The 69,398-nt window shown below is 35.0% G+C and overlaps 3 protein-coding genes across 4 annotated transcripts; all 3 read left to right on the top strand.

Moving 5' to 3' along the window:
- The first annotated feature begins 6,171 nt into the window (after positions 1 to 6,171).
- Positions 6,172 to 9,746, top strand: LOC110868970 (probable 2-oxoglutarate-dependent dioxygenase At3g111800). The gene is made up of 3 exons (XM_022118256.2): positions 6,172 to 6,972; positions 7,235 to 7,565; positions 9,307 to 9,746. The coding sequence occupies exons 1-3, from the start codon at positions 6,476 to 6,478 to the stop codon at positions 9,553 to 9,555; spliced, it is 1,077 nt and encodes a 358-aa protein (XP_021973948.1). The 5' UTR covers positions 6,172 to 6,475; the 3' UTR covers positions 9,556 to 9,746.
- A 25,152-nt stretch (positions 9,747 to 34,898) lies between these two features.
- LOC110868969 (serine/threonine-protein kinase ppk15) lies at positions 34,899 to 43,456 on the top strand. 2 transcript variants are annotated; one of them, XM_035975388.1, is made up of 8 exons: positions 34,899 to 35,277; positions 36,833 to 37,424; positions 37,929 to 38,208; positions 38,652 to 38,759; positions 38,873 to 39,151; positions 39,923 to 40,066; positions 40,478 to 40,649; positions 43,133 to 43,456. In XM_035975388.1, exons 1-8 carry the CDS (start codon positions 35,031 to 35,033, stop codon positions 43,159 to 43,161), a joined length of 1,851 nt encoding a protein of 616 aa, XP_035831281.1. In that variant the 5' UTR covers positions 34,899 to 35,030; the 3' UTR covers positions 43,162 to 43,456. The 2 variants fall into 2 exon arrangements, with proteins under 2 accessions (XP_035831281.1, XP_021973947.1); XM_022118255.2 differs by lacking the exon at positions 43,133 to 43,456 and having other exon boundaries at positions 34,900 to 35,277; positions 40,478 to 40,808.
- A 9,539-nt stretch (positions 43,457 to 52,995) lies between these two features.
- LOC110868968 (putative serine/threonine-protein kinase-like protein CCR3) lies at positions 52,996 to 55,727 on the top strand. Its single transcript, XM_022118254.2, has one exon. The coding sequence runs from the start codon at positions 53,092 to 53,094 to the stop codon at positions 55,537 to 55,539; it is 2,448 nt and encodes an 815-aa protein (XP_021973946.1). The 5' UTR covers positions 52,996 to 53,091; the 3' UTR covers positions 55,540 to 55,727.
- Positions 55,728 to 69,398: the final 13,671 nt, after the last annotated feature.

The following is a 69,398-nucleotide window of genomic DNA, read 5'->3' as shown; positions in this document are numbered from 1 at the left end:
TTTCATACAATCTAAACTACCTAGCATCCCGGGTAGCCCATGATAATCGGCGTGATGTTCCAGTATTTGTTGCATGTCACCGAACGACGGCTTTCTCAAATATCTTTTCTTATAAAGTTCTAAAATACACGAACAAAAGTTGTGAAGACTTTCTCTAGCTACATGTGCAGACATTTTTAAATAGTCATCCATAATGTCCGAACTATTGCCATACGCTAACTGTCTAAGTGCGGCCGTGACCTTTTGCCACGTACTAAATCCTAATTGCCCGGTTATATCCGGTTTTTGTTGGAAAAAAACATACTTCTCCTCAAGATCTCTAGATATCCTTAAAAATAAGTTTCTAATCATACGAAAACGACGCCTAAACATTTTTTCATCATACTTAGGTTCGGCTGAGAAATAATCGCTTACTAACAAATTGTTAGCGGTGTGCCGTTCACGAGCGAGGTACCTTCTCCGTTTAGGTTTCGAAGTCTCTTCCTCATCGTCTTCCACGATATCTTTCACCACCGTCGCGATCGTTTGTAGAAATATTGCCGCACCATCGTTAGATGATGATGACGATTCACTTGAACTTGAAGAACACATGGCAAGATTGTGTTTTATGTGTTAGATATTGTGTGAGAAAAATGTTAAATATGTTAGGGTATCTATATAGGAAAAAAGTTTTTTTTTTTTTTTTTTTAAATTCATGTCCAACGGCTAGCCCAAACGACTAATAGTCTTGGCCAACGAGGTTTCGCCATGTCATGTTCGTAACCTCGCCCAACGTCCGGGCTGAAACCCCCCACCCAAGGGGCCACGCCAAAACCCAAGCCAACCCGGGATGGTGACGTAGACGTTTGTACCAAACCCACACCCCAACCCATACCCCATAGTCTTATATACAACTTCACCTTCATTAGGTCAAACTTATCAAATTAAAAAAAAAATTATGGTCCGTATTTTGTTGTCGTTTTATTTTGCTCCATTTGCTTTTGAATTTCCTTTATCAATATCAATGCATTTTAATTATATAATTCTCGGTACAAGATTGATAAAGTTTAATTTCTAGTTATATTATATGATGTTATTAGACATTTGGTTATTATTTATAGACTAAATTAACATATCATGTTTAACATTGTAAGATTATTACTAAAATTAAAGCATTTTAATTTAATAAATAACTAGTATTTTGCCTACGGGTGTTGCCTCACGGGTCTCTAACACTTCTACCAAACATATACCAACACAATTAATGTCATGATAAATGCATAGATGTTTGGAAAAAAGACATAAGATTAAGTTTAACAAAGGAAACAATAATAAGCGATCATTTTGGGTACTATAAGGCTATAGGGTGTGGTCATGACCCTCATGACCACCATGACCCTCCACATAAGCACCACATCATCTATCTTTAATCCATTATTTAAAACCACTACCCTAAGGGTGTGGTCATGATCCAAACCACTATCCCCTTTATTTTTATTAATTTGTTTTTGTCTTAAAATTATCAAATGGGAGGGTCATGGTAATCGTGGTTTAATCCATGGGAACCACCATCAATCAAGGAGAGGGATGGTATACCATTTAATTAATGATCCTATGTGGAAATAATGTTCCAATCCATGACCCCCACACCCCATAGCCTAAGGCTATAGGGTATGGTCATGACCCTCATGACCACCATGATCCTCCACATAGGCACCATGTCATCCATCTTTAATTAATCATTTAAAACCACTACCCTAAGGGTGTGGTCATGACCCAAACCACTATCCCCTTTATTTTTTTAATTTATTTTTGTCTTAAAATTTTCAAATGGGAGGGTCGTGGCAATCGTGGTTTAATCCATGGGAACCACCATCAATCAAGGAGGGGGGTGGTATACCATTTAATTAATGATCCTATGTGGAAATAATGTTTCAATCCATGACCCCCACACCCCATAGCCTAAAATAACCAAATCAGAGAAATATTACCGTGATTAAGTTTCACTACCACAAATCTTGCCTTCTGAAAATATGAAATCGGAAGATATGGAGTAGATCTAGAGGTTTGGTAAAGAAAAGGGTTAAAGGTGAAGGGTAGGGTTTATGAAAGAGGGGTGAACAATGAGAGATTTTTGGCAGATTTTGAGGAAAAGAAGGTAATTATGATTTAAGCGGAAACAGAATTAAAGAGTAGCTGAGAGGCTGCCATGTGTCCTCAATGGAGTTTCTTTTGTTATATGTATAGATGATTAAGATTTACATCTACTAATTTTAGAACCTAAAAATATCAACCTTCATACAAATATCATTGATTTAATAAACTAATATATAACAAAATTTACAATTAATTAACACCTAACATATTTAAGTATAGTCTAATCTTAAAAATCTTTTTAGCTTCGTAATGCGCGTTGATGGCCACATCCAATTCTGTCTAAGTTTTACGAATGTTACCCACTTTTTTTGTAAATTAATTTAGTTTTGTATAAGGCGACAATCAAATGTGATGTGATGATATCCTTCAACATTTGTTGGAGTCGTAGAAACACATTTAGCTCTTCACTTGAAGACGACATTTTGAAAGAAATATAGAGTATTTGTATATGTACAATGCGTAGTTAAATAGTTCAAAACATATAATCAATTTACAATAAAGAGGCTTAGAACAACACACGTTTCATCATTGCCAGTATTTAATTTTGAAAATTAACAAACCCTAGAGCATAATATCTTAATTTATATAGGAATAATTTGCATTATAAAAATAGGCTAAGAAAAACGGATGCAACTGTTGCCACGCCTAGGCTAACATATCTTCATCGCCAATACATAACAATGTAACTACAACCCATAAAACCATAACTAAATTATAATTGCTAACCAGGGTCATATTCGCATCAGCTTTACATATAAGACAATTCCAAACAAACACAAGTATCAACAAACCAATAAACCCACATGTCATAAACAATATTATGCAACCAATTTCACAATAAAATACCTAAGAAAGTGAAGCGGGTCGAAGGTTTAAAAACCCAAAAGAACACCAATGTCAACAAATAAAGAAACCTACATGTTTTAAACGGGTTAACTCGGCTTATTCAACAAAATGAAATAAGGCAACAAATACAACAAATAAAGCCTAAATAACAAACAAAGCATCCAAACACAAACGGTTTCATTTTCATTGCATTGGCTCAAGCTCATGGCTACACCTTATCTGGTTGCTTGTCTCAAGCAGCGTAGTTGCCACACCAACAACTTATCATCATTATCGCTAAAGTCTTCTACCACCCACATAGCTCAACATCACATCATAGCTATAAAAATGAAAATTTACAACGATAGTTCCTCAACATAGGCAACATACAACGAAATCCACACACCAATAACATTCGACACAACAATAATTAACCAAAAGCGCAACAATGCTCAGCTAGGCAACATAATTCTTAAACCAACAATATCCCAAGTAACATCGGTCAAACATATCACATAGACCATAACATTTCAAGTAATAGTCGCTAACATCAAACCCACAAACATATTAATCAACACTCTATTCAAGTCTCTCAAACATATCACATAGACCATAACATTTCATCGGTCGGCTTTAGTAGAATATCAAGCGGCCCGAGGGAATTTCCCCTACTCAAAGGTTTGGCAAATTCTTCGTCATAACCGAAATGGGCCAATGTTGAACCGACGGTAGGAGCTTCTTCAAGTCGGACAACAAACAAAAGGCCGTCAAAGAAATCGATAAATCGAAAACCAACGAGTCGGTTGAACCCGAAACACCAACGTCCGATGCTCAAAACATCGACCTAAACGGTGTAAATCCGTTATTTACGGGTGAGGAATGGGGGAGAGCAAGTACAAGAGCTACACAGACCACCCGGTAAGAGAAGCGGTGCAAGATCGAGTAGGCCAAAGTGATCGCCGGGGGGATCCGACTTGACTGAAGCGTTTACGGAGATGAACCAACACCTTCGAGACATACGCGACCTCGGGGCTCAATGCATGCACGAGAACAGGGAGGTGATCGAGCTTATTAAGGATATACAATTTGACAGAGACTGTGAGTTTTACTCGAAGCCGCGCGAAAGGCGTTGGAAATGGCTCTACAAAGAAAGACGATCATCGAAAAAAATATAATCTTTGAGGTTTCGACTGTTTTTTTTTAAATTTTATTGTAACTTTTTTTAATTATTGTAACGTTTTTATGTTATTGTAATGTTTCTTTATATAATGAAATGTTATTAGTTTTTAAATTTAGAGATTAAATGAAAAATAAAATTAATAATTGAGTAATGATGGGTAATTGGTGTTTTTTTTAATGGCGGTATTTTATTCAAAAAGAGAGGAACTCAAGCAAGATGCTCAAGTCTTACAATACAGAAGCTTAAAAGAAGACAAGGTACAGTTACATAGGAGAGCAACTTAATGTAAAGGACTTCCATTTTTTCCTAGCATAGGTCTCGAAATCCAGCCCGTGTTGTGACCCATAAGAATGTAGCCGCCTTAATGTCACTGAATACCTTTGGTGCAAGCCCTCTCTTCCCTTGGAATATTGCTTCATTTCTGACCCGCCAAAGTGTCCAGCAAATGGTTGCAATGACAAGGTACACCGCCTTACTAATTCGAGGGTGGAGATTGTAGTTTTTAATGTGTCCCAACAATTCGAAAACACAAAGTGAATACCTGGGCATAGGTATTTTCAGCCACTGGAAGACCGCGGTGCAGATCCAATGTGCAAAGTTGCAGGAGATTACGAGGTGGTTTGCCGTTTCCAGGGAAAAATCACACATTACACATGTACTCGAGGGAATCAAGATCCTTTTAGAGATCAAGGCGTCTCGTATGGGAATCATTTTATGGACGACACACCAAAGAAAGCAATTAACTTTCTTGGGGATCCAATGCAGCCACAGAAGCACAAAAGTTTCAGGAATAAGCTGGATGTGGTCGAGTTCTTTGCCGAGGGCTGAAACAGTGAACTGATCACAATTGCTGCCAGATTTCCAAAGCCAAAACGTCCGAGCCGGTACCTAAACTAGTGCTGCCAAGGAGCTGTAAACAATCATCCCAGTCTCTGATTAACCCCCCTCTTGTACTTTTGTGTCATTTGTCATATAACCCGTACCAAAAGGGGTAACGTGGTGTTACCACTATACATGGCCTAATTAATAAAGGTGTTAATTTTAAAATTGGATTAGATGATGATTGATTAAATATTTAAGTTTACATTGAAGTAGGATTAGATGATGATTGATTAGATATTTAAGTTTACATTAAAGAGGATGTAGTGTTGTAGTTTGTCTTGGTGGGGGATGGGGGGATCATAGTTCCACTAATTTGTAGAAAGTTTTATTTTTCAATGCTTTTAATCCATTGTCTTCGTGTACAATAGCTCTAACACTAGATCGAGGGCACCATAGGTCTAAGATGGGGGACCGTAGACGATGTAGAAATCCAATAATTAAAATAAGACCAATGTTAACTTTTTTAAGATTAAGAAAATCAAAAGCTGGGTGAAAGTTAGAAACATTAAGTTTTCTTTTCCATGTTATTTCACTATTGTAATTCTTTATATTTTATGTTAATTGTTTTTTTTATAGTTAAGTACTTTAGTTTATGTTAAAAATTGTCTTCCTTAACTCCACTTGTCCTCTTTTGCGTTCATTTTATATTTGTTTTTGTTAATTTGATTGTTTGTATTATTTTATCGTTTATTAGGAGCTCTCTTTTTTGCCATTATTTGTTGTCTTCTTACCCTATCCGTTTGAACCATTCATATCCTCACATAAAATATTCTGTAGGATATGAGTTGATGTACATAAAATATTTTGTACTTAAATAAAACAAAGATAAGACATAAAGACATAGGTAAAATAAAGATTAAACATTAAAAAAAACAATACAATAAGCTGATATATACCAAAACAAATGAATACTTCAAGTTGACATTTCATTAAAAAAATTTCTTTCATAAAGCTGACACACTTATGAAAGTTACCCAATCAAAAACTAGAAAACTTCAAAACCACAATTCATGTCGGGGTTCCTTTTCATAAATTGTGAGATTGTAGTCATGTTACTTGCCTAAAACACACACAATTCCATATACAGTATTTGCACGTTTTTCTTGCTTCATTACATAGAAGATATTCCCATGCACCTCAGTCTATAAAAACCACCCTCTCCCCTTCTCTTACCACCACCTCTAACCTCTTATCAACCATGGGTTGCTAGTTTTTTTTCCATTCTAAAATGGTTTAGATGGTGTAATTTTAATTCTATCGGTTTTTTATTGTAACTTTATACTGTTGTTCTTGCTTCTTGCTAGTTTTTTTCTTTTTGCACTTCTCTAATAAAGTTTTCTTTGTTGCGGCTCATCGGTTTTCCATTATAACCTTATATTTTTCTCTGGCTTCTTGCTAGTTTTTTTTTTCTAATAAAGTTTTCTTTGTCGCGGTTAAAATAAAAAAAAAAACATGGGTTGCCCATGCGATTGGCCTGAACCCGTGGTTCGGGTGCAATCTTTATCCGAAAACGGGGAATCAATAATTCCCGAAAGATACATCAAGCCGCCATCAGATCGACCTACGCTTAATAACTCATCTCTTTCGGACATAAACATACCACTTGTAGACTTGTCTGGACTCACGGACGGTGATCTCACTGTCCGTGAATCAACGAAGAACCAAATCTCCATCGCATGCCGCGAGTGGGGGTTTTTCCAGGTGATTAATCATGGTTTGAAGGCGGAGCTAGTTGACGGAGTAAGGGAGATTTGGCGCGAGTTTTTTCATGAGCCGATGGAGGTGAAGCAAAAATACGCGAATTTACCGTTAACTTATGAAGGTTATGGAAGCCGGTTAGGGCTTCAAAAGGGAGCAATACTTGATTGGAGTGATTATTATTTTCTTCACTATCTTCCTTCTTCGTTAAAGGATCACCGTAAATGGCCTGATAAGCCATCTTCTTTAAGGTCATTTAACACAAGAAAAAAGTATAAACAAAACAATATATTAATTGTGCAAGTGTTATCTTCATATCTATAATAGATATGTATGGCAAACCTGGTGCATAAGGCTCTCACATGTGTGGGTCCCGGGGTGCATGTCAGGCCAATTTAAGCCTAATGTATATATTTAGCGTATATAAACCCTAACTATAGCTCTGTACGCAGCGTATAGCTCTATTTTCACAACTTAAAACCTTACATTAAAATTTTGCGTGTTTTAATGTAGGGAACTTGTGGAAGAATACTCGAAGGAGATAGTGCGGTTGGGTAACTCTTTGTTAGAGGTATTTTCGATTAACCTTGGATTACGACGTGATTATCTTCAAAACAAGTTCGGTGGAGAGGACATTGGGGCTTGTTTGAGGGTAAACTTTTATCCGAAATGCCCACAACCCGACTTAACCCTAGGTCTTTCGTCTCATTCGGATCCTGGCGGCATCACCTTCCTCCTCCCCGATGAGAACGTTAGCGGGCTTCAAGTCCGACGAAACGAAGAATGGATTACAGTAAAACCGGTTCGGCATGGGATCATAGTCAATATAGGGGATCAAATTCAGGTAAATATTTTTGTTAAGATTTTTTTTTTAAAGGTGAACACATTTAAAGCCTAAAGGGAAAAGGATCTATCATCTATGTTAATCTTATTTTAGTGCAAATAGGGGCCATACATTTAATGGTGGCTGTCACTTGTTTCTTTCTAGATATCCGATAAGATGCACATTGCAATTCACATGTGTACGACAAAAACATTAAATATATGCACATGCATCACAAGAGGGAAAAAAAAAAACATTCAAGGTTTAACACTAGTGGGTGGTCAATAATCTAGGGCCCAAGTATGTTTGTATGACAGGTTTGTTAGTGGTCAGTACAAGGTTTGAACTGGTCACCAAACAACTTAAGTATGTTTGCATGAGTGGTTGTCATTGCATTTGACGATCACTCACTTTTTATGCAACTTTCCAGTTGAGTCGACAACATACCTACGTACGAAACTTTGTAGGATTAATCTTGACGTTTCCGGTTCGGGTCATGGATACGGACCGGAAATGGAGCTTCGTGGGTCAAATGGGTTGCATAATTTTAGTTAACTAGTCACATGTTTTTATTGGTTTAAATACAACGTGGGTTAGTGTTTGTTAGTTGAGTCAAATAATGGAGAAGTGGTCATAATTAGTGTTTTCCTTTATTTACGTTTGCATTAGTCTGTATATATATTAAACTTTCAGAAAAATAAGCAGTGGCGGCTTTGATGGTGTGCGGAGAGGACTTCCGCACAAGGCTCGTGATTTCGAGTGGCATGTGATTTAAATATATATATATATATAGGAGAAGGTTCTATGCAGAACACTAAATATTGCGAGAACACACAGAACAAAATGAATCACTCATTTTTTCAATCCTAAAAACTTAAAAAGTAAATGAAAATGTTATAAATGTAAGATTTACCGTTTCTCACACTAGAATTTAAAACAAAATATGAAAAATCTTCAGTTTTTAAATAACCTACACACATGTAGGTTATGTGTAGGCTAAATTACCTACATGTATGTAGACTATGGGTAGGGAAAAATATATGATTTTTTTATGTATATATAATACACATATAAATGTAAGAAACATAAAATTCAAGAAATATGAACCTTAAATCCCAAAATTTACTGATTTAGAATTGTTCTTTTTGTTCTCGCAATAATTAGTGTTCTGTAATGATCCTTCTCCTATATATATATATATATATATATATATATATATATATATATATATATATATATATATATATATATATGTTATTTTTTAGATAGTAAACACATACCAATTCCAATATAGGCCCATTTACAAATCATTTTTTATGGTTTAGAATTTAGCTCACTTGTCATTAGGTTTATTGAGTCAAATACTAATTTGATTTTTTAAATAATAATAAGACATTACGGAAAGACACATTTTTTCAAGCTTGAAAAGGGTACGTGAATTATCAGAGACGCCTCTGAAAATAAGTTTCGTATTCATGAGTTTATCTTTGTGTAATTTTGTGTGTTGAAGCTTTGAAACCAACAAACTTGGGGCCTTAGAGGTCGCCAAATGGTTTGGCAATCACCCATTTTGTGTTAATAGAGCAAGGTTTTGCGTCTTGTGACGCTTTGGGGGGGGGGGGGGGGTTACACCTCGATATAAAAAGATTTTTCATTTTAAATAGTTTGTTAACTATAGTCATACTGAACATATATAGTATATTAGCATGTCTTGGCTCTTTGGCCTATCTTGTATATCATGTTTTTTATTTTGCTTTTTTAGGTTATAAGCAACGCTATATACAAGAGTGTAGAACACAGGGTGATAGTGAATCCAAACAAAGAGCGAGTGTCGTTGGCGTATTTCTATAACCCAAAGAGTGATTTGCTTATTCATCCAGCGCCGGAGCTCTTAACACCCGAGGCACCTTCTCTCTACCCCTCCATGACTTTTGATGAATACCGACTTTTCATACGAACTAGAGGTCCACAAGGAAAATCCCAAGTCGAGTCTTTAAAATCACCAAGATGACCTCTTATGTTATAAAGTAGAGTAAATGCGTATAGAGAAAGTTTTAGATGTCTTGCTGTGTCAACCTTGCTTGTTTTGTCAAGTACCTTTAAGTCCACAAACAAATTCATTAATCTTTTTATGAGTATATATGTAAGTTAGAAGAGTTTGTATGAGCCAATATATGAGAAACTTATTTTTCAATTAGACTACAATATGGTTCAGGGTAATTTATTTGTTTACTTCTTATGACTTAACTATGGATATGCAATATCTATGTACATAGAACCGTACTGGTGTTTACGGTCTTAGTATGAGTCAAACCATTAGTAATGATTTTTTTTAGTAAAAGTGTGAACCAAACTCTTAGTAACGGTATTTGACAATTATAAACCAAACCAAACCCGATTGTTGAAAATTAAAACTGAACTAAACCAAACCAAACCAAACCAAACCAAACCAAACCAAACCGTACTAATGTTTTGTTTGGTTTCATGAATTAAACTTCTTGTGCTTTTTTAATACTCTACATATGTTAAACAATTAACATAACTATGTTTACAAGTAACGTAATTATGTAGCCGTGTAATTACTCTATATATAATTACTCTAGAGCAATTCAGATCTAAGTTAAACATATTTAGGGTGTAAGGGGCACTCCCCTAAGAGGGGAGTCCCCTCTCTTACGCATAACCAATCCTCGTGTGCCACGTCAACTCCTCTCTTAAACTCCCCTCACACCCCAATTTGATGGCACCACTCTCCTATTAGGTGACTTGTTTTTTTATTAAAAAAAAAAAGGAATTATTTGATTGGTTTGAGAAGAGGCTGGCCCACCATCACCCCCTCTCCTTCATCGGTGAATATGCCCCGAGTCCACACCCCGAATTGGGTCACCGCAGGGATGGCGGCGGTGTTCCCGCTGGGGGAATTGGGTCACCGCGGCCACTCCCCGCTGGTGCCCCGTATACCCTTAGAATAATTATAATTACTCTACTTTAGATTAATTAGAGGGCAATTATGTAATTACTTTAGAGTAATTATCACCAACCTTATAACTAGAGTAATTAATATAATCATTCTAGTTATACAAAGTTGAAAATATTATCAATTTTGCCAACATGTAGAATTAGTGAATTGCTCACTTCAGACGTTTTATACAGTAACTCTATTTGTACCGAACCGTATTCTTTAAAATATAATTACACTTCTAGTTACTTAACTTAGGATATAATGTCTAGAACTAAATGAAATACATGTGATATTCCAAGAAAATAAGATGATAATTATACACGTGAAAGAAAAACGATATATGTATTGTTTTAAAAATAAAATAATTAATATTGACTTTTCGCTATCATATACACAGCACCTTACCTTTTGATATTAATAAATGAATGAATGAGCAATTGGCCATGTGCCGCATTTGGTAAGGGTGATCAAATTGAAATTGGTAGGCCGAACAAAACCAAACAGCAAATGGCCAACTGGATTATCCAATCAAAGCACAAAACTTTTGTTATATTCAATAAACACTAACAAACAAAAAAAAAAAATCCACTTATCCTATTCAGATTATGAATGAAAGATAAGAGATCCTTCAGTTAAAGCTGCCTATGTTAATTCCTAACAAGTATTGTTTAGTAGTATGGTGTTTTCTTTCTATCTTAAAAGTGAGGGGATCAAATCCTATAAGGTACACATATAAATGTAATCGAAAATAGATTAGTTTGCCGTTTTAACTTTTTTTTTTTAAGTGCAAGATAGGTGTGGTGTTCGTCTCATAAAATAGGTCTAGTGTATGTCTCGTAACAAATACCAAACATTCCTTAATAGGCTAAGCTTTTAATTATAACAACGAAGATAATTTACGAAAACAATGATAGTTACCAAACAGTTTTTTAAATAGTCCTCAAGGGGCATGATGTGATGATAAGGTTCTTCTTTTCTATTTAAAAGATGAAAGATTCAAATCTTGTAAAATATAGTTATAGGGATATTTACACGTAAGTTTGCAAGTCCAATAGAAAATGATACATTCAAACATACTACTATGTGCAATAAGACAACTTTTTGGTATATAATACCTAACACAATTATTTAATTGGATAAAAATATAACCTCAAAGTAATTTCATATATGAAAGACTAGGTTACAATCTCGTATATTATAGTAATGTTATATACTTAGTAATAAATAAGTTATGAATTTAAAAACCTATATATTACATGGGTTAAATAAAATAAATTGCAATATGTTAACACATAAAGTTGTATCTACTTATATATAAGAGTCTATTGATAATTATATTAACTCTCCAATAGTCTTGTAGTCTTGATTTTGGTTTGTAATTTCTTATGAAATGAAATTGGAATGTATGTAGTTTTGTTATTATTATTATTATTATTATTATTATTATTATTATTATTATTATTATTATTATTATTATTATTATTATTATTATATATACTAGCATATGTTATTTATATTACCATTTTAGGTTACGTGATTATTAATAGAGCATGTGACCGATATAATATGTGTGTGACCGAATTGAATTGGTAGACAGATAGTCAGCAAGAAACCAAACAACTAATGGCCAAGTGAGTTGCCAATCAAACACTAAAACTTTTTCTATTCAATAAATGCTAAGATACAAAAAATCCACCGTCCTGCATTGTGTAAATCTCAGGGTGGTCCAGCCTCAGCAAATAAGTTAAAGTCGAGTTATTATCAAGTATCAACCTGGATTCGAACTTATAACAACACAAAAGAGTTGGCCCGGATCACAATCTTCTATTTAAAAGCGAGGAAGTTGAGCTCGTATTCAACTGGAATACGCTCGTGACCTATGTAGCACGGGGACTTCATTTATGTGGCCGTACCCGTCTCGGGTACTTGTCGGGGACGGAAACACCATGGGTATGTCGGGGACGTTTCCTAAACGTTTCCAATGTCGGGGACGTATCTGGTAGAAGTATCCAGCCCGTTTCCATTTATTTTTAGGGTTTTTACCCTTTCAAATTCCACAACCGGCCATTAAATAAATAGACATATCATATTCGGCTTCTCTAATCTCTAAACTCTCATGTCTCATCATCTCTAATTCTCTATCAATTGCCGATCTCTCACTAGATGAACCGGAATTTGAAAAATGGTTTGATTATTATAACCTATAAATAAGCAACCACTTTAAGCATAAGGTGGTTGTAACTTTGGCTTTGGGAGAGTTTCAAAAAAAAAATGGAATTTTCCATTTTAACCTTCAAGTTTTAATCCTTGACAATTTAAGCTTAAAGTTTTAATCTTTGTTTCCTTTTTAACCCTAGAGTTTTAATCTTTGACAATTTAAGTTTAAAGTTTAATCTTTGGTAATTTAACCCCTTTAATTAATTTGATTTTTCACTTCTAATTCAAAAATTTCAATCTTTTGCGATTTAACCACTTTGATTTTTTTTTACTTATGTGTTGTAATCTTGGCTTTTGGGGGGTTTTCAAAGAAAACATGGTTACTCATATGGTTGTTCCGTTGTTGTAACCTTGGCTTTGGGGATTTTTCAAATTTTTTCGCTTTATAGCTCATTCGAAATTTTGTGACTTAACACATCGCAACGTGCGTCTTTGGTTTAACGTTTTTACATTTCGTTCTAACGCGAGTTAACACGACGCAACGTGCGTGTGTGGGTGAACGTTTTTACATCGTCTATTTTTTCCTGTTTGACAGGTTTAACATAACGTGCGCATCCTAAATCGACTTAGTTATAACTAAAGAATTCCCGCCGCATTGCGGCGGGTCGTAATTCTAGTTGATAATTAATTACCTTTGGAAGATGTAGTATTTTTGGAATTTGTTTAATGTATTTTTATTTTTTTATATTTGTTATTGCCAAACCCGTATCTTGGAATTTTGAGTTTTGCGGTTCCTCGTTCCCGTATCCTCCCCGTACCCCGATCCTGTACCCGTTCCGGTGCTACTTAGCTCGTGACTCAGCAAGTTAACTTGATGAGTCTTAAATAAAAAGTAAGTATTATAGAAATTTCAAATATGTAACAGAATATGAAACTATCAATGTACAAGAAAAATCTAAGATGAAGACTTATTCGAGCAAGCTAGCTCGATGTCACAAAGTGAATAATTCAGCTCATGTGCGGTTCTTAGAGTCTTTCTAAGATCAGCCTTTGTCCCAACAATGGAGTGATTCGGGAGCGAACAAGTGCGAAATAACAAGACTGGTATTCAATTAAACCTTCATTGATTACAAGAAAAGATTACAAAGAGAGTTTACAAGAGAGCACTTAAGCTTCACAAGGTGAACACAAGAATTTGTGGAGGTGATTTGTAAATGAGACCATATCACCTATTTATACTAGTGGGTACGTATTTAGATCTTTCCTAATCTAGAGTTTTCCTAAGTACAAATATCTTGGATATGTAGTTTACATGGATCCAGGGGCGCAACTTTGTACCCGAACTTTTCGTTCAGTACTGTCCGGTATGTAGTTTTCGTATAGAATGTTTTAGGTATATACGTTTTCGACCCCCCGGTTTTATAATTTTATTAGGTATATACGTTTTCGACCCCTCGGTCGGAAATCTCAAGCTTCGCCACTGCATGGATCTTTTAAATAATTAAAACTAGATATCTAGGATTTTTTTATGAATCATTCTAGATCAGCCCTAGATATTTTTATGTTCTAGATTTCCTATGAAGATTGCAGCCCTTTAGATGCTCCCAAGTTAGCCTTAAACAGCCTAGAAAGACCTGGTATATTGCTGTCTAAAATCTTCCGGCAACGCAACTTTGTAATGCTCATTTTTGGGCAGGTCGTTGGGTGATTCGTGAAATCGAGCTTGAGATAGAACTCTACTTGAGTATTTTTAAGAGCTAAATCAACCTGAACTGAATTACAAGAGAGCTTTTACCAAACTAATAATGATTAAGCTACAAACGAATCATGTGTTTATCGAACAGTGGTAGTATTTGTCCCGTAAACATCCCCCCCCCCCCCCCCCAAGTTCATGAGTTAAGTTACACATACTAGTATATGGGAAAATCATTTTTGAATGATTTACCATCATCTCCTCCAAGTATTTATTCATCAAAGTCTAAATTACGCCGAATTAGAACATCGGTTTCAATGTGTTGTAGTTGATCCTGAAGGGGTTTAGTAGGCGAACCAAAATCACAAAACCCAAAATTCGAACGAAACCGAATTTGAATTTTGATTTCGAATTTTCGAATCGGGTTAGCAGTTCAATATTAGGTTTGTTAATTAATAACTACATACATCAATTTTATTAAGTTTTGCTACTTGCAATTAAGCCATGGTAAGTTTATTTATTATCATTTTTTCAATTCGAATCGGGTTAGCAGTTCAATATTAGGTTTGTTTGCCTTGTTTTAGGGGTCTTCTCTCTTTTGTTGATAATTATTATAAACTTTATTAATTAGAATTGAAATCTTATTTATGTTCAATAATTTTGCTAGAATAAGTAGATTACGGGTATGTTTGGCAAAAGTAGCTGGTGGCTGGTAGTTGGAAGCTGAAAGCTGGTAGCTGGTGGCTGGAAGCTGGTAGCTAGTAGCTGTAGCATTTTAAATATATTTGGTGTTGGGTAGAGTAGCTGGAGCTTTTAATAAAATGTATAAAATGACCAAAATAGACATAACTAAAAATTTAGAAAGTTGGTGCATTAAAAAGTTCCTTATTTTTAGTGGTTAAAATAGTCATTTTTTCCCTAAAAGCTTGTAGCTCCTTCTAAACGCTACTAGTAGTAGCGTTCAACCAAAAGCTTCAAGCTCCTAACCTAAAAGCTTAAAGCTACTTCAACCAAACAAGACTTTTTATTTTCAACCAAAAGCTTCAAGCTCCTAACCTAAAAGCTTAAAGCTACTTCAACCAAACAAGACTTTTTATTGAGTTGGAGCTTTTTCTTAAAAGCTTAAAGCTAGAAGCTCCTGAAAGCTCCTAAAAGCTCCATGCCAAACATACATGTAAAAACAATGGTTCCTCGGTTTCTATATATAGTATAGATTTGGTAGACTTATTTGATTGAATGATTGGCATCAAATAATTGAACAATCTCTTTTCTAAGTACAATATTTTGCTATAACATGTCAAGAAACTAGATGACTCGGAGTTTGGCCCAACTTCCTATTTGTCCATTTATTCTGAAGTTGGTTAAGCACTAGTGATTTATCAAAACTCCTTTTTACACTTTTCGAGGGCAGGCCTTGGACCAATTAGTAATGTTGTTGCTTTCCGACCTTGAGGTCATGGATTCTAGCAATGGGAAATAGTCTCCTGCACAAAGCGTAGGGTGAAGAGACCCGTGGTCAAGGGTCTCAACAAGGAGCTAATAGGTCTTTGGAGAAACGCGATGGGACGTGGAAACAACTATGATCTAAATGGGTTTGTAAGTCAAAGATTCAATCAAAAAACTAGAACTGTTTGGAAAGGACTTTGTGGATCTGAGGGATGACTTAAGGGTTGTTATCCAAGTATTAATTAGTATCTAAGTAACAATGACGATCGAAGAGGATATAGCTAAGTTTTCATAGTAAAAGAAACAAACAAAAGTCCGTCGGATGTCCAATTACATAAAGAATGTTGTCCTTTCAGCAGCTAAAGATGATAAATGATATATCGTAATTGCATAAGTCGACAAAGAGATCATATGGTTGAAAGTTACTTCCAAAGTAACTGTTTTGCCCATGGCTTTATAGCCTAGTGGCATCTTGGGGGTGGGATAAGACTTTGGGACCAATAGGTCCCGGGTTCGATTCCCACAAGGGGGTATTTCCCATATTTATTGGGTTTTCTCCTGAATTGGTGTATAGGCATTATTATGCCTAGTGGAGATGGATATGATCGGGTGGTTCCGCTGGTGGCACGATGATACTCCAGTGATCCGTCAGTGATCCAAATTTGCCGTTCAAAAAAAAATGGTGGGGAAAATAGAATGACAGTAACCTATATTATGATCATCAAAGTGCAAAGAAACTGAAGTTTTAAAGTGCTAAACTGCTTATTATATATAGTAAAACTAAGTGCTACATGTGTGCACTTAAACTGGGCCTAGAAACAAAGTGTATAAAAGTGAAAAACATTGTAAAACTACAATTTCATGCATAATATTTTTCCTAAATATTTGTTACAGTTACATAATAAGCCTACAAGTTTCACAAACTACAATGCATCTACAATATAAAAATTGTTGATTGGGCACAAGAACACAAAATACAAACTGATCTTAGTATGGTATCCGAATGAATGAAAAGATCGAGGGAATTTTAAAGGGAAAACTAAACTGAAGAAAACGATTAGATTACAATACGTATAAACGTTCATACTTATACGTATCGAATAGGTGTACGTGATTAACTAAGACACCGGTTTCTAAGAGGCATAACTGCCTTATAACTGATAGCCTAAATCCCACGGCCTAGTGTAGTGTAAACTACAACGCGCCAGGCTTCGTGGGCTAGTACGCAATAATAATAAATATTAATATAAAAGCCAATAAGTAATATATAACTGTCTAAGCCGGGTTATGGTATAAGGAGTGGTTAAACACTTGAGAGTGGTAAACTTCAAAATTAACCAATGAGAGTGTGCCATGTCATTCAACCTTAAGAGTTTAAACTATGCTTAAAAGTGTTGGCAATGGTTAGACACTTCATGAATTGATAAACTTTTTTTATTTTTTTAAACTAGTATATTTAATATTTAAACATGTATTTTAATATAATAAATGTAGAATAAATTAAGAATAACATTACATTAAATTAAAAACATTAAAATTACGTTAAATTAAAAAACATTAAAGTTACATTAAATTGAAATAAATTAAACTAGTGTTCGTCGGAATCGACCAAAAGGTGGGGTAAATCTTTACTTGCGAGATGATTCATGAAATCGTGTTTTAGTCTCCAATGCGTGTCTTCATCCATCAACTCGTCCAACACCGTATCATCTAGAGCGGGCTCGACCAAGGATCCCGAATGTGTACCGGTGCTATCGCGTTTCCGTCGTCTTTCAAAATCATGTTGTGTAAAATAATACACGTGTACACAACACTCCTAATTTTTCTAACGGTTCTTGCTCGCATCGGCCGACTCAATACACCCGATTTCGACTTCAAACACCAAAAGCTCGTTCGACGTCTTTTCTTGCTGCCTCGTGTTGTCTCTTGAATTTTTTTTTCGTCTACTTCGTGAGGTATGGGATCGACTTCACAAACACGGACCACGCAGGGTAGATTCCATCCACGAGCAAATAACCACGTTTGTGTAAATGGTTGTTAACGTAATTCGTTCCGCTAAAAATAACGGAGATTGTTGTAACACATTGATATCGTTTTAAAAAGAAAATATATATATATATTTTTTATTTTAACGGCTATATAGCCGTTGGTAATCATCCCCAACGGTCAAAATTGTGCCTTTGTCGATCGGTATGCAGTCATCGAGGGAGAAACTTTACCGCTCGGCAAAGAGGGTTGGCGGCGGTGTTCCCGAGCGCCAAACCAAGTTTACCGCACCCCTTTGCCGCCCACACCACCCTTAAGAACCTTACCTCTACATTTACATATATAGCATAACATAATATTTACTTAGGATAATTATCATAATTGCCAAACATTCTCTTCCAACATTGTCCCCCTTAATGTTGGCAGGTAAGACCTTTAACTTCTGTTTCATTCTTCACTGGAACGTTTGGATCTCTTCTTGGGAGCCTATGAAGAGCTTCGAGTCTATCGGGAGAGGATGTGCTTGTACTTGGTTCATTTCTGTCCTGATTCATTGAGAAACTTTGAAAGTGTTTCCATAACATAGATCTTTCATAGTCTTTATTCGTCGTGTTGTCTTGATCTTTTTCTTTTATACCTTTTCCTTTATCTTGATTTGCCACTGTTTCATTGAATTGAATATACATTAACTAAACTAACATGACTGATCGAACTGGTCGGTTTGGATTTACAACATTTATCGGTCACCATTTGTATGCATTTAAGATATATTTTGAAGAGTGTGTCGCTATGGATGGTCCTTATTGTTCACTCGAGGGTATTAGAATGGTCTTCGGCTCTAATAGACAGTTCCCATTGCCCACAAAGACCATTCGTGTACTTAACTTTTCTTAAGTTCATTCATAATATTTTCTATACATATGAGCGGGATATGTTTGTATGAAAAGAAAGAAGTATTATGAATTTGAATACGGTGGTGGAGATGATGGTGAGAGGTGGTGGTGAAAGTGACTAAGTGATGGTGATGAGTGGTGGACGAATATGTGACCTTTGAAGAATGCGGAGATCAGGTGGTGGGGGAGGGTATAGATTCTTGAGATCTTTAGGGTGTGTGTTGTCACATGAGACATCTCTATAGTGAAAAAGACATGGGGCATCCACATATCTCATACTAAATTTCCTTACTTTTTTATGTTTCATTATAGTGAAAAGTCATGGGGCATCCACATATCTCATACTAAATTTCCATACTTTTTTTATGTTTCATATTTCATTATATTTCAAACCATGTGTAATGTGCATTATAGGGGCTTGATAGTGTCCCTAACATTTGCCCTAGGCGTTAGCGGCATGAAGACGAGAGGGGGGGGGGGGGGGGGGGTCTGGTGTAACGCCAAATGAGGAGAAAAAAATGGAAAGTAATGATTGAAAGGGCATTAACAATTACACGTTTTTGAACGTGCGTTATAATGCTGATATGACGGAAAATACCCCTTATAGGGCATTAACCATTATGAATGGTCTAATATTTTTCATTTATGTCATGTTTATAACATGTCATATAAGAAAGCAATCGGATAGAAAGGTCTTTCTATACGATGTAAGAAGAGAATTGGTGTTTTTTTTTTCAAAAATTGCCATTCACTTTTGTAACCAATGATAACTCAGTAATAAACGATTCTAATTTTTTCAATTGCTTCTTGTAAAAAATTTAATGTTATGTAATGATACTACACACACCCCTCAAATAGTTCGATTCATATGTGCGATCTTTAACACTTCTCACTCTTTCTCATCTACGGATCTTTGATACGCATATGCGTTATGGACTATTTTAGCAAATCCGAAGGCATGAATGGCAAAGACGGAGGCACTACTACAAAGGAGGAGTCCTAGGAAGTTAAGTATCGTTGATGTCAAGTGGTGAGCATAACTTCAATCGAGGTAAACCACAAGCAAGCTCTAGAATTTAAGTATCATTAATGCAATTTCACATTATAAAACCGTATGATTAACACGAGTCATGTGATGAATGGTGCATATACAATGCCCCAAAGCAACTTAAAGCTACACAATCAGACTTGCTGGGATTAAAGAAATTAGTCGTTCAAGTCCGACGGACAACAGGGGTTAAAGAAATTAGCCGTTAAAAAAAGATAATCATTCTTAATTTGGAATTGCACATGTTTATTGTCACCTTTTTGCCAATCAGACTTGCAATCCACTCGTCATTTTCGTTTCACTAATTGTGGTACCCACACTTATTGAACAAATATTAGGCAAGAACTATTTTTTTGAAAAACTTTATTGAAAACACGGATAATCAGAGAGGCGTATAGTCACTATCAGATCAAATTACTTCGGTTGTTTTTCCGAATAATTCAATCGGATAAACTCTGATTGAGAAATCGAACAAACAGCATGTGTGTGTTGCAAAATTCGTGAATGAACTAGAGTATGACCAAGAACAGTCAAATCGAATTTTGGGGATTATTGCAGATAACTGCCACTAGGGAGTTATTATCGATTTTAAATTAAATTGCATCATAACTGCCTTTATTTTTTATCAAAAAAATATGATGAAATTTTAGAAAATTATTTTTCTAAGGCATTTTTTTGTCAGCTCGACCCTAGTCGGGGCTTTGCCCCTTGAACCCCGCCAGGGGTTGCCGCCCCTTAGACCCCGCTCTCAGGAGCGTTGCCGCCGGACCCACGCCAAGGGGGCGTGCCCCCTTGGAACCCCCATTCGGGGCTCCGCCCGAATACTTGGAATTATAACAACTCGAACAAACGTGCATTTCCGCACTTCCTAACTTGTTCGATGTATATTATAGTTCCCTTTGGTCACTAACTTAATCCCGATTACACTAAAATATCTAACAATAAACACATAACATGATAGATTAGTAGTGAATTGAGTGGCATCAAATCATGTTGTGTGCTTGGGGTGAAAGTGGGACTGTCTATTACTCTGTGGGATTTTCTCCAATCACTGTGGCAAAAGTAAGTTTCTTTTGCTTTCTCAAGCAAAGACTCAATAATGGAAGACTTTAATTAACACAAATCTAGTGGTTTACTTAACCTTGAACTTAAACTTATAGAGTAACATATGGTTGCCTACTTGGTGGTCCTACTTATTATCTACATGATTTACCAACTACGATAAACGAAATTAAATTTTCACTAGCATGTGACACTGTTTATCATGGTTGGTAAATCATAGACCTGGCAAAACAAGTCCATCCATTCTATTTTGGGTTAATATGGGTATTTTAAATTTTAAGATGGGTCAAACAAAATTAGTCACTAGGTTAGGATGGGTTATAAAGTGGTGGATAAGAAAAAAGAGTAGGTCATGATGGGTATGAGATAAAACCCAAACGAGTCAGGATGGGTATAAGATAAAATCACTAAACTAATTACTACTCGTAGATATCTCCCGTAGTACTCTCCCTGTAGGTCCCTTTTCTCGGAGAATCGAGAACAAACCTAAACCTTGTTATACAAACTCACTAGCGAGTGCGGAATCCAAGCTAGCGAGCAAACCGGGATGAAGCAAGAACAAACACAAACACACACGATTTCACCGATTAACACCACTGTATTAATGCGTATGAAGGTTCCGGTTACAAGCACAATGTTTACAAACAGTTTGCAAACTCTCAATGTGTGTGTGTGTGAGTTTCGGACAGAATGCTCTCAACTCTCTAACTTTCTGTCTCTCTAAGTGTGCATCTAATCTTTCACACTACACTGCATGGGTATATATATACCCAGCCTATGATGTCTGGTCGAAGGATCCGATAGATGGTCCGAAGGATCATCTATCGATGACAACATGTTCGAATGATCAGCAATGACCTCGAAGGATGATCCTTCGAGGTCCAACAATTCGAAGCATATCTTTCGATTACCTCGAAGGATCGACAGTATCCTTCGAGGCTATCCTTCGATTCAGACACTTTACATTACAGCATATTGGCCAAGTCAAACTAGGAGGATAGTTGACTTGGTCAACTTACAGACTAACTTAGGACATCGTTTATACACAGACCGAATACAGACAAAGTACAGACACAAGTGCACCAACAAACTCCCCCTTGGCTGTAGCTTTGTCTTTATCTTCTATAGTTGTAGACTCGTCTCGAACTTCGACGGTATTTGGTCTTCGAGTTACCAAAACTCTGATGTCCTTTCAAGTCTTCAATGTCGGAGGATCTTCAAAGTCTTCACGTCTTGAAAGCAGAGAGTGTATCAACAAACTACCCGTATCATGTAGGAAGTGTGTTGACAAACTCCCCCTTAACATAAGCTCCCCCTTGAATTATGCTCGTGAAATACTTTAACTTTATGAAGTGAGATCCTTGTGGTGTTGATGATGGCCAGCGGCAACTCGATCATCTTCATCAGTTGAGCGCCTTCTCGTCGTGTCTTCATTCCAAAGCTTGTCATCGACCATGTTCTCCTAGCCTTTAGAATCTGCACATGCAAGAAATCTAAACGCGTAATGAGAACAACTGCTTGGAACATAGCATAAGCAAATGACACACGAATGACCATGTCACAATCAAACACCGTCCGACAGTTTGAAAGTTTAATAAATTTGTCAATTTCAGTCTTTAACTTTCAAAATCTGCAAATTTTGACCGTTTATGAAGATTTAGTCAGTTCGGTTTTCAGTCAGGTTTCAGGTAACGAAGACTTGAGCTCCAACATCGTACGATCGAAAATAAGGCAGAAATAAAATCTTTTTGGCTTTTATAAAGTTTATGTTAAAACACGCCTAAAATCTTTTTGGTATTTTTGAAAGTAAAAGACAACAATTTAAAATCCTTTGAGTGTTATCAAACGACATCACCGCTAATGTCGTGCTGATATGCACCAAACGACGAAACTGTTTTTAAAAGAAAACAATAAAAGTTAAGCAGTAAATAAATAAATATATACAAACATTCTTTTTGCGAGTTTCGAGGGTAAGAGAATCATATCAGTGTACGGTCATGCCAAAACACTCTTGTTGTTCAGTTAGTTAACATTAAGATAGGCATCCTATAACAATTATCGGTATTGTTGTCCACTTAAGCTCAACTTATCAGATGTAATCATGGCGAGGGGATACGTTAAGGTATGATTTATACTTACCGACCGGTGTTCATCCACATCACGACACATTCCCGTATCAAGGTATGCACGAGAGTTCATCTTACCGGTGAGTATACCGATTATCATCTGTTTGACCGTATAAAATGTGAGATACTCACTTATTTTGATTTGAAAACAAGCCCTATGTGATATAATCACTTATAAATGAGGAACTTGATTTTCATATGCATGAGGGCACAGGTGCAAGTCCGTGAACAGGTCAGTACTTCCATACAGCAGAGAGACGAACTTGACACCCGGATAAAATGTGATATTTTATCACTTATTTGTTTTGGACATGTGATTGTTTATCACTTATTGAGGTCGAATGCAGTATGTATTATGTACACGTATGTATGGTATCATGGAAGATCTAGACTTGCGTCCCCGTTATCTCTCGGTAAAAGATACAACCATGATACCCAGATGATAAGCAGCATAAAGACCGAATATCTCAGAACCTCGGCAATCTATCAAACGAAATTTCGGTACTAAGACCATATGCCAATGAGTGGTTCCCACCTGGTCTTCAGTCGATTAAGATTTATATCACCCTGCACACTTTAAAATGATTGTGAGCCTACCGATACATCTTATATAGAGCTGCTTATCGTTTTGCATTTAAGGTTTAAAGAGGTTTGGATAGACCACTGATGTACTATCATTTTCTCTTTTGCTCGCCAGGAAACTCATTTTTGTTTTTCTATTGTTTTTGTGTTTTTGAAATTTTTCGATGTTTTTGGATTTTCAGATTTTTGGATTTACTCCCCCTAAAATCAATAAACTAAGATAAATTTAAAAACACACAAAGATATTTACAAAAAAAATGATTTTCCGATGTTGGTTTACTCTTGCTTGACCTTAATGCCATTTACTCTTGATTTTCCGATTTTGGCATGTTCTTCATTTGGTCGAATTATGCACCATCATTCAACCACATTTTCTTTTTCTTTTCTTTCTCTCCATCAAAGGCAACAATTTCTTCTGTCGCCTATCTTGTGCAAGGACATTCCACTATCAATAATCCTATGACTATCGATAGTTCCTCCTGGAACTTCCTGCACACTCACTCAGAGATTAGTTGGAGAGGGGGACCCAAGCCTTCATAGACTTGGGTTGCCCCTGAGAATCAAGAAATGTAATTTCAATTTCCTGATAATTTTCAAGCACAACACCTCCTCTTGAACCTTCACCTGTTTTAGGTTTCCAAGTTTGTTTTCGTTTACCAGAGTGTGTATTATGTACAGTTTCTGGTTTTAATGATTGTGACAAACTAGGTTTCCTTTTAACAGTTTCCGGTTTTAAAGCCTTTTCGATCACCTTTACATTTTTACGTCGTTGTTTTGTTTCTTGTTCTTTAATAGTGCGTTTATCATGTTTTGGAGAAACAGTACGACGTTGTGAGTGACCTTGTTCAGAGGGAGTTCTTTCAACAAAATTTGGTTTGGGCAAGTTTGTGCAATCTTTAATGATGTGCCCAGACTTCCCACATTTGAAACAAGTTCTCCTTTCACCAAACTTAGGAGAATTTGTTCGACTGGCAGATGTTGAACCTGTAGAACCTGAGGTACTTGCTCGTTCATCACACCCGTTTGTGTGTTGGGTGTAATTGTTATCGCTGTTACGCTTCAAAATCTTGACTTTTTGTACAAAATCGGTGTTTGATTTGTTTTCAAAAGTCTCAATTTTATCCGTACCCCTTGATGCTACAAATTTAACATCTTTTGCTTTCTTCTTGTAATGAGCTCCTTTTGATTCAACCTTAGCCTTTGGCTTTGGAGCTCGTTGTTGTTGTTTACCCTTAAAAGCAATTGGTTGTTGCTTTGTCGGTGATTTCTGATTTCCAAATTGTTTTCTGATTTCAGCCTTTGGAATTGGATCACATTGAGTTACAGTAACTCCAGGGATCGTCTTTCCCAAAAACTTGCTTGTGTTATCTTCAAAAACTTTATCAATCAAGGATGGATTGACATTTTTAATTGGAAAATCATTGTTTGAATAAATTTTAACATCTCCGACCAAAGTGTACAACAAATTATTGCTTTTAACAGCAAACACACTTTCTTTGTCATTCTTGACATCTTTGATAGGATTTATCACTTTCTTGGCAACAGGTTGCACGACAGGAGTAGGAGGATCACAAAGAATATGATTCTCAATTGGAATTTCTACTCCTTTCGCCTCATCAAGTGATACATCCTGGTCATTCACATCTGATTCATCATCTGAAGAATCACATTCCTCAATAGTTGGAGGACTTTGATTTGAAGCACATGATGACTTTTCTTTGTTATCAGATGAGCCCTCCGATGAATTGTCCGGTTTGAACCCTAGGCCAGTAGCAAATTCCTCAACATCAAGAGGTACACTAGGTTCATACCGAGGCATTTCCTCTTCATCGGGCATCTTGGTATAGTTGCTCATCAAAGGGGGCGGACATTTCTTATATCCTATCCCCTTCTGATTTCCTTTCGGTTGTTGAACCTCGATGATGTGATCAAGCACAAATTGGGAGTTAGAATAACTATCCAATTTTTGTTTGATCGCATCATGCTCGCATTGGGCAATGGCTAATTGCTTTTTGGTTTCCTCAACAAGGTTGATATAGTCGTTAATACTAACTTGTTTATGATACACAACTTTGTTCAATTCGGAAACACTTTTCTTTAGAGTTTCAATCACAATTTTAAACTCCTTTTCGTTTTGAGTTAACGCCATGTTTGCCTCTTTGCATTTGGCCAGTTCAATTACCAAACTTTGATTGTGACTATGAACCGTTTCAGATTCACGTCTCAATTCAACACATTCATGCTTCATTTTAGCACATTCACTACATATGCTAGGAGTTTCAACCTTTACCTGACTTGAAGAAGCTGTGACATTAGTCATAGAGACAGTTTGAGAAGAGAAAGATCCATCTTCAGTGAGAATCTTCTCCATTTCTTTCGATGTAGCATCAGCTTTCTCGATCAAGCCAGATTTCTTGTCAGCCTCATTCGACAAATCATTAGCTTCAGAATCAATTCTTTCATTCAGATTGGATTCTTCATCTGAACTGCCACTGTATCCTGAACTGTTATCATCTTCCGAAGATTGACCATCATCGACATTCTTGACAATCTCAACGTAAAATGCAGTTCTTGTTTGGTCACCGTTTCCCAACTGTATATCCGTACCACAATCGACGCTTTGGTCAAATTGAGGTTTTGTTGTGGAAACTTGAGGTTGTGGTTGTGGCTGTGTTGGGACAGGAATGCACGACCTCGGATCGAATTGAGGTTGTGAAACAGCTGTTGACTGAGGAAATGGAAAGGAACTCGTATTGGACACAAAAGCAGTTTGAAGCTTCGGTTGCTGAACAGAACTAGAACTAGCTGAAGGACCAAAACCAGGCAAATACATTTCTGTGTTTTGAGAAACAAGAGCTCGCTGAGCTTTCCGGATTTCTTGGTCATTCTTGTGTTCCAGCTTCTCAATGAATTCATAGATGTTGACTGTATTCAGAGTACCCGTATGCTTCAGCTGTTCAATGAATTTACCCCACTTTGGTGGTAGAGCATCAGCAAAACGTGCTACCATTTCCTGTTGAGAGACACTAACACCACCAGAATACACCTCACACATCAAACGGTAATACCGAGTAATTATATCATTTAGGGTTTCATTCTCTAAAAATTGAAATGATTCAAACTTCTTCTTCAACAGATCATGACGTGTCTTTCTGATAGCTTCATATCCTTCTCCTCTCGCTACTACAGGATTCTGTATGTTTTGATATTGATTCAACAGCAATCCCCATTGACTTGCACTTATTGATGGCTGTGGAATCATACTCTTTGCCCAATCTGCAATAGAGGTTAGTTCTTGAGTATGTTGTGAGTTCAAACTCCAATCCCAAGGACTTGTACAACTCATTTTTGTAAAATGCCACTTGAAAATCTACACAAACACAACTGTTAAGTGCAAAACAGATAAGAACCGAAAGATACAATCTGTCCGAAAGATCACGACCTGTTCGAAGGATCAACAATGTTCGTAAGATCACTGTTGAGTTTCGAACAATCACTTCGAAAGATTCACAAAGAAAGATCCTTATCTTTCGACCAATTATCACGAAAGATTCACAGTTCGAAAGATCTTTATCTTTCGAATACTGATCTCGAAAGATTCACAATGAAAGATCCTTATCTTTCGAGATGAATCCTTATCTTTCGAACTACTATCTTTCGAAAAGATTCCAAACACGAAGGATAATTCTTAGACTTCGAAAGACTACTCGAAGGATGCTAATCTTTCGAGCTGTCTCTGATCGAAAGATGATCTTTTGAAGTCGAAGGATATCTTTCGGAACTTCTGACACAACTGACACAAAGTTGACGGGTAGGTGGGAAAGGTGATGGGTTGGTGCACAACTTTCGACAGAAGGTATGTGCAGACACAACTTTTCACCAAACTTTGAAAAGTTTTCCCAAAATGGACAACACCTTATCCACAACCAGTCGCCGGAAATATGATCGGAAAATGGCCGGAAAAATCAAGGTCTCTTAAAAACACGTTTTCAAGTTACCCAAACCAACCTTGAACACTCCCGAAGGTTTAGAAACCGTTTTTCAGTTAAGAAAAGCAAGAAAAACCACCAAAAACGGGTGCTAAACCAAGTGTTCAAACACACCAAGAACTTGAACAACCCGGTTTTAAACAAGGTAAAGAGCCAAGCTCTGATACCACTTGTAGGTCCCTTTTCTCGGAGGATCGAGAACAAAACTAAACCTTGTTATACAAACTCACTAGCGAGTGCGGAATCCAAGCTAGCGAGCAAACCGGGATGAAGCAAGTAGAGAAACAAACACACAAGAGTTCACCGATTAACACCACTGTATTAATACGTATGAAGGTTCCGGTTACAAGCACAATGTTTACAATCAGTTTGCAAACTCTCAAAGTGTGTGTGTGTGTTTTCAGCAGAATGCTCTCTAAGTGTTTCTCTCTTGGTGTCTGCCTTGTGTCCACTGAAACCAACACACTGCATGGGTATTTATACCCATACACAGCAGGTCTTGGTCGAAGGATCCGATAGATGGTCCGAAGGATCATCTATCGATGACAACATGTTCGAATGACCAGCAATGACCTCGAAGGATGATCCTTCGAGGTCCAACAATTCGAAGCATATCTTTCGAGTACCTCGAAGGATCAACAGTATCCTTCGAGGCTATCCTTCGATTCAGACTAGCATATTACAAACAGATTGACCAAGTCAAACTAGGAGGATAGTTGACTTGGTCAACTTACAGACTAACTTTGGACATCGTTTATATACAGACCGAATACAGACAAAGTACAGACACAAGTGCACCAACACTCCCGTCGTTCTTCGTTTAAAAATAATAAAAATTTTAAAAATTATAAAAAAAATCAAAAAAATTCTAAAAAATTCAAAAAATTCTAGAAAAAATCATAAAAATCCAAAGATTCTAAAAATTTCTAAAAAATATAAAAAAATCTAGAAAAATTAAAAAATTATAAAAAATCATAAAAATTCTAAAAACTAAAAAAATTATAAAAAATCAAAAAAATCAGAAAAAATAAAGAAAAATCAGAAATATTTCTACAAAATTAAAAAAATAAAAAATCAAAAAAATTCTAAAAATCATAAAAATTTTAAAAAATAAAAAAACTCATAAAAATCAAAACATTCCAAAAAATCAAAAAAAATAACAAAAATTTCTAAAAAATAATAAAAAATTCTAAAAAAATCAAAAAATCTCCAAAAAATCAAAAAAATCTAAAAAATCCAAAAAATTCTAAAAAATCAAAAAAAATCTAAAAAATCAAAAAAATCAAAAAAAAAATTCTAAAAAACCATAGAAAATTTTAAAAAATAAAAAAAACTCATAAAATATCAAAATAAATCGAAAAAATCAAAAGAAATCTAAAAAATCCAAAAAACTCTAAAAAATCAAAAAAATTCTAAAAAATCAAAAAAACACTAAAATATATTAAAAATTCTAAAAAAATCCAAAAAATTCTAAAAAATCATAAAAATTCTAAAAAATAAAAAACTCATAAAAAGTAAAAAAAAACTACAAACAATCAAAAAATTCTAAAAAATAAAAAAAATCGAAAAAACCCAAAAATATAAAAAATAAAAAAATCCTAAAAATTAAAAAAATTTGATTTTTTAGATTTTTTTATTTTTTAGATTTTTTTTATTTTTTAGAATTTTTTATTTTTAGATTTTTTTATTTTTTAGGATTTTTTTGAATTTTTTTGATTTTTTTAATTTTTTTTTAGAATTTTTTTGATTTTATAGAATTTTTATGATTTTTTAGGATTTTTTTTATTTTTTAGAATTTTTTGGATTTTTTATTTTTTTTATTTTTTAGTTTTTTTTTTTATTTTTTAGAGTTTTTTGGGGTTTTTATAATTTTTATGACTTTTTATATTTTTTTATTTTTTAGATTTTTTTTAATTTTGAGATTTTTTTTGACTTTTTAGAATTTTTTTGATTTTTTAGAATTTTTTGGCTTTTTTACGATTTTTTAGAATTTTTTTAGAATTTTTATAATTTTTTTGATTTTTTAGAAATTTTTTTTTATTTATTATAATTTTTTTGATTTTTTAGAATTTTTCAGATTTTTTTTTTATTTTTTAGAACCCATCTTAACCCAAACCTATCCTAACCCAAACCCATCTTGACCTATTACCCATCCAACCCATTTTTTAAAATACCCATCCTGACCTATACCCATCCTAACCCAAACCCATCTTGACCCATTACCCAAACCCATCAAACTTGCCCACTTTGCCACCACTAGTAAATCATATAGATAATTAATGTTATTGTTGTTGTTATTGATAATTAGGGGTGGTTTCGTAAAATTATCAACATTTATTAGAACTTTTAATGTACGCGTGTATGAAAAACTAATTTTAAAGGTGTATGCTTCTGGCACTATGATGATTGATGAGGGACTAGTTATGCATGTTTGAAATCTGAGTATATGGTCGAATGACTTTCGAAGTTCAAAGGAATGCACAAATAGATGGACCTAGTTTTCCTGCCAAATTCATTACTGTCTAGTGGGTGACCTTTGTTGAAACATGGATCTGCCAAAACCGTATAGGGATGAGTGTGTCGGATCTAAACCTCATCATGAATTAGTGCGGTAAACATAATAAACCTTTAGAAAGGGTATCAAGATCGGAGTTGCGATGACTACCCTTTAATAGTGAAGTCGAATATTTGTATGTGACAACACTTATGTGGACAATATATAATAAGATGGTAACATGTGTGTTAGTAGAATAGAAGTAAGGGAGTGGAGATTAGGGGGAGCGGCTTGCGCCATGAAACTCCTTTTAAATATTAGAGAAAGGTGAGCAGACCCCAAAGGGTCAAACCTCGATGGGCCCAAACCAAATACTAGTCGCGGTATAAGGTACCTCTATGATTATCTATTTAGGTTTACACCCTTCTAAGGTATTTCTAAGAAAAGATGACTTTTAAAAGGCCTAATATTTGATCTTTATAAACACACAAAAAGTTATATGACAGCCTTTATCATCATTTTCTTTTGCCTTAAAAGACATTTATTCAATAGTTTGCGCTACAACATGATGGAATCTCATTTCAAAAGTCAAAAGTTCTAAAAGTCTATGCAGGTAAATGATACTATCAAATTATCAATCAATCAAAACAAAGGCAACTCCTTGAGAAACACCAAACAACTGGGCCAATGGGCCTGACATAAATCTAAACCTTTACCACTTTACGTAGTATTTTGAGAAAATACGGTCTATGAAGCCCATATGTAAAGCCCACTTTAACAAACATAAAAGTACCGTGTCCAATACTCCAATGTGTACTTGTGTAGTGCCACACGGCCCACACTGCCTTAAAAATTACAATGTTTGTTGTATTTGTAACAATACTTTTTTTTTAAAATCACAGCATGTAATAAAATTACAATATATAGTGATTAAAAATAATCACACTCTTTATTATAATCTCCACCTTTTCTTTACTCTTCAAAAGATACCTAATGGTAAATCAACTTGAGGTAACTAAGGATGCAACCTTATTGGAACCCTAAATCTATCAATAGTATCCATAAAGTGTAAAATAACAATTAAAGATAAGAAGACACAAGAAGGAAAATGCATAAACACGTGAACAAATGCTAGATTATTTGAACAACAAATACATACTTCACTTAAAATCTACTCCTGGAATTCACCTCTTGTTCATTTGTGAGACTTAAACCCGCACCACTTTGGTGGAGATAAACGCAGGGTGCTAGTAGGCCAATGGGCCATCGGCGGACAAATGCTAAATAGAAACTAATTAAGATTGGGAGCTTGAATAAGAAAACAATGAGGAATACCTTCAACAATGAGAGAAAGGGACAGGGTTTTTAGTGTTTAAAAAATAAAAACGTGGTGAACTTTTTTATCACTTCACATATAGAATACATCGCCTCTCAACGATGACGTCATATCCAATCGAACCATGTCAACTCCGAAAAAATATCTTGTGGTATTGTATTAATGGCTACGGCAATGGTCATGCAAGATCTCACACATATTTGATCTTGACACAAAGATACATAGTCATTATAATAGGTAGAATATCATTTGTATGATATGTGAATAGTAACATTCATGATGAGTTATTTAGTTATGCCAATTAGAGGTGTTCAGAATTTGATTCGGATTTGAAATATATATGAATCAATACGAATTTATTGAATTCGATTCGAATTTGAATTTTTAATCAAGTACGAATTCGATTTCGAATTGGCGTTTAATTCGAATTGACTAGTTTTTAATCGAATACGAATCGAGTTCGAATTCTAGCAAAAAGAAAAGATATTTGAAAAAATCGATTCAAGTAATTCAAAAATTCGTTATTCGATCCTATGAATACCCTTAATGCCAACTTATTCGTCTTAGATCTTTTTAAATACACCATTAGATAGTCGATTCGTATACCCTTATTACTTTGAAATTCGACATTTATAGTTACGTCAAGGCTTAGTCACATGCATCAAAACCTACTATGAAGTTGACGCTTATTTCAGTACGTACACTCCTTCGCACTCATCAACAAGTACCAAACCAACAGGGATTCAGCAAGAAAAACACTAGTTCATTCTACTATAATAAATTTTAAGATCTGTTAGAAGAGGATGGGTTTGAAATTTGAAGTATGTAACGCCAAACAAAAGCACTTAAGGTATGTGTATTTAGAAGAAAGAAAAAGAAAAAAAGGAAAAAAGAAAAGAAAAAGCATAAATGATAAAATATTGTGGGCACAAATTGACAAAAAGGTGAAAATATGAGGGCGGGATAAGAAACTGAAAACACTAGACACCATTATGAAATGCGGTGGGCCAACTAATAAGTGGTAATTATTCAAACCCCTCATATAAGGTAAAAAGCCATTTATTACCCTTACCAAATTTTAATCACCTCAAAACTAGTTGGTGATTATTACTCCCATATTATTTTTAACCACATTAATAACTCACGAGTTATCTGTTTTTTATTCGAGTACACTTTTACCTTTTCCACTTTTTTTATAAAATAATAATTAACATATAAGTTTTATTTAATATTTATTTATAACAAACTTATGGTTATAACTTAATTACTTTCCTGATATTTTCATAAAATAATAATTAACATATAAATTATATTTAATCTTTCTTCTTTCTATACTAATAAACAAAAATTCTTTTTGGACACGTGTCATTCTCTGGTAATTTCTCACATTTAGTTTTTTATTTATCTCTTTTATTAAATAATGATAATATTAAACATCAATTTAATTAAATATATTTATCTTTTTTGTTTAATTGATTTTTTTAACTCTAAAGTTTCAATCTTTGGCAATTTAAGTCTAAAGTTTCGATCTTTGGTATTTTAACCCCTTTGATTAATTTGATTTTTCACTTCTAATTCAAAAGTTTTCATCTTTTGCAATTTAACCCCTTTATTTTTTTTACTTTCAATCCAAAGCTTTTAATCTTTTGCAATTTAATCTCAACATTATTTTTACTTTCAGCTTTAGTCTCTTATATACTTTTCATCTTTCATAAGTTCTCCTTTTAACGTGTTGTTCAAAATTTCCGACTTAACACGCCGCAACGTGCGTGTGGGTTTCAACGTTTTTCATCTATTTTTTTTCCTGTTTGACATGTCTGTCGCAGCGCGTCTATTTTTCCCCGTTTTATAGGTCTGTCGCAACATGCGAGTCAGAGATCGACTTAGTTATTTTTTTCTCGGTTTTACACACAGGCTCGTGGTCATGTGAGAAATATTTGCCTTTCATATAACATGATATATAACTATTGAATCCCCCACCGCATTGCGGTGGGTGGTAAATCTAGTATTTGTTTATAACAAATGGTTATAATTTAATTACTTTCCTGATATAATATTTATCATAAAATCAAATTTAATATACTTATTGTTTTAAATGTAATCACATCTCGATCTTTTTCACTATATGTGATTATATTTTACGTATTACATACATATACATAAACGATTTTCACAATTCTTTATTTATAGTTCTTAATTTTTACCCAGAGGGTTTTAAATGGAATATATAAAATGCTTTTTTTCATTATGTTCGTATTTCCGTCATATGTGATTATGTTGTATAATGCTCGTAATCTTTCTTGCAATTCTCTACTCAAAATATAATCCCGTATCTCGCACAACCACTACAATAAACATTGATTTAAGAAAAAGAAAAATTGTCAAAAAACTTAAACTTGGTATAAATACGTTATCTTTCAAAGGAGACAAACATAAATACATACATATACATACACACACGTGCACACATATATATTGACTTTAGAAAAAAAAGTAAAATTGTCAAAAAAAAATGTTTCAAAGGAGACAAACATATATATATATATATAGTAAGGTTAACATACAAAAAGTCTTATCATACATCACGTAGGAGACAATGGTAACCGTTGGATCAGGGGTATAATCACGCATGAGACCACATAATCACGCATGGGACCACATAATCACGCATGGAACTATAATCACGCACGTTCTATGATAATAACGCACGTTATATTTTTTGTCATGTATGTTAATGTAGGTTAAGCCTTGAAGTACATTATACTTTCACTATATATATATATATATATAGGGAGAAGATCATGCGAGAACCACCTCTTATTGTGAGAACCGCGAGAACCAATGTGAACACACCAAAAATGCCTAAAAATAGCTAAAAATCACACAAAAATTTTTTTTTTTGAATTTTTTAATATTTTTTATAAAAAAATTGCTACTTTTCGAAGCCAAAAAAATTTTTTTTTTTTACTTTTTTTTTAAAATTTTTTTTTTTGGCTTCTAAAAGTAGCGATTTTAACATAAAAAATATTAAAAAATTCAAAAAACATTTTTTAGATTTTTTTAGGTTTTTTGGGGGTTTAGTTTTTAGCATTTTAGCTTGGGGGGGGGGGGTTTAGGTTTTTTTTGGGGGGAGGGGGTGGTGTTAGGTTTTTTTTTTAGCATTTAGCTTGGGGGGGGGGTGGGGTTAGGTTTTTTTTTTTTTTTTTTGGGGGGGGGGGGTGGGGGTTAGGTTTTTTTAGGGTTTTTTTAGGTTTTTTTAGCTATTTTAGGTTGTGTTCACATTGGTTCTCAAGGTTCTCACAATAAGGGTGGTTCTCGCATGAGCCCCTCGCTATATATATATATATATATATGATTAAGTTTAAGAGTGAGCACTAGTGTATTTACGAACTGAGTGAACTAATACTGGTCATACATGTGTGTAAATCAATGGCAAAGATTTGATAATTAAATACATTAGTGTATTTTACGATTTGATGATTAAATAGTATGTATGTGAATCAATGAAAAAAAAAATGAAAAATTGTCAAAGAAAACTTTAACTTGGTATAAAAATGTATATATAATAATCAACCCACAAACCTTTCTCTGTTGCAGAACCTTCTTTCACGTCTCTACCTTCTACACCCAAAAAAACAAAAAAGTATTCATGGATTCTCCATTACCATTACCACCATCTCTCCACCACATTTGACCCCTCAATCTCTCAACAATGGAACCATCTGACATCGAATCAGTCCTCCAATTTCTCAGAACAAACCATCTTTCAACCTCTGAATCTGCACTCATTGATGACCTCTTCGAAAAATCCAATCTTGATGCTACCCACATCCACAATTTCCTCTTTCCTCCTCCGATCAAGATTCCGGCAGCCCCCCGCCGCCCTCCTCCGCCGCTGCAAGATCTTGCACCCTCTGATGCTTCTTCTGATCAGGAGTTCATCAGCTTGGGTTCTTCAGGTGAGTTTTTGTTGGTTATTTGAGTAAATAAAAAAGGAATTCTTTTATTATTAATGTTGGTATTTTTATTATATTTTTTTTAATTGCTCACCAGTTTATTCTGCATTGCTTTGACTAAACAAGAAAACCAGTTGTTTACATTGTTAATTTAGGTGATTTATGTTTGGATTTTGGTCAGGTTTAGGATTTACTGATTTAGGACCACAGGCTATCTTTCTTGTTTGCCTTAATTTCAGGGATCTTGTTTGTTTTTATCTGAGATTAAAAAAATGTTTTTTTTTTTTTTTTTTTTTTTTGAGTTTTTGGATAGTAGAGTTAGATTCTTGTTAAAAACTAGTTCCAAATTGGCAAATGAAAAAAAATTATGATTTTATAGAAGATTAATTAATCACCAAAGTTGATGACTTTTTGTTGGTTTGACTAAATAAGAAAAGGAGTAAACTGCCATTTTGGTCCCTGTGGTTTGTTCACTTTTGCCACTTTAGTCCAAAACTCAAACTTTTTGCATCTGGGTCCCTGTGGTTTCAGTTTTGTTGCCATTTTGGTCCAAAAATGAAATCAGGTCATATTTGTCTTATAAAATGCTGTTATTTTGTCCTTTTCCGCAGGGGTAAAATGATCATTTCTTTTTTATAAATAAATACCATATTTTATAAGACAAATATGACCTGATTTGCCCCTGAGGAAAATGACAAAATTGCAGAATTTTATAAGACATATATTACCTGATTTCATTTTTGGACCAAAATGGCAATAAAACTGAAACCACAGGGACCCAGATGCAAAAGGTTTGAGTTTTGGACTAAAATGACAAAAGTGACCAAACCTCAGGGACCAAAATGGCAGTTTACTCTAAGAAAAGTAATCATTCATAATGTTAATTAGGTGATTTATGTTTGACTACCCTTTTAATTTTTAGGACCACAAGCTATCTTGTTTTGTTTGCCTTAATGTCAAGGTTCTTGTATGTTTTTATCTTAGATTAAAAAAATTGTTTTTTTTTTTTTTTTTTTTTGGAAAATAAGAGTTATATTTTTGTTGAAAGCTATGAGTTCCAAATTGGCAAATGAAAATGGTCAAAATTTTTATGAATTTGGAGGGAAATAATTAATGATGTTGAATTGTTTGTTGGTTGTGTGGTCAAATTAGTTATACTTAGGATCACAAGTCAATAATGGTTTACTTAATTCACTAAAAAACAAGGGTATTTAATATTTATTGAACTTATGTGAATGTACTACTGTACTAGCAATGCTAAAAGATTGTGACTTTTGAAATAAGTTCGAAAAGATTGTCGACGTTTAGTTCGGAAATTGACTGTTTGCAGGGGCGGAACCAGAGGGGGGTCAGGAGGGTCTGTTGACCCTCCGGTCACCGGAACTTTTTGAATTTTTATTTATAAATTTTGAGTTTTTGAAGAACAAACTTAGAGATGGACCCCCTAATTTGAACCAGTATAGAATATAAGCTTATGATGACCCCCTAACTAAATCGTTCTGGTTCCGCCACTGACTGTTTGACCACAATGATTCAAATGTGTGTCTGGTTTATGTAGAATTTACAAATCCGTATGGGATCCGGACTATGAGGGGGGCTAGTTCTCATGCTTCGTCGGATAGATTGTCTCAATTCGGTACAGCTCGTGATTACCATGAATTCGACATGCAAAACGACTTGAATTGGTATAGAGAGAACGACGAAGACTACGCTATGCCGTCTTGTTTTGATGATTCAGACCCTTTCGGTGGTCAAACTGAGGACAAGTTTGTAACAACTTTCGAGAAAGAGAACCAAAACGACAATCTTGAACTTGAGTTCGACCCGTTATTAGAGAAAACTAGCCGTCTTGATAAAGTATGGCCCGCCTCCATTGGGTATTTGGAAGATGGTGTAAAAGGAATTGTTTTGGATGATTTTCTTGATACCGAGAAGAAGATTAAAAGTTGCGATGATGATGATGAACGGGATTGTAAAAGAACCGATGAATTGCTGAATAAGATGTGCGATAAAGATGTTGACTTTGACCGAAATAGTGATTACGATGCTGCTAAAGTTGACGAAGGCGATGCCATTGATGTATCGTTAACGAATGGAAACGAAGATGAATATGAAGTATTTGAGTTAAAAATTATACACAGGAAAAACAGGTTAGTTGACACATGGTTTGCTATATTTAAGGTTGTTTTTTTAGAGTAAAATGCCATTTTGGTCCCTGAGGTTTAGCCAGTTTTGCGACTTTCGTCCAAAGGTTTGATTTTCCGCATCTGGATCCAAAAGGTTTGGGATCTTGCCATTTTCATCCAGCTCGTTAACTCCATCCTTTTTTCTCCGTCAAGTCAGGGGTATTTCCGTCTTTTTGTTAACTTAAAGGGCAATTCGGTCTTTTTTTGCTTTATGTACACGCATTTTGCATAATGTACAAATATTAAAAATACCCTTAACGAAGAAAAAAGACGAAAATACCCCTAACTTAACGGAGAAAAATGGATGGAGTTAACGAGCCAGATGAAAATGGCAAGATTTCAAACCTTTTGGATTCAGATGCGAAACACAAACCTTTGGACGAAAATCGCAAAACTGGCCAAACCTCAGGGACGAAAATGAGATTTTACTCTTATATTAATAATGTGCTGACTTTATGGAATATGCAGGACTGGTTTTGAAGAGCATAAGGATCTACCGATTGTTTTAAACAGCGTAATCGGCGCCCGATATGTTGTTTCGGAGTATCTTGGTTCGGCTGCATTTAGCAAAGTCGTTCAAGCACATGATCTCCAAACAGGAATCGACGTTTGTTTGAAGATAATAAAGAACGAAAAAGATTTCTTCGACCAAAGTTTAGATGAAATCAAGCTTTTAAAGCTTGTAAACAAGCATGATCCGGCAGATGAGCGCCATATTTTACGGCTTTACGATTATTTTTATTTTCATGTAAGCAGTTAGACGTAATCCGATGGTTGACACATTCTGCGTTCTGTTTTCGTTTAATTTATTAAGAGTTAATTGCCATTTTAGTCCCTGTGGTTTGGCCTATTTTGCCAGTTTAGTCCAAAGGTTTCATTTTTAACATCTGGATCCAAAAACGTTTCATCGTTGCCATTTTGGTCCAACTGACTTAACTCCATCCATATCTGTTAAAGCTGCCAAGGGCATTTTTGTCATTTCATTTTTCTTTTTATTAACCCTTTTTCTTAATTGCTTTAACAGATATGGATGGAGTTAAGTCAGTTGGACCAAAATGGCAACGATGAAACCTTTTTGGATCCAGATGTTAAAAATGAAACCTTTGGACTAAACTGGCAAAATGGACCAAACCACAGGGACTAAAATGGCAATTTACTCATTTATTAAACAATTTCTTGATTTTTTTACAGGAACATCTCATCATCGTTAGCGAACTGCTGCGCGCTAACTTATACGAATTTCAAAAATACAATAAAGAATCCGGCAGTGAGCCTTATTTTACCATGCCCAGGCTGCAGGTTCGTATATTGATTTGACCCGTTTGAGATAATGTAAAACCAAATTGACCCATTTACACAAATGGGTCAATCTTTTTCTTGAATGAGAAATGTTGACTTTTGTTGAAAATCAGGCGATAACGAGACAATGTTTGGAAGCGTTGGATTACTTGCATGAATTGGGAATAATACATTGTGATCTAAAGCCGGAAAATATTCTTATCAAAAGCTATAGCCGATGTGAGATCAAGGTTATTGATCTCGGAAGCAGTTGCTTTAAAAGCGATAGATTGTCGTTATATGTGCAATCTCGGTCTTATCGGGCTCCTGAAGTCATTCTCGGCCTTCCGTATGACCAGAAAGTTGACCTTTGGTCGCTCGGTTGCATCTTAGCTGAACTCTTATCTGGTGATGTATGTCTATATTAAAAAAAGAGTTAATTACTGTTTTCGTCCCTGTGGTTTGTCCAAAATCACTATTTCAGTCCATTAGTTTAAAAATTGCGATTTCAGTCCCTGTGGTTTCACTTTCGTACCCATTTCAGTCCACCTCGTAACCATTTCAGTCCCTGTACTAACAGAATAAATGGATTGAAATGGTTACGAAAGTGAAACCACAGGGACTGAAATGGTTATGAAAGTGAAACCATAGGGACTGAAATCGCAATTTTTAAACTAATGGATTGAAATAGTGATTTTTGACAAACCACAGGGACGAAAACAATTATTAACTCATTAAAAAACTTTGATCTTTCATCATTATTTTTTATTATTTTGGAGAATATTATAAAATAAAGAGTAAAGTACACAGATGGTCCCTGTGGTTGACCAAAATTTTGGATTTGGTCCCTAGCTTTCCAAGAGTACACGTATGGTCCTTGTGGTTTACACTTTGTAACGGATGTAGTCCCCAACTTTTTCCAAAGTTACATGGATGGTCCTTGTGGTTTGCACTTTGTACGCATTTAGTCCCTAACTTGGATCTGCTGAAACCTTTGGTTACAAAGGGCAAACCAAAAGGATCGTTTGTGTACTTTTGAAAATCTAGAGACCAAATCCAAAATTTTGGTTGACCACAGGGACCATCTGTGTACGTTACTCTAAAATAAAAATATACTTATTTGAAAATGTCATACGATAACCCTCCTGACTCCTTTTGTGGCCGTTTTATTTAAATTTACGTAGGTTTTATTTCCAAACGATGAAATCGTGTTCTTGCTTGCACGAGTGATCGGTATGCTCGGGCCAATTGATTACGATATGCTAGAACGGGGTCAAGAAACAAGCAAATATTTCACGGATGAGTTCGATCTTTATCGCATAAACGAGGTTCGTTTCTTTCTTTATTTATTTTTAAATCATAATAAAAAGATAGCTAATTCTAAACTCATATCCGTCTCGTTTTAAACTTTGAGTAAATTACTTTTTGAGTCCCTGTGTTTTAGTGGTTTTAACCACTTGAGTCCACAATCAAAAAGTTTAACGACCTGACTACCTGAGTCCCTAGCCATTTATTTTATAACGTTTTGAGTCCAATTTTATTCATTTTATAACGATTCGAGTCCAAAAAATTGGACTCAAAAGGTTAAAATTTGGACTCAAAAGGACTCAAATGGTTAATGAAAAATGCTTATAGGGACTCAGGTCGTTAAACTTTTTGCTTTTGGACTCAACTAGTTAAAACCACTAAAACACAGGGACTCAAAAAGTAATTTACCCTTAAACTTTTAATGCGTCCAGGAAACAAACGAGACGGAATACATAACCCCACAAGAAACATCATTGGAAGAACGCGTACAAGTTTCCGATACATTATTACTCGATTTCATCGGTAACTTACTTGAGATCAACCCACGAAGGCGGCCCACAGCCCGAGAAGCCCTGAAACACCCCTGGCTCTCGTTTCCCTACGGTTGAACTTCATTTTTTTTTTGTCAATTTCTTTTTGTTTATAATCCGGGCCGCTGTTTTGTTGTAGAGATGCGAGTATCGCGCAATGTGAACTCTTACAATCCTATACATACATGACTGATGACTTCCCGTTTTCAGAAAGAAAAATACCATTTTTTTTTGTACTGGTTTCTTTTGGTCGGTTGGGTTACAGGTCAAAACAGTTCGGTTAGTTCGGTTAGAACACGTCATTTTTGGTGTTAGTAGTTTTACCGTTATACATCTTTTTTTTTTTATTTTACAAAATATTATTGTCACTAATAGTTATATTATTTTTAAGAATATTATACTTATTATTATTATGTATATTAAACTGACATTTTTAAAAAGGAAATTTATGTGAGGTAAGACAGTTGGGATTGGGTAAAAATGAATGTCAGTTGGTCTCAAACCAGTTCTGCTTTTTGTATCAGAAACCCCGTGAACTTTTGTACAATGACAACTGTTTGGTTGGCACTGCTACATGAAGTTATAAATGTCAGTTAGTTGGCTATTTCTTAACACCATGGTAGTGAGTTTTTTTGGGCGGTTTTCCCCTAAAAAACGCCTCACAACGCCCTTTTTCCACCCCCGGGGCGTTTTTTTCAAATAAATTGTTTTTGGCGTGCTTTTTTCCACGCCATGCTTCCTTTTGTTTGTCTAATAAGATTTTTTGATGGTATTTTTTATTTAATTTTATTACATCTCTTTTAACATAATGCTCCACAATGCCCACATCCTCACTACACTCATTTTAGAAAACGCCTCATAATGCCCTATTGCTGACTGGGCTGCCACATGACGCAAAACGCCCAAGGGTTGGGGCATTACCATAATCTAACGTTTTTGTGACAAAAAGTAAACTATTAATAACATTGGTTGACTGAACAGAAGTAAAGTAATAGTGAACCTTTTGTGGGACCAGCACGTTTATTAAAAAAGTTTTTTTTATGAAAAGGATTGGGCCAAACCTACACTTTATTAGTTAAGATTATGGCGAGGGTCGATTTGTGGGCTTAAACTTTTTTTTTGAACGGTAAGAAACGACGTGCTAACACCGTGACATCGGGTGCTGTGGCCAAGGTCGACTACTCGACCGCCGTCAGCCCCTTGGCTCTCCTCAGATGCGTGGAAACCCGACCTCCACCCGCCTGAAGGTACGACAGTGGAATAATCGGTAAAACCTCGCCTCCCATCCAAGTCGAATCGGCGCCACCCGTATTCGCTATTCACCTGGATGCTGCAGAAAATAATGAGGAGAGTGGGAATCGAACCTGGGTCACAAGGAATATCAATTCTTTCCCCAACCACTCCACCACTACCTCATCGGCCTAAACTTTAGTAGTTGAAAATTAGGGCGCGTACATGGGTCCATTTGTGGGCCTAAACTTTATTAGTTGAAAGCTAGGGCGCGTACATGGGTCGATTTATGTTGGTTGTGGGCTTAGACCGAGCCATATCTGAAAATTCGGTTTTTGAGGTTTTGAATTCAGTTTCGGTTTTTTTTTGTTTTGGTTTGTTTCGTTTAGTTTTGGTTTTACCATTTGGGCTTGAAATTTTTGGGCCGAAAAAAGTTTCCCTAGAATAATGAATTTGGGTCTAAAACTTTCGGACTAAATCTTTTTGTTATTTAATGGTTAAATTATTACTATAGATTTGAGCTAAGATATTTGGGTGACCCAATTGATTAAAGTCTTATAAATTACTTTACATTCAAAATTAAAAACGAAGATCCGTAAATTCGGTTCGGTTTTAATAACATACAAAATTGAAACCGAACAGAAAATTCAGCTTTTACAAAAACATAAAATCAAACCGTCAGTTTTTGTTTGGGTTCAGCTTTTCCGGTTATGGATAGGTTTACTCGGTTTCACACACACCCCTAATTGAATAGATATCAAAGTCAAAATAGCCCCTGAAGTACGAGGTATTGTCAAATATCGCATTCTTAAACATTACTATCGTTAAAAGTAGGGGTGCTGTTCAGGTTTGTTAATCAGATCGAGTTATTCGGGTTTTCTAAGTTTCATATCATAACTAATAACCTACTCGCATGGTTGTTCATTTTGTCTGGTATAATTGGATCGGGTTGTTCGGTTAACAGGTATATCAAATTATCAACAGTCGGGTTAACCTGATTATCAATTATTCAAACTATTAACCAATCCATACAACTACATTCGGCTTTGGGTATATCCTTAATCGGGTTCAGTTTATTCAGGTAAAACCTTAATCGGGTTCGGGTTCAGGTTCGATAATCGTCTATCGGTTATTAAAGCACAATCCTAGTTAAAAGTAGGGTATGTTTTTTTTTTTTTTTTAATTTAATACTAACGGTTAACCCATGAGTTTTAAGTAGCAACAACTAACTTTAAATATATAGTTGATTATTACAGCAGATTAATAAATAAATATTCACTCTAGAAAGATACTCATTTAGTTACTTATCTCTCTTGTAAATTGTAGGATTTGTAATACTATACGGTTTGCCGTAGTCAACTCAAGAAACTACTTATTACATTGACTTGAATGCGAGCCGAATACAAGTTTTAGTTTCTAGCTCAGATCCAAGAGTACACAGCTAGACTCGTATCATTATAAGCTTGAGCCCGAACTTGACTCGAGGCACTTAGTCGCAAGAGATTAGCTGCGACAGAGATTGGCCAAGTAGCTACTGAAGTTTACAGTTGAAAGAGAAAGTTACAAGTATTTCGAGACACTTTTCATCTGGTTGACCTTGTCTTTCTAACAAGAGTTAAGTGTCATTTACGTGTCCCTTTGGTTTGTTCTCTTTTGCCATTTCAGACCAAATTTCAAAATTGTACCATTTTCCTCACTGACATTCTCGAAACGTGCCATTTCAGTTCAAAAAATCTAGAATAAAATATCATTTTCGTCCCTGAGCTAACTGAGTTTTTTAACTAGGGTTAGTTTTTTGGACTGAAATGGCACGTTTCGAGAATGTCGGGGAGGATGGTACAATTTTGAAATTTGGCCTGCAATGGCAAAAGTGAACAAACCACAAGGACGTAAATGACAGTTAACTCTTCTAACAATACTAAATATACTAGTTATGACCAGATAAAGTATACTAGTTAGGATTTGTTACGTACATAAAAATTATTGTAATGATCTTTATCACCTAGAGATAAAACACTCCCTTGGCCTCGCGGTCTTAATTAGGAGTTAGGAGTTACAATTATATATTATATATTTTATATATTAAAAATAGAAGTCAATGAATAGTAGTAACTCATGGTTGGCTGCTTTTCTCATTCACTAGACGATGTTATTGTATACTAGTTAGGATTTGTTACGTACATAAAATTTATTGTAATGATCTTTATCACCTAGAGATAAAGCACTCCCTTGGCCTCGCGGTCTTAATTAGGAGTTAGGAGTTACAATTATATATATATATTTTATATATATTAAAAATAAAATTTTATATATATTAAAAATAAAAGTTAATGTATAGTAGTAACTTATGATTGGTTGCTTTTCTCATTCAACTAGACGATGTTATTGTATATATATACTTGTTTTTTCCTAATTAGATCTGTATTGGCATTTGGTAAAGTAGTTGGTATGTAGTCTTTCTTGATAAAAGGCGCCGGTTCAAGCCTTCTTTTTGTCTTTTTTTTTCCACTTTATTTTGCCCTTCTCAAATTAGATTAAGTTATTAGCTCTATTGTTTAAATCACATTGAATAACGAAAACGTCGTAAATTATTGTATAATACTACTGATCAACTATTTATAAAGTTGTGCAGGGTGTGAGGCGCCATTGCCCATCCACCTCAGTAAAAACTCCATCAATAGCGCCCCTCCGCCATACCATGCTAGCTATTTACGGAGTAGTGATGACCCATGAAATATTTTCTGATAGATGCAACCAAAGGCTTAATTGAACTTTTAAGGGACGAACGAGAATTTTACCTAAAAATTACACTAATTTTTTTATGGGTTTGCTGCCCACACTTGTTGTCCACCACTATTGTATGTAGGTCCACCACTATTGTGGAGCATCTCTTAAAGGCTTTTTATACTAGTAGACATATACATATACATATATACCTGTATTGATTTTCTTTTGGAACGACGACTTTCTTGTATTAGGCTATCGCATCCTCCAAATTGGAGAGTCTCGTTGTCTCACTCCGGCCAGACTATGTTGTCTTAACGGGGCTCATGCTCGCTTCAGAGTTTGGCATGGGCGTTCCCCTGGGAAACCATACCGGGGGTTGCCACTTGACAGTCGACGTGTCACCACAAGAACAAAACTCTCTAGCGTAACACATGATGGGACAAAAACCCGGGTGGGCTCAGGATAGAGCCTGACACATTATCTAATCCACCAAAGTGACACAAGTGATGATTAAACTTGGGTCTTCATTGAATAATCCAAGCCTCTCTACCGGTATAGATATCGGACCAATATAAAGGATGATGTAGAATACCTTAGACTAGAAACTTATATAATACGATTAAAAGTCATGTAACAAAAGGTGACAAAAAGAAACTTTAGCAGGTAGATGCAGGTTTATTTAATGGAAAGTTGGGGACGACAATGGAGGATTGTGAAGCCTAAAAGCATGACATAGACTCAACCCACAACCCAACATTCCACCAAACCAAAAAGTCCAAATTCAAATGCTGAACTGCAACACCTTTTGAGCTACATAAGTAGTGGTACTGTCATGTCTCATGTGGGACCTTAAATATTAATATTAGTTTATTTCTCTTAAGTTTTAACTAAAACGTATTTTACAATCCATTTATATACCTAATCTTCCTAACACCCCAACACCATTATCACTCCCATGTTATTTTTCTTTCTTCTAAGTCTAAGTCTGTCTTTTAATACATGCACGAACACACACATTGACACAGTGACAAACCTAATAAATCTGACTCGTTTTCGCCTAAATAAAGAGTTTATTGATCACGTTTGATCACATTGTAGTAAAGGTTAGAACTTAAATCATCTGGAATTATAACAAATAACCCAATAATGTGTTTTATTTATATAAATTAGTTACCTTAATATCGGAAAAAAACTTGATAATCTTCCAATGGCTGAGAGTGTTGCGTTTAGATTGCCCAATATTTAATAAATTAGAGAGTGAAACAACTATCATTTAAAAAACTTGTTATTGGTAACATCCTATGTTCGCTAAAAAAAATAAGTTAGAGAAATTTACGAAAATAGCCAAGAACAAGTTTGACTTATCAAAATGGCTACTTTATGTGTCGGTGGAGCAGGACATCACTGATTACAAAAGAGCTTATGTGTCCTTAAATATAGAAGTGACACGTGTCCGTGACTCATCCCATGCTTCCGTGACTCATCTCATTCGTTGCCGACTCATCCCATGAGTCCTTAAATATAGAAGTGACACATGTCTCAATGGGATGCATAGGATGAGTCACGGACGCATGGGATGAGGCGGCAACGCATGGGATGAGTCACAGACGCATGGGATAATAGGATGAGTCACGGACGCATGGGATGATGGGATAAGTCACGGACGCATGGGATGATGGGATGAGTCACGGACGCATGGGATGAGTCACGGACGCATGGGATGCCTCAAATCTCGCTAAAAGTAAATTTTATGAGTCACGGACGCATGGGAAGCATGGATGTCATTGAGACACGTGTCACTTGTATATTGGCGGACGTATGAATCAGCCTTGCAGACGCATAAGCTCTCTCGTAATCAGTGATGCCCTGCTCCACCGACGCATGAGGTGGCCATTTTGGTAAGTCAAACTTATTCTTGGCTATTTTCGTAAATTTCTCAATAATTAATTATTGATCTAGACGTTTTTTTACATTAATTATAAGGCTATAGGGTGTGGGGATCATGGTTGGGACATGATTTGCCACCTAGGAACATGAATGGAAGGCTACACCACCCCCTTGATTGATCCACCATGGTTTGCATGGATTAAACCATGGCAACCATGGTCCTCCTTTCCATTTTTCAACAAATCATTTTCTTTTTGTTTAGACAAAGATAATAAATAAGGGGCTAATGGTTTGGGTCATGACCATACCCTTAGGGTAGTGGTTTTGGATGGTGGATTAAAGATTAGTTACATGACACTAACATGGAGGGTCATGGTGGTCATGAGGGTCATGACCACACCCTATAGCCTAAGTAATGTATAATTATAAGGGTTTTACATCAGAAAATAATATGACAATTTATTACAACGTTGATAAATAGAAGAAAGTTTAAGTTTCCATACATAAACACTATACGATATTTACTACATATACATTTTCAACTTAAGGGAATAATGCCAGGCAAGCTACATATACATTTTCAAGAAGGGAATAGTGCCAGACAGCTTTGTCTGGCACTTCGCTATTAGACCAACGCATTTTTAATTTAATTTTATTTCCAGTTTAAATTTACGATTTTGATTTTATTCCCAGTACAAATTTACGATTTTGGCATTTATTTAAAATTACGTTTTTGCCCACAGTTTAAAATAAATTTATACATATACATTTTCAAGTTGAGGGAATAGTGTCAGGCAGCTTGCCTGGCACTTCCCTGTTGGACCAACACATTTTTAATTTAATTTTATTCCAGTTTAAATTTACAATTTTGGACTTTATTTAAAATTAAAATTACGTTTTTACCCACAGTTAAAAATAAATTTATATTTTTGCCCCTGACTCAAAATTACGATTTCACCCTCAGGTCAAAAACTCATTTTTAATTTTATTCCCAGTTTAAAATTACGGTTTCGCCCTCCGTTTAAAATCACATTTTTGCCCCCAGCTAAAAATAAAATTATGTTTTCCCCTAGCTCAAAATTACGATTTTGCCCTCAGCTCAAAATTACGTTTTTGCCGATAGTTCAAAATAAAATTATGTTTTCCCCCATAGCTCAAAATTATGATTTTGCCCTCAGTTTAAAATTATGATTTCGCACCCAGATCAAAATGTAATTACGATTTTGCCCGTTGTTCAAAATTATGATTTTGTTCCCATTTCAAAAGTTACGATTTGGTTCCCACAGCTGCCCGGCACTTCCCCATTGGTCCAACCAAATTACGATTTTGCCCCGTTTAAATTTATAGTTTTGCCATTGGTTTTGTTTTTTCTTCCATTCTAATTACGATTTTGTCCTAGGTTTCAAATTTACAGGTTTGCCATTGTGTTTGTTTTTTTTTTCCGTCAAATTACGATTTTGCCCCTAGTGTAAAATTACAGTCTTGCTTTCGTTTTAGTTTTTTTTTTTTTTTTTTTGTGACAAATCTATGGTAGTGTTTTGTTTTAATTATTGACTCGGTGTAATCTTTATTCGTGTCAGGCGGTTGCGTGGCACACGCTCAATTGTCCTGAAAAATTACAATTTTGCCCCAATTAAAAATTATAGTCTTTCCATCGTTTTAGTTTTTTTTTTTTTAGCAAAAGTATTGATAGTGTTTTGTTTTAATTGGTTTTCTCGATGTAATGTTTTTTAAGATCGTGTTATGAGTAGTATGTACAACTAACCAAAACACAGACGTATATGAAAGAGAAATATTTGACTTCGTGCCCCGCAACGCGGACGGCGCAACACCTAGTTATAATATAAACTTGTAAAGTTCAAAGAGTAGCCTTAGTTTTTTTTATAATCAATATAATAGCTTTTGTGCCCAACATTCTATGCATTTCATGTGCTATAACAATGATGGTATGAAGGAAAAGTATATGTATATTTGTATGTATGTAACATGCTTTGTCTAGCACCTGTCTTGCAAGACATTGTAGCATTTTATATATCTTAATTATTTAATTATTTGCTGTGCTTGTTTAACAACAACAACACAATAAAAATAAAGCATTTGATGTTAATGCAATAACCTAGTTTTAAGAATAACAAGTTGATTGTTCAATTTGAAAGACGTTTTTTAACTCCATAATGTCATCAGGTGAGTCATCATTTTTCACATATAAAAAATTGTCGTCTCAATGTCACGTCAGTTTTTACACCACATCACACAATCGAGGATATAGTTTCACACTCTATATATTTTCTTCCTAATCCATCATCATTGTTTCACACAGCCTTTGGAAAGGGGGTAACCTCATGAGAAAAGCCACGTCCATAACTGGCGTGGCCATGACTCCAAATCATCTTCACGCGTGAGAAAGGGGGAGACATAGGATGTTCTAATAAAATATTGGAAAGAAATTTTACAACATTATACAACTTTATTACATTAAGTACTTTTTATCCATTTATTTTTCTATAAAGTTCTCTGATATATCTAAAAAAATAAAATTAAACAAAACTAATTTTTCTTCTCTCGAAATCACTGTAAGATATGAACATTTCATTTTATTATAAACTCAATCAATCAAAATGTTTGTTCATACATGTCATATTTTAGACATAAAATGATCAGCTATAATATGTATTTTCAAATGAAATTTTTATAAACTTCTTTATGTAATTTGTTTTCTAATATAAACCAACCTTTATTATTTTATATGTGGATACAACCCTTAATTTATTATTATTCTATATATTGCATTATTGCAATAAAGTTATTTGCTTCAGGCACACAACATATGGGCTTTTATGAGAAAAAAATTAGTGCAAAATATATATTTAAAAATTCAAAGTTTTGAAAGTCAAAATACACAAAAATTATAAAGGAAACGCTTTTAATGATTTGGCCACCCAGTAACGAAAATGATTTTGAAGTTTCTGGAGTAATTAGGATGTTGGGTGAGTGTAAACTGTAAAGAATTTATGAAGTTAAAAATATTTGCGTTAAAAAGATGAATTTTTCATCAATAATCTCATTATTTACCCTTAACTTTAATGAAATTGTTACATATAATAATGAATTCAAATATAATAAAACAAAAACCAACCAAAACAGGGTGTAGTTGCATATTGTGGACCATTAGTCAGCCTGATTCAAGAAGTGCATATTTTGAATTATAATATTTAAAATTAAAATGATATTCGTTTAAAAGTTTTGGAACTTGGTAAACCAACAAAAATACAAAGTATAAATAAAAAGATAAAACAATTAAAATATAGAAAAAAATGGAGCATACTATTAAAAAACATGTTTCTATGTGTTTTAATATATATACTTGTGAAGATAAATAAAAATTGTATTAAATCATTAATAAATTAATACATAGACTTGTGAAGATAAATAGAAATTTTATTAGATCATTAATAAATATCAAAAAATTTTATTAGACCATTAATAAATATCATTCACAAACAGTAAGTTTGGATATGTTTTTCTTTCGGTGCCTTAGTTCCATTATAGTGGTTTATAACATATATATCCACTAGTATAAAACACGGATATGTGAATTTCAAAATATTATCATTTTCTTACTTCCATTGTAATGTATAGCATACACCAATCTTAATATAATATGTTTGGCTTATAAAAGGAGTTGTAAAGCATATTCATGTTAAGTAGAAAACCGAGTTCTATATATAGTTAGATATGTTCTTTTTTTTTTTCTTACATATAACGTGGTTCTATTAATTTTTACATAGTAAAAGACTACTTATTTTCAACAACAAGGGTATAGATGTTATTAAAATAACATAATATTAATATTAATTACTAATAAAATAAATATGTGAGTGTTGATACAACAAGCGTATGTAATAAATCTCATAAATAACATTTAAAAAATTAAAAAAATATATTTTCAGTTGTCTTCACTCCACCTCCGGTAAATATGAACATTTAAAAAATTCTTTTTGCCATCGTTTGATTATGTTTGCTTACTACAGGTGTAGCTATTCACATTTTGAGGTCTCTGAAAAGGGTATGAGGAATTTTGTGAGAAATATAGTAACATCTGAATGTCACAAGTCACGTGGTTAGACTATGAGGTGTGAAAAAGGGTAGTCCTTAAAGGATGCTTCGTCACGTAGGCGACCACGTAAGCGGGTGTGAGGATGAGTCTAAAGAGGATGGACCTAGGGTGTGGAAGATGTGCCTATATATATGTGTGTGTGTGTAAAGAAGAAGAGAGAGGCCCGTCTTGGGCGTCGGAGGCAAGCCGGAGACGACGGGGCCGGCCCTAGGGGGCGGTGTGTTGGCACGACGCCGGAGCCCGCCGGGCCTAGGCCGGTCCCCAACTATATAACGAGTTTTGAAACCTTTTTATTTTTCCTCAAATCTGCTAAAAATGATTTGATAAAATTAGCTTTACTAATTTCAGACTTATTGTCTCGATATATTCTATTATTGTTGCATTGTAATAAGCAAAATGTATATGTTGATACAATTCCATTTCTGTTCATTTTATATCTAATTCACTTGATGCTCATACCAACAATCCTTGAGATATATTAAAGCATGTTCAATAGTCGGGTATTTTTTTAGACATATAAGTTACATAAGCAGCAACCAACTAGTTCTACATATCGCCATTTGTTTGTTTAGCACGGTATTTGTCATGATCTAATAACTGCTTATTCAACTTTATATGCACCAACACTTTATAGAAAAGTAACCATTACTTTTTGTTGCCTTTAGATATGATGTTGAAGGAGATACCTCCCAGTATGTGATATAAGTCCACACTTAGTGGACGAGATGAACCTCATATTGACAATGAATCTGGCACGACACATCCTTGGTTATCTGGGATAGGAATGCCAAGAAGTATCATTGAAACAAAAGATGATAAACTCGACCCGATTTAGAAATTGTAATATTGAGTTGACCGAAATTCAAGCATCTAAAAAAGTGAATCCGGTAAACGAAAATCTTGGATCCGTTAACGTGGTTAATATCTATCAACCAGGAACATTCTTAGAAGCTTCAAACATAGAAATTTTGGATTATGAAGACAAGCTCCAATGGCTAATTCGTAATTTTCCTAGTCAAGTTCAAATTCTTCTCGAAAACATTAGAAAAATGAATGATAACAAGACAGAATACAATACTATAATACAATTATTTATTTACATTCGTTTTATTATTCAGTTAGCTTTTGTGTAATAAAACGTGCAAATATATTATTGTCAGTTAGCATATTGTGCAATGAAACGTGCAAATATATTACGTTAGTTTTAAGAACCCTTTAAAAATAATTTTTTATTAATCGCTTTTCCGACCCATGGCATTATAGCCTACTGGTATCTTGGTGATGGGATAAGGCTTCCTCCTGAATTGGTGTATATGCATCATTGCCTAGTGGAGATGGATATGATCGGGTGGTTCTGCTGGTGGCACGATGATACTCCAGTTGTCCGTTAGTGATCCAAATTTACCGTTCAAAAAAAAAATTAATCGCTTTTCCGAAAAAAAGGAAAAAAAAACATAAAATATGTCAAGAAAATTACGAAAATAGATATTGTTTAAAAATAAGACCATTGGGTGTGGTTTGGGTAGTCCCTTTGGGGACTATCCGCCACGTAGGTGCCATGTTACGTTCGATAAAGGACTACCCAAAGGGGACTATCCAAGGGTGTGGGAGACTACTCAAACTTAATAAAAAACTAATATATAATAAATAATTAAAACAAAAACAAAAAAAAAAAAAAAAACTCTCTCTATCTCTCTCTATGTGGTCCCCACCATCAGCCATCAGCCAATCAACATGCCTCGTCGCCTCCGTCTTCCTTCCGTCGCTGGAGACGCGACGCAGCCCAGGGGGCGGTGTGGGACGCCGAGGACGAGCCAAGATGGGGGGGGGTGCCGACCCCCACACCGCATGGTCTAACTTTCCAATATAAACAACCTATTCACCCATCACCATCAATCCATCATTCCCACCAATCAAAAGCTATCACAACTTCACTACCAGCTAATACGCCTAGAATTTAACCTACACTTTTAGACAGACCATCAGTATTTAGCCTACACTTTTTGCTATATGGCTATGAGATGGTAAGCCTACAGTTTTGCGAGACGCTTGACACGACCATATGATTTAGACGGCTAAGCTACACTTTTTTTAGATGACTAACACAGCTAAGCTCTCACTTTTTACGAGCCGGCTGGGACTCCTTTAAAACCAAGATGATATAAATTTTTCGTTAACTCTTCAACTAAAGTTTTTTTTTTTTTTTTTAACGACAAAAAACGAGATGCAAACCATCGTAACAATCCATATCTATTTTTGTAATTTTCCAACAAGGTCAATGGTCAAAGGTTTCTAAGTTCTAAACTATGACTAAAGTGTTTGCATACGTGTAAACGAAGCTTCACTCCGGTAACTCCTGACACGTGTCATGCAGTCATACCTCAACGTAAATCTAGCATCACCCTACTCTATATACATTCTCAGTCTTCACTGTTAACACATTTTCTTTAAAAAAAAAAACAAATTCATTTCATCCAAAACAATAATATTCTTTCATTTTCCGGTCAAACAAACCGATGCAAAACACCACCGGTAACCACCACCACATCTTCAAATGATGTCATCAACCACCGGCGTCACCGTCATCATCACATACGCCATCGCCATCCTCTCCTCCATCCAAACCATCCACACTCTCAGCGGCTCCGCCACCACAATCGCCGTAAGCTACGGCTCCACCATCACCATCTGCGGCATCACCGCCGGTCAACCAAGTCAACACATCCAATGCTGGCGCAACGGCCAAGTCTCCGACGTATTCTCCAACATCTCGTTCGACTCAATCGCCGGCGGCCGTGACGTCTTCTGCGGCATCCGGTCCGGCGGTTCAACTCTCATCTGTTGGAACCCTAATTTGACACCAAAGCGGTTATATTATAACGAAACGGTTATTTTAACCGATTTAGCCGTTGGTGATAGTCAAATATGTGCTGTTACTAATACCAGTCAAGGAACCGTTAATTGTTGGAGGGATGGTGAAGAGTTTACCACTCGAAACATTCGAATTCGATCGGTTTCATCCGGTCTAGGGTTAAGTTGTGGCGTTCCGGTGGATAATACTAGTGGAATAATATGTTTTGGAAGCAATTCGCAACTCGCGAATACGAATACAATACAATTACAAGTTGAATTTGATAGTTTTAGTATGTTGAATGTGTTTGTGGGAGGTGGTCATGTGTGCGGTGTGAATTCGACCGGTTTTGTGATATGTAGAGGTGCGAATGATCACGGGCAGATCGATGTACCCGATCATGAAGCGTTCGAGTTTTCGGCTCTTGCTCTTGGTTTGAATCATACATGTGGGTTAAGAATGTTGAATAAGACTGTAGTTTGTTGGGGAGGTGGAGGGGGGAATGTAAATGTTAGTGATTATGTTGTTGGTGTTTCGTTCGAGTCGATTGTGGCTGGATCGGATTTTACTTGTGGATTGACTAGTAATAACCTTTCGGTTATCTGTTGGGGGGATGGTTGGGTTAGAAATGGTTTGTATCCATCAGAATTCGGACTTCCGTTGGGAAGTGTTCTTCCAGGACCATGTGTTCGATCCGGACCACCAGCTTGTGGTTGTGGTATATACGCTCAGTCGGATACTCTTTGTTCTGGGTCCGGATCAATATGTATGCCTTGTAATTTAGCTAGTCTAGCGCCGCCATCGCCACCACCATCGCCGCCAACTGGAGGTGGTAATGTACCTCGGTCTTCGCCTTCAAGACCGTTAAGAAGGGGGTTACTGGCTTTCGCAATAGTTGGATCAATCGGGACATTCGCGGGTATTTGTACTATAATCTATTGTTTGTGGACTGGTATATGTTGTGGGAATAAAAAGATACACAATTCTGTTCAGCCCACAATCACTAGTACTAATCACAATGGTCCTCAACTTTCAAACAACAGTAGTCAAGTTTCGAGATCTTCTACGATCAGGCGACAAGCGTCACGGGCTTTCAGAAGGCAAAGAAGTGGAACGTCTTCAAAACACGCGGATCGCGAAGAAGAGTTTACTTTCGCTGACTTGGCATTAGCGACGGATAATTTCTCTCTTGAGAATAAAATCGGTTCAGGGAGTTTTGGCGTCGTGTATAAAGGCAAGTTGTTAGATGGGCGTGAAGTCGCTATTAAACGAGGAGAAATGTGTCAAAAAGCGAAAAAGTTTCAAGAGAAAGAAAGCGCGTTTGATTCGGAACTCGCTTTCTTATCGCGGCTACATCACAAGCACTTGGTTAGACTCGTCGGGTATTGTGAAGAGCGCGAAGAAAAGCTTTTGGTTTACGAGTACATGAAAAACGGAGCTTTGTTTGATCATTTACACGACAAGAAAAACGTCGAACAGAATAGTAGCTTGTTAAATTCTTGGAAAATGCGTATCAAGATTGCGTTGGACGCCGCTAGAGGAATCGAATACCTTCATAACTACGCGGTCCCACCTATAATTCACCGAGACATCAAGTCATCTAACATCTTACTCGACGCGAATTGGGTTGCTAGAGTTTCGGATTTCGGGCTATCTTTAATGGGCCCGGAATCCGATTCGGAGCAAAGACCGACTAAGGCAGCCGGGACAGTCGGCTACATTGATCCCGAATACTACGGATTAAACGTAGTCACCGCCAAAAGTGATGTCTACGGTCTTGGAGTCGTCATGCTAGAGCTCTTGACCGGCAAAAGAGCGATATTTAAAAGTAATGATGATGGTACTGGTAATGGTAATGGTAACGGTGGTACACCCATAAGTCTAGTGGACTATGCGATACCAACAATCGTATCCGGCGAATTGGCAAAGATACTCGATAAGCGGGTAAGGCCACCCGAGGCGAATGAGGCTGAGTCGGAGGCTGTCGAGCTGATGGCTTACACCGCGATACATTGTGTGAACTTGGAAGGTAGAGATAGACCAACAATGACTGATATTGTTGCTAATTTGGAAAGAGCTTTGACACTATGTGATGATAGTCATGGTAGCATTAGCATTTCAAGTGGGCAGATTTCAATTATATCTGAATGATTTTCTAGAATTTTTTTTTTTTATTTTATGGGTTTGATTTTTTACAATATTTTGTGGGTGATTAGGTATATATTTGTAAACACCCAAGATTAGAATTCTTTCATGTTCTTGTGTTAGTGTTACAGAACAAGATTTTGAATAATTTTAATGCAACTAGAACCAAAAAGGTTGGTGCTTGTAGTTTTCTTTAGAAAGGTCTTATTTTTACTTTTCTTTTGGATTTAATATTGGTTGTGTTTTTTAATAAGTAATAACAGCTTGATTTCATCTTACTTTGCATAATTTAAATATTATAAATATGATAAAGGTCTTTTTTAACCTGGAAAAGAGAGTTGCTGAATTCCACAAGTGTACAAGTGTTAGTGCATGTAGTACAACAAGTACATGCATAATAATGTATGGATGTTTCCATGAAGTTGTGATTTGAGACCAAGTCTTAAAGAAAGTGAAAGTGGTCCACTTTGGTTTTAATTCAAAAGCATATATTAATTGACTCCCAAAATTCAACTGAAATAGGCAAAAACTTGGTCCCAATATATGATATGTCAATTATGGTGTTCCTAACTAATCTAAGAAATATTTTTTTAAGTAATTTTATAACTTTGAGTCACAATTTTATGTATGTTATTAAAATTAAATAATAAAATTAGTGTTCGGATTCCTCATGACTATTTATACTACTATTTGTCCATGATATCATAGTCTAGTGGTATCTTGGGGTGATATAAGACTTAGGGATCATGAGGTTTATTCGATTCCTACAAAAGGGTTTTCTCATATTTATTGTGTTTCCTCCTGAATTGATGTATAGACATTACTGCCTAGTGAAGCTAGATATGATCGGGTGGTTCTACTGGTGGTACGATGATAAAATACTGATTTGATTCTTTCTTTCTCTATCTCTAATTTAATTTATATATCTAGTAGTCTGTTAGTAATCCAAAGTTGCCGTTAAAAGAAAAGAATTTTATTGCTATTTGATGTGATTCTTTCTTTCTCTATCTCTAATTTAATGTTTCAAAATAAATAGATTGAATAAAATAAAATGCTGATTAAAGTGCATTCAGACTGGATGGTTGTGCCTCTTGATTCCAAAATTGAATACCAAATATTTATTATCAAACAGGTTATAGTTTACAATCAAAATCAGTACTAACAATATACCTTGTTTTTGTTTAAAGCAAAAGAAAAGATGACTACTTTATAGCTTTTATCAAACTATTATTATAATAAGGATTATTAGGGCTGCAAACGAACTGAACTTTCAGCGAACAGTTCATGAACCGTTCGGCGGGAAGTTCGTTTGTGTTCGTTCGTTTAATAAATGAACGAACACGAACAAAAAATTTCGTTCGTTTAGTTAAATGAACGAACATGAACAAAGGCCATGTTCGTTCATTTGTGTTCGTGAACGTTCGGTAACGTGTTCGTTTACGTTCGTTTGTGTTCGTTTGTTTATGTTCGTTTGTATGTTCATGTTCGTTTGTGTATAGGAATATATACACACACACACACACATATATATATATATATATATATATATATAGGGTTAGGATCTTGTGAGAAACACTAGGCTAATTGAGAAACTTGAGAAGCATTCTAGACCATACATTTTTCCTAAGCTTTTCATAATATACACATATGTATAGTGTAAAATTGACTATATACATATGTGTATACTTCAAGATTTGACAATATACATATATGTATATAGTCAATTTTAAACTATACATATGTGTATATTACGAAAGGCTTAGGAAAATGTGTGGTTCAGAATGCTTCTCAAGTTTCTCAAATAGGGTGGACTTCTCTTAGGATCCCTACCCTATATATATATATATATATATATATATATATATATATATATATATATAATTTTATTACCCAACTTATATTATATTATATTGTATGGCCCAACTTATATTTTATCGTTTGTTTATGTCATATGTGTTGAGCTTACTTGATGATGGTTGGACGAATTCAAGTTTATTTTGGTTATAGACGATCTCAAGGTTATTTTGGTGGATTAAATGGAGACTTGAAATTTAAGATGAAGTTTTGAGACACTACTTTATGTTATGTTTATAAAAATTATATATTAAGCTACTCAAGTTTGGATAATTAGCTTGGTATATTTTGGGTGGATCTACTTAGTGTTTTTTTTTTTTTTTTTTTTTTTTTTTTTTTTTTGTTATGATCATCTTCGAAAGTAAATATATGTTCGTTTGTGTTTGTTTATGTTCATTAACGTTTGTTTGTGTTCGTTTGCGTCTGTGTGCGTTCATGAACGTTCGTTTGTGTTCGGTACCTAAATTAACAAACGAACACAAACGAACACGAACAAGTTCATTTCCTTAACAAACGAACACGAACAAAAACTCTCGTTCGGTAAGTGTTCGTGAACTGTTCGTGAACACATGAAATCCTTAACAAACGAACACGAACAAGGCCATGTTCGTGTTCGTTCGGTTCGTTTGCAGCCCTAAGGATTATTGTTGAGAACTATCAAATACTATGGATATCAGACAAAAGCTGACCATGTAAGGTTTGGTTGTTTTGTGTTTTGTTAATTATTATCAGAGTAAATTACAAGTTTTCTTATGTATGTATCAAATTGCATACGGTCCTTTCACTTTAAAATTGACTAGTTTTGTCCTTAACGTTTCAAAATCTTGCACGTTATGTCCTTTAACGTTATCCCAGTTAGATTTTTTGGTTAAGTATAATCATCTACCTTGCACGTGAGGGCATTGTTGTCATTTTACCAGGGGTATTGTGTAAAGAATTTTTAATGAGGGAGTGTTTTGTACAAAACCAAAAAATAAAAGGAAACTCTCTCTCTCTCTCTCTCTCTCTCTCTCTCTCTCTCTCTCTCTCTCTCTCATTTGATTCCCCCCCTCTCTCCTTTTTCTCTCTTAACATAATCTGAAATTCCATCCATCTCGTCTCTCAACAATCCGGTGGTAGGCCGGGGTTGGTGGGTTGATGGCGGTGGTTATGGGGCGGTGCTGGGTTAAGGGCGGTTGCGGTTGTGGGAGGTGGGTTAAGGGCGGCTACGGTTGTGGGAGGTGGGTTAGGGGCGGCGGTTGTTGTGGGAGGTGGGTTAGGGGCGGCGGTTATTGTGGGAGGTTGTATACGATGACGATGGTGGTGGTGGAGGGTGGTGGTGACAGTGGTTGTATATGATGAAGGTGGTGGTGGTGGTGGCGGCGGTGGAGGGTGGTTGGTGTGGTGGGTTGGTGGTGTAATGATTACCACCGGGTATAAACTGGGTAGGGTTCGGAACCGGGTACTACCCATTTATTATGAGAAAAAATGGAACCGGGTAGGAACCACCGGGTTTTTTGAACCTGGACCCGGTTATCCTATGTACCGGGTACGAACTAGAACCGGTTCCGGGTCGGTTCTACGGGTTCGAGTTTGGAACCGGGTATTATGCCCATCTCTAGTGTAATCAAATATTTTGTTTTATTTTTTAAAATCATATATTAAATAAATGGGTAAGAAGACGAAAATGCCCTTTGTAGTCTGATTTAACCAAAAAATCTAACTATGTTAGGGCAAAAGGACATAACGTGCAGGATTTTGAAACATTAAGGACAAAACCAATCAATTTGAAGTCAAAATACACCGCATGCAAGTTGGTAAATACATAAAGAACAAAACTTGTAATGTACTCTTATTTTTAAGGCTATTAAGTGTGCTAATGAGCCTTAACGCCATAGGGGGAGGGTCATTTGAGAAGAAAAATTAATTGAGAAGAAAAAGAACAAAAGGTAAAATTGTAAAACATCAAATATTTTTTTCCATCTTATTTATTATTATCTTTGACTAATTAATTAGTCATAAAAACTATCATCCTCCATAATAATTTTTTTTTGTCTACACACATCAAAATTTGTTCTATAGATTTCGAAATTTATCCTACACATATTGAAATGTATCCTACACACATCGAAATTTATTATACACAACTCGTAATTTATCCTACACATCTCGTAACTTATCCTACATTATAAATTATTAATTTTTTTAAATATATTTTTTTTGAAAATAAATTACAAATTTAAGTAGTTAATTAAATAGGAAGACTACTAATTAATGATCTATTTAAGTTTACCAATATACCCTTACAATAATATTACATACAAATATTAAATGAAGCAAAATAAAGCATTCTTATTGGTTAAAAATTCTTTTTTCTTCTTCTTCTTATAAAAATATTCTTCTCATTTGAACTCTCCACTAACGCCATAACTATCCTCTAGGTCATCATCCCCTTTATCATCACCCTATGGGGTGTGGTGATGATCTTCCACATCCCCCCTCCATCGTCACTATTAAAAAACAATTGAATAAAGAAACAAGGGCTGTGGAGAACGTGGATGCAACAACGATTACGACTAGAGGTGCACGAAAAAATCGTACCTAAAACTGTAACAGATTTTTTAATACTCGGGTATTCTATACCCAAAACCGACTCTACCCATATGGTATAGATAGGGTATGCATTTTGATCTCAATATCTGGAACCGAAACCGATCATACCCGATAAATACATGAAATCGGACAAGAACTGGAACCCGAATCGATTATACCCGCCTATACCCGATACATGATTCTAATATCTATATTTTAAATTTATGTTAGTGCATTTATTTTAATTTTTTTACGTTATACAATGCATATTTAATAATAACAAACAAAAAGACGAGAAAATATGGCAAAAAAACGCAATAGGGTATTAAGAAATCTGAAAATATGGTACTAAAAATCTCGGAAATAGGGTATATAAAAACCCGAAAATAGGGTATTTTGATACCCAGTTTCATAATAACCGGAACCGGGCACATAGGATATGGTTTTTTGGTCAAATAATCGGAACCAGAACCGAACCGGTTATAGTAATAACCGTTCCAACCCCTAAAACGAGAAACCGAAACAAGTTCCATAACCAAATCCGGTTATTAAAAGTACCTGATTTGTACACCTCTAGTTACAACGAGCCTAGACTCGTGGGGGTATTGCTGGTCCTAGTTGGCTTCTCCAAGGGCCTCCCACGGACCTCATACCTAACAGTCTAAGATTGGATATAAGTTGTGACGACGGGCCTAGTTGGTAGCCCAATATAACCCGTCTTGGGCTTCTGTCGTTTGGGCCCAATTAACAAGCCCACTCCTCATATCCTCTCCCAAAAGTGTCCATGGTAACATAAAATGAGCGGGAAATAAAGGAGGATCCAAGGAGAACACAGAGATCATTAAATGCTTGACTGATGGGGAAGATAAAGTCGCTGGAAAAGGGAAGTACATCAAGCTGGCCACATTTAATGAAGCCTTTGATCCTGCTGCTGTCTGAGTTCCCCAAGGAGATCTAGAAGCCGTTAGATCGTTCAGTTCTGTTTCCCAAGAGAGATAAGTCACTCTCTTTATATAAGGAAGGTAAAGAAACTCAAGGATACAGAAGATCGTCCCTCACTAAATGCTCGGTAACCTCATTCATTCCGACAACCTCGTATAAGCATTTACTCCTATATAATTACTCACACACAAGAATCCACACCAAGGAGAATATTCCGGCGGTAATATTTCTCGGAATAGGCTTCTCATTATCTCCGGCAAGTTTACTTACTCTCACGCCGGAGCTTGGTCACGGATCCCCCCTCCGGGTGTAACGCCTTGTACTTCCGTTTTATTTATATATTTAATTATTATTTTTTTTATTTATTTTGTTATGTAATAGTAGTTAAAAACGGATCGGAAACGAGTCACCTAAAACACGAGGATTGGGCTTGTGTAACACCCGTTCTTATAATTCAAGATTTAACGTATATTTTACGAAATCAATCATGCAATTAAGATTACATATACATTGGAAATATGGGTTTATTAAAACTTTTCGCAGACCAAAAGTTAATTGACATAACGTAATCAGATTCGTCATTTAAAATTTATGACGAGGCCAAGTGCGGAAGCATGTAACTATATCGTGTTCGGTTCTTCGTTGAGCTTGATCTTCTTCCGGCATCCACAAAGTACCTACATTTCATAAAAACATGAAATGCTTTAGTCATACGGGATTTAAAACGTATCTAAACGAGTTCGGGAAACAAAACTAATCAAAAATACATTTTTGTACAGGGTCCACCGTAAATTACGGTGGACACCGTAATTTACGGTAGCTGTCACACCCCAACCGATGGAAGTGCTTTGTATGGTTTTGATTATGCGAAAGGATACTTTGTAAAAGAATGGAAGTGCTATTATGGTTTTAAAAAAAAAAAATTCATAGCTGAAAATTTGTCGTCCTTATAAAGTTTCCTTGCCCACGTGTTTTGAATTTAATTAACGTATCAAGCGAGGTTTTGAAAAGTTCTTCGAATTAAAATGTTTGCATCGTTTTAAGAAGTTTTTTTTTTTTTTTTTTTTTTTGTATTACTAACTTCGAAGTTTACAGATTCTAGTGAAAAGGTTTAACCTTAGGAAAAGGAATTTTGGTATATGAACCTGGTGATCGTGAAAGGTGTCCTTAATAAAATGTTTTTGTTGATCTTGAAAAGAGTTTTGATAACTGATCGGATAATATTTGTAATATTCTGTATGAAAAGTTGGTTTGATTCTCAATTGGAAATTTAGAATTCTTTAGTATAGTGATGCGAGCGATGTGAAAATAGATTATAGAATAGGAGATACGTCTAAATAAATGAAGCATTTTGAAATACATGATAAATGATTTAGGTATAAACATGATCGTGTTTACGCAATATAATCTATTAAAGAAAGTATTGGTAACGATCACCTAGGTAAGGGAATCACCCCAAATCCGTTGGTGAGGTCGTTGTAAGATGAGAAAAGAAGCGAAGTTAATCGTCAAGGTAAGGAAATCACTCCTATCTCGATGATATGTCTTCACTCGTTGTTACGAAAGTGTAATTAAAATTAAGTGAAATTATGCATGCTAATGATGTATAATCGTATGATGTATGCGCAAAAGTGAAATCCTAAAAAAAATGGTTCAAAATTGACAAGGAAGAGTTTCATCATAAAAGATCGAAGATAATAAAGTGTACATCTGATAAAAAGGAACTTGGATTTTCTGGGAGAGTGAGAGTACTGACGAGATGATGACATCTAGAAATTCAAAACAAGAAATGGATGAGACTTTTAATCATAATGTTTTTGTTTAGGAAAATTGACTTCATGTATGCATCACATAGCACATAGTTTCTCACATGGATCACCAAATAGTTTCACATAGTTTAACATAGTATTACACATAGAATGATGTTTCACATAGAATAATGAAAGCAATATAAATTTAGTTTGTTCACGAAAGAGAGTAGTTATTAATTGTTTTGGATTGCGATAATAACGTGCTTCGTGTTCCCAAACGTGAATCGAAGATAACGCTCAAATGTAAATCACATGATAATTGAGATAACATAAAAAGAGATTCATCATAAAATATAGAGTGTCACGGAACGTAACATAGACTATTCCAAAGTGAATCGAAGTCCTTTTCGAATTAAGGAAGCGTGCTTTGGCCTATTAGACAAACACTCTCATCGAGGGGCGACTAACGGTGTTTGTCCTTCCAGTTACTACACGTCCTTAATCGATTGGGAAAATCGAAACTTTGGCGAGATCGAAAATCGAGGAATGGGACTAGTTAACAAGATGCGAGTTTCACCTCTAACTTGATGACGTCGTACCCTAACGTGGTTAGTACCCATCCAAAGATGAGGGTCCACTAGATTAGGAAATGGAAAACTCCCATCAAGATTTGGATATCACTCCTAACTTGAGGGTAGATTTCGTGCAAAATCAAAGTATAGCTGAGTGAAAATCATCACCAAGTGTGGGAATCACCCCTATCTTGATGAATCATTTCGATTGTGTTATAAGAGTGTCTTCAAAGCTTCCAAGTGTGTATTGTGTTAGCCTTAGGAAAGGCTTGTATATTAGAAGTCCAAAAGAATAGAGAGAAGCAAAGAAGAAAGCAAAGGATAATGTCTTTAACAGCAAGTAAATGAGAAAGCTCTTAAACTATAGACTAGGTAAAGCAAGGCAATCCTAATTCCCTATAGTTATGGCTCTGATACCAATCTGTCACACCCCAACCGATGGCGGAAACATCGAGATGAGACGTACAAACTGTTCAAAGACATCATAACACTAATTGTGACAATAATTAAAGTTTATTTCATTGATAATCATAAGTTTCATACAATACATAGAAAAGTTCAAATACATAACATAGATTTGGAAGTTTAAATAGTTGATGGGTTTCTAAGCCATCCTAGTCTTTTCTTGTTTTTCTTGGATCCTCAACCTGCAGTATGCATTTAAAATACAATCAACAAATAATTGCTGGCGAGTATACAGGTTTGATATAGCATAATAGAGTTAATAGTTTATCAAATCTAATCCATGTGAACAACTGATATTCAATTAACTGTCATACTCGTAACGATGAAATCCACATGTCCAAACCATAGTTACGCAATTAACATAGCCTAACCCTCGGAAGGGTGGTAATAGAGTTAATAGATTAAACCTAACAATACCCGTATATACGGGAGGGGCGTTACAACCTACAGCTCTAGAATTGGCGGATGTTACAGTCTCCCCTACTTTAGGAGATTTCGTCCTCGAAATCTAAGATTAACATATTTTCATAAAAATTTAGAACAATCCACATGCCATACTTAGTTAACAAGATTAACGTATCCTTGGCATGTGAATACACAGGTCAACCCATCGAATATGTTAAGGTGTGGCTTCTTACGAAGTTAATGACAAGTTTATCACATAAAGTTTAACCCAAGTAACACGAATCCAGTATATCGTATTAGCATGCACGTGAAATAAATTCTAAAATTTTTGAAAAGGAACGTTCAATCATAAAATTTCATTGAGAACGAATAAAAGTTGGTAACTACCTCCGAGGTAAGAGAATCACCTCTAGCTCGTTGGTGAAGTTAGAAAGTGAGTGGAGCTAATCATCAAGGTTTGGGAATCACCCCTATCTTGATGATAAGTTTCCATTTTTTTTTTTTTTTTTTTTGGAATATGAGCATGGATAGATTGTGCAATAAAAGCGTTTATCACTGTGTTTTTGATATAGGAAATGCATACTACACCCAAACGTGTAAAAAGAAAATGGGTCAAGTATACTCACCTTAGGTTGCGTTGCGTATATTGGAAAAAGATAATAGAATCAGGGATTTTCCAAGAAGATCGTGCACAAGAGAATTACCCTATTAATTTTGAGGATTTGATTAATTATTTGGGAATTTATAGAATAATTTAGATAATAAGACATAAATAATACAAAATTCCTAAAGTGTTGGAACCATAAAATAAATAGGAATTTAAATAGATAAATAATTATTTTAACAATCTAAAATAATTACCACAACATTAGTTAATAATCTTATAAACAAATAACTTATTTATAAAGTTTCTAGTTTATAAATTAAATAAATAAATCTGAAATAAAATAAATAAAAATTCTGATATTTAATATATAATTCAGAAAATAATTAATAGAAATAAAATTCTGAATTAATGAAATAATATATCTGATTTTTAGATTAATAATTCTGAAATAATAATTACAAAATTCTGAATTAAATAAACTGTTTTTTTTTTTAAATAAATACAAATGATAAATCTGATTTAGAAATAAATAAAATATGAATTCTGTTTTATTAAAATAATAATACAAATAATATAATTTCTGATTTATAAATAATAGATCTGAATTAATAAAATAAAATTCTGAAAATAAACTGTTTTATTAAATTTCTGATTTAATTATTAAATCAGAAAATAATAATATATGTTATCAAATTCTGATTTTAAATAAATATTTCAGAATTATATATTAACAACATAAACCGGATTTTATATAATAAAATTCTGATTTGTTTCATTATAATTTTCTGATATATATATATAAACTGATTTTATAAATACTAATTATCTGTCTTAATATAATAATAATAAAAATTGTGATAATAATAATAATAATATATATACAGTAACGAGAATGATCGGAAAAACGAAAACGAGTCGGATACGTTACCGGACGACGACGAAGGTGGTGGCCGGAGATGGTGAAGACGATGGCAGGTGGTTCCGGCGATCCTCGGTTTCCCGGCGAAGACTCGTATCGGGTTTTGGTTCCGGTTTAGTTTTTGATTTCGGGAGCGAGAAAGGAACGAGAAAGAGGAGTTGGCTCGGATTTTATAGATGTCGTTACAGGTCGGTTATGGAATGCAGGAGGTCACAAGGTTCCGGTGGTGATTTATGTCGGAGAAGAAGAACCGAACAGTTGGCGGTTTCTTTTGTTTTGATTTAAATTCGCAGTTAATGCGTTCTTAAATGTATAACCGATCCAATCTATTCACATGCTGGGATATAGCCCAGTTGGTTAATGCACATTGTTTTGGTTGTTGTGGTCGCGGGTTCGAGTCCGGGTTCACGCATTCATGGGATTTAATTCCCTTTTTTTTTTACACCAGTTAGTTTTAACTAACTGGGTTAGCCACTAACTGAGTTTTCTGACTCAGTTAGTGCTGCCCTTTAGTAAACTTAACCTGGTTAGGCTGATTTAACCCGGTTTTCACCAACGGAGTCAGATTCGTTAACGAAAATTCTTGAAAATCAATAAAAATTCATAAAATACTTATTTATTTAATTTAAATTGTTATTTTATAATAATAAAATAATAAAATAACCATTTTTAACCCAAATTTCAATATTTTTACCGAATTAGCGTATAAATTCCCAATTTTTGTACGGTTTAGGGTAATCTCTTGGCAACGATGAATTAAAGAGTCGAAATTAAGATGGAATTCCTCTGTTTTTACGTGTTTAACATAGTTTCAACGTGTTTAACATAGTTTCAACGTGTTTAACATAGTTTCAACGTGTTTAACATAGTTTCAACGTGTTTAACATAGTTTCAACGTGTTTAACATAGTTTCAACGTGTTTAACATAGTTTCAACGTGTTTAACATAGTTTCATAGTTTCAATGATTCATAGTATTCAAACACAAAATATGGATAAAATCATGCAATTTCATTATGATTTCAAGTCTCGAGTACAATTTTGGAATTTGAATCAAGTACAACAAAGGTACAACTTACAAAAGTAGAAAGTACAAGTAGACTTTCCAAAAATGGAAAGTTTGAAAATACGAAATGTTACAGTCTCCCCTACTTTAGGAGATTTCGTCCTCGAAATCTAAGAGGAAGACTGTTGAAAAGATGGCATCCAAGGATTCCACAGAGGGAATAGATGGAACTTGATTGTGAATGGGAGTCATATCAAAGACATGGAATAATAGAGAATAACGGGAGTATGGAAGTGAACGATTGACTCTAAGTGGATGCAAGTATAAGAATGGCATAAGTATTGGATATACAAAAGTTGCGTAGTAAGAATGGAGTTTCGTCTTGGATAATCGGACATAATGCGTTTGTAAGTTGTTTAAAGTTTGCATTAGGTCCAAAAAGGTGTGCAAAACACTGAATTTCTCATGGCACGTTTCACGAAAGTTTGGTAACGTGGTGAAAACACTTATATATAGGATGTACCAGCGGTGTATCCACCATGTTTTGACCATGTTACGTCCGTTTCGTTATTCGTGTCATGTTACGTTCCATGTCTTACCATACACAGTAGTACACTCTATGGTTCTCATGCGCTTATTACTATAATCCCGTGTGCACCCGCGATTATACCAATCGTCGCATGATCCGCATAGCTTGTACTAATTTGCGTATGAATCAAGGTATACATAAATTTTGAAAATAAGATTGTGTGCGTATAAAAATGTAACATGTAAGCATGTTCGCGTTCCAAATAGTATAAGACTAACGTAAACGAATCCTTCGGGTTTCGCCCGTGTACATGTGCGAATGTATAAATTTTGAGTAAAAAGCATGAGCATAGTATAAGTTTAAATTTGAACACGCACGTGAGCATAAACATAAAACGCATGCCAGGAGTGTGAGCAAAAGTATAAGCATAACGTGTATTAAAATGAGCATAAATGTGAGCACAATTTGAGCACAAACGAATGACATGAGTATGGACAAAATTCGTATAAATGAGAGTATGAACACAAGTACGAGTGTGAATACGAGTATAAATATGAGTATAAACATAAGATGCATGAGTATGGTTGTAAATGTGAAAATTAAGTGTAAGACATGAATGTTTAAGTACGAATGGAATGTATGAGTATATATGTATATATATATATATATATGAGTGTAAACGTGATCGTATAAGTACAAGTACAAGTATGTTGTTGCGACTATGAGTATAAATATGAGTACAAGTGTAAGCATACGAACGTATTGTGGGGAGCACGTGTGTAAATATGAGTCAAAGTATAGACACGAAACGTGTCGTGGTAGTTATGAGTATATAAATACGAGGATCATAACAGACGTGAGAATGTGTCTGAATATAAATACAAGTATAAACATCGCGGTATAAGCGTATACGCAAATTGCATACGTATGAATGTGTATATGATTATAAGTAAAACGAAGGTGTATGAATATGAATTTAAGTATCACGTAAATGTATAATTGTGAGTGTGTGTATAAACGTAAAACGTATGAGTTTTGAATCGTGAGTATAACATAAATGCGTAAGTGTGAACATAAGTGAAAGCATAAAATGTATAAGTATGGACGTAGGGATTAATGATTTTGTTTATAATATAAAATTAAAATACATGAGTTTATGCGCATAAAAGGTTTAAAGTTTTGAATATGAAAGGAAAAAGAGAACGAGTGACACGCGTGAGATTGTTGTGAGATATTGACTAAAACGTGTAAAATGATATACATATATAGTTGTTTGTGCAAAACGTGAAGTTAAATTAGATTGAGTTGTCAGGAATGTAGAATCTAGTTTGTGAATTGTAAAGAGAATATAAAGGAAAACATCTTTTGATTATGCGAAAGGATACTTTGTAAAAGAATGGAAGTGCTATTATGGTTTTAAAAAAAAAAATTCATAGCTGAAAATTTGTCGTCCTTATAAAGTTTCCTTGCCCACGTGTTTTGAATTTAATTAACGTATCAAGCGAGGTTTTGAAAAGTTCTTCGAATTAAAAAGTTTGCATCGTTTTAAGAAGTTTTTTTTTTTTTTTTTTTGTATTACTAACTTCGAAGTTTACAGATTCTAGTGAAAAGGTTTAACCTTAGGAAAAGGAATTTTGGTATATGAACCTGGTGATCGTGAAAGGTGTCCTTAATAAAATGTTTTTGTTGATCTTGAAAAGAGTTTTGATAACTGATCGGATAATATTTGTAATATTCTGTATGAAAAGTTGGTTTGATTCTCAATTGGAAATTTAGAATTCTTTAGTATAGTGATGCGAGCGATGTGAAAATAGATTATAGAATAGGAGATACGTCTAAATAAATGAAGCATTTTGAAATACATGATAAATGATTTAGGTATAAACATGATCGTGTTTACGCAATATAATCTATTAAAGAAAGTATTGGTAACGATCACCTAGGTAAGGGAATCACCCCAAATCCGTTGGTGAGGTCGTTGTAAGATGAGAAAAGAAGCGAAGTTAATCGTCAAGGTAAGGAAATCACTCCTATCTCGATGATATGTCTTCACTCGTTGTTACGAAAGTGTAATTAAAATTAAGTGAAATTATGCATGCTAATGATGTATAATCGTATGATGTATGCGCAAAAGTGAAATCCTAAAAAAAATGGTTCAAAATTGACAAGGAAGAGTTTCATCATAAAAGATCGAAGATAATAAAGTGTACATCTGATAAAAAGGAACTTGGATTTTCTGGGAGAGT

This window comes from Helianthus annuus, chromosome 7, assembly GCF_002127325.2.
Source record: "Helianthus annuus cultivar XRQ/B chromosome 7, HanXRQr2.0-SUNRISE, whole genome shotgun sequence".
NCBI classification, from domain to species: Eukaryota; Viridiplantae; Streptophyta; class Magnoliopsida; order Asterales; family Asteraceae; genus Helianthus; species Helianthus annuus.
Note: the sequence above shows the minus strand (reverse complement) of the source record. Positions and strands in the feature narration are given on the sequence as shown.

Bases quoted from the DNA above. Each gene is read 5' to 3' on its own strand.
- LOC110868969 (XM_035975388.1), top strand. From the start codon at position 35,031: ATGGAACCATCTGACATCGAATCAGTCCTCCAATTTCTCAGAACAAAC. The intron at 38,209-38,651 runs GTAAGCAGTTAG...ATTTTTTTACAG, and splicing joins ACGATTATTTTTATTTTCAT to GAACATCTCATCATCGTTAG. The intron at 40,650-43,132 runs GTTGAACTTCAT...TGTAAATTGTAG, and splicing joins CTGGCTCTCGTTTCCCTACG to GATTTGTAATACTATACGGT.
- LOC110868968 (XM_022118254.2), top strand. From the start codon at position 53,092: ATGATGTCATCAACCACCGGCGTCACCGTCATCATCACATACGCCATC.
- LOC110868970 (XM_022118256.2), top strand. From the start codon at position 6,476: ATGGGTTGCCCATGCGATTGGCCTGAACCCGTGGTTCGGGTGCAATCT. The intron at 6,973-7,234 runs GTCATTTAACAC...GTTTTAATGTAG, and splicing joins GATAAGCCATCTTCTTTAAG to GGAACTTGTGGAAGAATACT. The intron at 7,566-9,306 runs GTAAATATTTTT...TTGCTTTTTTAG, and splicing joins ATATAGGGGATCAAATTCAG to GTTATAAGCAACGCTATATA.